Genomic DNA, 72089 nt, shown 5'->3' with positions numbered 1-72089 from the left:
CAAGCATCCACTATTACTATTCTATCCGTATTACCACTCTTTTTTACTGAAAATAACGAAACAAACAAATGGTGTCTTCACTCCTCATAAGCCTTGCCAGAGTCTATTCTCCATAAAACGTATAGGATCCCACTTTTAAAATATAAATTAGTTTATAGAATGCACAGTACAGAACATCTTTTCCCAATTTTTCATCTTGGCCTTGAAAATGCAATTCTCAGGTCCGTCACCACAACAACTGTGACTGCGCGATGATGACTCCAATTCTTGCATCTAAAATTCACCACCTCTCTTAAGACAGAGGCTACATTTTTCTCAAGTCAATCGCAACCAATAGCAACTCAGCATACTCAGCATCGCATTAATACTCAGGTAGAACTTTTACCAGCTACCAATTAAAACATAGAACTTACATTCATCTCTAGTGAAAAACTGAAGATTTCCCCTTAACATCAGAAAATAAGAGAAGAACATTTACTTAGATCATGTTTTCAGCATTGTATTGAAAAAAATAGAATTTGAAGTAATGTAAGAAAAAATGAAGTGAAAGACAAAAACACTCTGATTGAAAAAACTCATAAAACTGTCTTATCATCCAGATCACATAAATTGTATAGAAAATTCCAAGTAGCCTAGGAAATTTAATAAGAAATAAAAAATAACAATTTTAAAGGATAAGAGATTAATGTAGGCAAATATATGTTATACTTGGGCTGGAGCGATAGCACAGCAGTAGGGCTTTTGCCTTGCACGCAACCAACATGGCCGACCTGAGTTCGATTCCTCCGCCCCTCTCAGAGAGCCTGGCAAGCTACCCGTGATGTATTCGTTATGCCAAACACAGTAACGACAAAGTCTCCAATGGAGACATTACTGGGCCCACTCGAGCAAATCGATGAACAATGGGAGGACAGTGACAGAACCATATGTTATACTTATTGCAGTAATAAAAACAAGAATTTGGGTGCAGAGACAACATTTGACTTAATAGTTCAGCAAATATCTTAATATGCAATTTGATTAGGCACTACCAGAAGTGTTCCTGTTTTCCTCTTGAGGAATCCTAGTATGTCCCCAAAACAATTAATTAAAAGTACATATGACTACAATTAGTAAATCTAAGTAATATATATACCAGAAGATGTGCCAGACTCATCTGTTAAAACATGCAAAATGCTTTTGAAGGAAATCTTTTCAACAAATAACAATTAAATTAATCTATTAAATATTTGTAGCATACAGTTGCACACAAATGAATACAATGGATTTAACATAGATACAATAATTGAGGACATGTCAACAGAGTTTCAAAGTTCACACTATCTAATTTTAAACTTCTATTAAATCCCAGTAGTCACAAAAGTATAGTTTGATGTCAACAAAAATACGGATCAATGTGATAGAAGAAAGAATCTAAAAAGTGAAGTCTCGTCTATGTTCAATTGATTTTCAACAAAAGCTGTGAAGGCATTCAGTGGGGGAAAGTATAGTCTTTACAAAGTCAGTGGTAAAACAAATGAATATCCTATACACAAAAATATAGATTGTGAATGTTACCACACACCTTGTGCTCAAAATTTGTCTCCAAGTGGAGTTCAAAAATTATCTAATAATCCTGGACTCTAAATGGACTTAAATGTAACATGGAAAACAACTTCTACTTTGAAAATAAGAACTTTGGAGAAAGTTAAAGTAATTTTGGGGTAAGCAAAGATTTCTTAGGTGTGAATTAGATTTTATTAAAACTTAAAAACTTGTTTTCATAAGAGACTATTAAATTAAGCAGCAAACCACACACTGGTAGAATGTGTTTTCAAACTCTATCTCCAATAAAAACTTTCATCCAAAATATATAAATAATAAAAGTATGAGTACAGACACGTGATAGTACAGGGGTTAAGGTACATAAGGTCAACCTCAGTCCTCCCCCTCAGCATTATATGGTCCCCCAAGCATCCTTAGGTCTGGTTCTGAAGACAAAGTTTGCCAACTCTATAATTTCATTTATATTTATTATTAAAAAGGAAGGGACTCTGCGCCAGGCTGTTTTCACTAGAGATGTGCCAGAGGGGACAGGTAGGAGCCCGCCCCACCCCAGGGGATCCAGCTCCGGCCACTGACCTCCACTACCAAACCACTGCCACCATTCAGCCACTTTCCAGACGGCGCGGCTGCTTTGTCACATCATAAGACACTTCTTTCCCATTTTCCATAGTTACCACACCATGTTTATATATGTATAATAGCACAGCGGGTAGGGCGTTTGCCTTGCACGCAGCCAACATGGCCGACCCGAGTTCGATTCCTCCGCCCCTCTCAGAGAGCCCAGCAAGCTACCGAGAGTATCTCGCCTGCACGGCAGAGCCTGGCAAGCTCCCCGTGACGTATTCGATATGCCAAACACAGTAACAAGTCTCACAATTTTACTGGGCCCACTTGAGCAAATCGATGAACAATGGGAGGACAGTGACTGTGATTGATATACCTCTCAGAGAGCTGGGCAAGCTACCAAGAGTATCCTGCCCACACAGGCAGAGCCTGGCAAGCTCCCCTTGGCATATCGGATATGCCCAAACCAGTAACTATAGCAGGTCTCATTCTCCTGATCCTAAAAGAGCCTCCAATCGTCGGAAAAAATGAGTAAGGAGTAGCTGCTAAAATCTCAGGGCTGAGATGAATAGAGATGTTACTGGTGCCCACTCTAGTAAATCAACGAACAACAGGATGACAGTGATACAATGATTAAAACCAAAGATTAGACTGATTCACAGCATGCATTTGTTTGCTGGAGTCAATGAAGGAAGATGTATGACTGCAAAGTGATGAGGGAACTTCTGGAAGTCGTGGTCTGTGTCATGGTTATGGTCAAGTTTATTCAAGGTTACACAGCATTGTAAGCATTATAAGTCTTTGCATTATATATGTAAATGAATAAATTTTGTCTAAATATACCTAAAATTTGTCTATGTCTAAACTTTGTAAATTACATTTAATAAAACTGAAAAAAAGAAAATAAATTGTTATCTAGGCAAATTATCTTCTATTTTCATGGGTTATTTGTTACGTATAGATATTAGAAATATATCTAATATAATTTACCATCTCTGAAAAATAAAAGGAGGAAGGGGGTTGGCGGGAGGGATACTGGGAATATTGGTGGAGAAGAATGGGCACTGGTGGAGGGATGTGTACTTGATAATTTTATGACTGAAACATACCCACGAAAGTGTGTAAATTTGTAACTGTATCTCATGGTGATTCACTAAAAACGTTTTAAAAATTGAAAAATAATTTTAAAAAATTAAAAATAAATAATAAGATCAATACTTCTTAAATATAAAACTAAAATATGTTTTAGCACAAATGTTAAAAATAATACTTTTCAAGACTAAAATTGATGAGAAAAATAGCATTGTTTTGTACTATAAAAAATAATTTAATGCCTCTGTTCTTGGATTCTCATATCTACTTCTGTATTTATTTAATTTTTGTCACATGTTTGAGGAAAATCTAGTCTTTTACCCAAAAATATTTTGAATCTGGAATAGCATTCTATAACTTTCTTAAAATTAAACTGAATATGAAAAGGGATTGTGATTGATAGTACCTGTGTGTATGTACCTCTATATTATACATGTCTATAAAAGGTAAAGGCCCTCCCGTTGATCGTCGATTTGCTCGAGCAGGCCCAGTAACGTCTCCATTGGAGACTTTGTTGTTACTGTGTCTGGCATATCGAATACTCTCGGTAGCTTGCCGGGCTCTCCGAGAGGGGCGGAGGAATCGAGCTCGGGTCGGTCATGTTGGCCGCTTGTAAGGCGAACACCCTACCGCTGTGCTATCGCTCCAGCCCACATGTCTATATAAACATATAAAATTGGTCATACAGATAACCAAGTTATCTCTCATATAATTTGCTACTCACAGCATCCTAACAACACTGAATTTACTAGGTATTGAAATGTTAAATTGATCTCATTAAAAAACAAACAAACACTGTCCTCCTGTTGTTCATTGATTTTGCTCAAGCTGGCCCAGTAATGTCTCCATTTTGAGACTTGTTGCTACTATGTTTGGCATATTGAATAGGGAGCTTGCCAGGCTTTGCCGTGTAGGCAAGATAACTCTCAGTAGCTTGCTGGGCTCTCTGAGAGGAGCAGAGGAATAGAACCCGGCTTGCCATGCTGGCTGTGCGCAAGGCAAACGCCCTACTGCTGTGCTATCTAATTATGTTCACTGTTACTGTCACTGTCCTCCCATTGTTCATCGTTAAGGAAGGAAAATTCTAAAAGATGCCTGAGGCTTGAGGGGCTGATTGCCTCAAGAAATAACCATATTAGAGGGTTGAAATTTCTAATCTGACTTCTTGGAAAGGAAGAGATACTGGAGACTGAGTTCAGTTACAATATCTGGTGATGTAACCAGCTGTGCCTGTGGAATGAAGCCTTCCTTTAAAACCCAAGGACATTCTGGCTTTGAGAGCTTTGAGATTTGGGAGCCTGTAGAGACTGAAGAGAGTGACATACATGGAGATAGAATGGGAACTCTGAATTTTCTTTCCCCGTGCATTGTTTTGTACATTGTCATCTGGCTCTTCCTGTTATATCCTCAGTAGTAAACTAGTGATCTTGTGAGTTATAATGGCTTGCTATGAGTCCCATAAACTAATATCTCAGAATAAATCTAAGGAAAGGGCTCTGGAAATGTCTTCATTTTATAGTAAATCAGTCAGGAGCACAAGTAACTTGTGAGTGGTGTCAAAATACAAGTGGACCTAGGAGGTGAGCCCTTTCCCTATGGAATGATGCTATTTGTGGGTAGTGTTTGAAGTGAGCTGAACTAAGTTGAATTCTTGGATACACTGTTGGTATCCAAGAATCTCTTCTTGGTATGCAAAAATCTTGGATCCAAAGCTGGTATTGGATCCAGGAACCCTATATGTCGATAAACCCATTTTTTCATAGTCACTGCATTTTGAGTAAGACTGAACATGCAATACAAAACAATGGGTAAATCATGTAATAGTAACATGTAATAAGCACTAGGCCTGGGGTGTTACCTTGCATGTCTGAGATCTCGTGTTTGATCCCTGACTCTGAATAAAAAGAGAGGAGAAAAAGAAAGAAAAAAAGGAAAAAATTCTGGTACACACTGCTCATGAGAAGAAAAATATTGATGTTCACATACAGTATAAACAATTTGCCATTATCTTTCAAATCATGTTAAACTCAGTTCAGACAAGCAAAACTGAATAGAATATGTTTAAAGATACTTAACTACATAATTAAAGCTGGTAATTATAGCCAATAAGTGATAAGGAAATCATTTAAAATCATGATTATCTTTCAGGGAATGATATGAGGTAGAAATGAGGAAGAAAATATTTTCAACAAAGCATTCCCATTTCCTCTGTGCTCTTACTTCTGAAGTTCTTGTTTATCATTATTGTCTTCATAACGTACATATAATTGCATGTGTATTAGGTATATTATCTGTATCCATGTTATAAGATGATTTTTTAAATTTATTTTTATTCTCTTCCCTTTGTTGATGCAATTGCTGTAATGATGAGTGATTATAAACACTCTTGGTTGTACTTGCACATTTAATTGTAGTGCTTGTCCTGTTCATAAACTGATGTCCGCATGCAAATTGTTTCAGTCCTCCTTGCTGGGTTATGTTAAGATATGCACACACACACACACACACACACACACATACACACACACACACACTTTCTGGTGATTGTTCTCACAGCAGGACCCCCACTTCTTTTCAGTTGTGATGCTCTCTGGCTGTCACACCGTTTCATTTACATGACTGTAGTATGGTTAGAAATTGTTTCTAGTGCCTGGAATTCCCAGTCAGTAGCACAGCCAGGATAGTCTTTGTGGCTTAACCTCAAAGCCTCGTGCTTGCCAGGGGTTTTATCTTCAACTGAGTCGTGTGAGTTACAATTATTCATGATTGAGTTTCAGACATACAATGTTCCAGCACTAGTCCCTTTACCAGTGCCAATTTCCCTCCACCGAAGTCCCCAGTTTCTCTCCCGCCTACCCCAGCCTCCATTTTTATTTTATTTTAATTTCTGCGGTTTACAATACTGTTACTGATAGGTTACCATACATAACACTATAGCGTTCTGTTCCCTGTCCTATTCCTCACCACCCCGAGTTGCAAGCTTTCTACTGAAAACTATGTCCTTTGTTTCTATCACCTTGGGGATTCATTATTCCTCTATATTTATTTATATCCCACATATGAAATAAATCCTTTTGTGTCTGTTCTTTTACCTCTGGCTCACTTCATTCAGCATGATGCTCTCCAGATCCATCCACATAGCGGCAAATTGCATGATTTCATCTTTTCATCTGACCCAGTAGTGTTCTAATGGGTATGTGTACCATAGTCTCTTTATCCAGTTACATGTTTTTGAATACTTGTGTTGCTTCTAAATTTTGACTATTTTGATTAGTATTGCAATGAACATAGTGCAAGTGTATTTTCTGGATTGTGTTTTTTAACTCAGATTTATTCCAAGGAGTGGAAGTGCTGGGTCATTTAGAAGCTCAATTCCTATGCTTTTTTGAAAATTTTCACTACGTTTTCCAAAAGGTTGAACCAGACAACATTCATACCAGCAGTGAATGAGTGCCGCGCCTCCCCCCTGCTCCCCACCACACGTCCTGTCCATCACCAATACTGGCACACATCTTTTTGATTTTTGCTTTGATTTGAGTTTCCCTGATAATGATGTACAGCATTTTCTGCATAGGCTTTTGGTCATCTGTATGTCTTTGAAAAAGTTTCTGTTCATCTCTTCTCCCCATTACTTTATGGGTTTGGATGGTTCGTTCTTAAAAAAAATACATTTGTATAAGGTTCAGAGCATGTCAACTGTTCTATCTCCATTACCATATGGTCCCCAAGTCTTGTGACAGGAATAATCCCTGCGCACAGAGGAAGAAGAAAGCTCTGAGCACCATGGGCTGTGACAAAAAAAAAACTGTCACTGTCACTGTCCTCCCGTTGTTCATCAATTTGCTCAAATGGGCCCAGTAACGTCTCCATTGTGACAATTATTGCTGTGTTTGGCGTAACGAATATGTCACGGGTAGCATACTCTCGGTAGCTTGCCGGGCTCTCCAAGAGAGACGGAGAAATCGAACTCGCTTGCAAGACAAATGCCCTACCCGCTGTGCTATTGCTCCAGCCCAACAAACAATTAAAACTGGTATAAAGAACTAGTACAAATGGTAGATCTAACCAGTTCTTTATATATTTTAGATAGCAACACTTTATCAGATAAGTGATGAGCAAGTATTTTCTCCCAGTCTATTGGGTGTCTCTGTATTTTATTCATCATTTCCTTCGAGGTATATAAGTTTCTTGATTTAATAAAATCATTTGTTTTTCTTAGCTTCTGCTTGCTTACCTAATGGTGTTGAATCCTTAATGATGCCTCTCGCTACAGTATCATGGAGATTTTTGCCTATGTTTTCCTCAATATAATTTATGGATTTAAATCTTATAAAAAAGAGCTTTTAATCCATTTTATTTGACTTTTATGCATGTATTGGAAAGGGATCTATATACATTTTATCAGATTTGGTTGACCAGTTTTCCCAACCCCACTTGCTAAAGAAGCTTTCTTTCTTACTCCACTTCATATTATTACTTCTTTATTGAAGATTAACTGCCATTACTTGAGAATCTGTCTCAGGATTTTCATTTCTTTTCCTCTGATCTGAAGGTCTCTCTTTAGTCCACTACCATGTTGTTTTAATTACTACAGCTTTGAAGTATAATTTGAAGTTAGCGTAAGAGATGCCTCTCATCTTCTTTGTCCTGATTATTGCTTTGGCTATTGAGTGGGAAAGTATTATTCCATCTTTCAGGAGTGCTTGTTCTATTTCTTTGGAGAATGCTACAGATATTATAATAGGGACTACACTGAATGTGGATAATACTTTGGGCAGTATTGATATTTTAAGGACGTTAATCTTCCCAATCAGAGAAAACAAAAGGGTTTTTGTTTGGTCCTGTCCTCTTTCATTTTTTATTAGAATTTTATAGTTTTCTTTGTAAAGGTAAAGTAAAGGTAACCTTTCACTTATGTTGTTAAGCTGATTCCCAAGAAAGCCCTAAAGGCTTTACAGGCAGGTTTTTAGATACTAAGTTATTTATATAGAATTACTTAATCATAAACTAGGCCAAAGGAAGTAGACTTTTTTGCCATAATACTATTTTTCAAAAGATTTGTCAATAGAGGACTTTTGCATTTATCTCTCTCTCCCCTCTCACATCTCTCTAACTTTCTTTCAATAAAAGTATTTTGCTTCACTTCAAAAAATCATCAATATATACTCATGAAAATATACAACATATAGTTGTTTTATGAGACATAACACAATTGTGTTTGAATCCAGGAATCCATACTCATTCTTTCCATTGTTTCACCAATTTCTATTCTAAGTAAACACAAACAATACCTTACATAGAATGTGCCTGGGAGTTGCACTACAAACATCCACTCTTATTAGAACATATAAAAATGAGAGGTAGAGTACATAGATGTCTTGTTTTCCTCATTATATCTTTCTCATTTGGCTGCTATATGATTATTTCCCAAAAGACCCAAGCAGATTTGTTTAAGCTTTGGTGATGCAAGACAGTATTTATTTTCATGACTGCCCTATCAAGTTTAACAACCAGGCAGTAACAAGTGACTATATATTTTCATGACATTCTTTCAGGAAATAGAAATATAATAACTTTGAATTCCACCCTTATTTTCAAGGTCAGCTATACAGTTCATGAAAACAGCATGTTTATGGTTCTGTAACAAAATATTAGATGTCATATAGGAAAAAAATCTTTGTAGACTTTTATAAGGAAATTTCAAATGTAAATATTATTTAATAAGAGTCATTGCTGGGGGTATGGAATGATGTAAAGAGAAGACTATTATTTGCTATAGAGCCTTAGTAGAATAGTCAGCAATGTCTAATTAAGCAACATTAAGTAGCATTCTTTTCTTTCTTTTTATGACAGTCTAGCCCTTAATTTTATTATGTATGGAACCTCAGTGTCTTTCAGGCTTAATATAGCTATGTAAACAAGTTAACACAGTCTATCCTTATTATAATGATGCCTTCAGGAGTTATACATTTTTATTGTAATAAGTAGACTCTGTTATGCTAAGGATAATTATCATTGACAAATTAACATGTTTGTAAACCAATAAAAAAACAGTGATACAATGTACGTGCAAACATTCAAAAAGAATTTATGCTTTTACACTGATAATATAACTTTTATGTAATTGGATTTTATTAATAACATAAAGCCAAGTTATAGATTTATTTTAAAAGATTCTTTATCAGGGGTCATCAGTAGAATAAATGTACTATTATAAACTGACTACTGTTACTTTTTATGCTTTTATAATAACAATGGAAAGCAAATAAAATATTAATTTAATTACATGGCATAATAGTGCATTAAGAAGAAAGTCATTCTTAAATATAGGAGATACACTAATTATTTTAGTTTATTTTTATTTAATTTATTTGAATAAGGCTCTCAAGTGGTGTTCAGGTGACCTGGGAAACATTCCTGGCAATACTCTGCCAATTGTGCAGAAGCTCTAGGCTAAAACTTAAGGATGCCATGCTGCTTCTGAAGTGTAAAATAGTGGACCAATAGATCATTCCAGCAGTGGTGCTCAGGATCCATGGCAGAGATTGAAGAAGGTTCTTGCTGGATGTATAGCATGCATCCCTGACCAAACCCTGAGCTGCCTTTCCATCCCCCATATTTTACATTTTCTTCCACTGGTGTAAACAGTGGTAACTATTTAATTTTATGTTTTTCATACTAAAAATAATCATCTAAATATATAAAATTTCTCGCGGCAGAGCCTGGCAAGCCACCCGTGATGTATTCGATATGCCAAACATAGTAACAACAAAATCTCCAATGGAAACGTTACTGGGCCCACTCGAGCAAATCGATGAACAACGGGAGGGCCTTTACCTTTACCTTTATATAAAATTTCATCATACTAAGAGTTGTTGCATCCATTGTCTCTTGGGTCTTTCTTTGCAGGGAAGTAGGATGCCTCCAAAGCCCACAGCACAGCAGTTACTCCCTATGAGTCTAGCCAATGGTTCAGGTCAAAGGATATGATATTATTCGGGCTCCGTAGTTCAGGGGACAATTTGGTCACCCCATTGGTAGCTGCGTATCTCCAGGAACACAACTGACTATGCTCAGACTATGTGGTACTAGAGATCAAAATGGCTTGCAAGGAGTATACTTTAACCCCAGTACTATTTCCTTAACTCCGCCTATTGTTTCTCAATATTTATATGCCATAACTATATGACCAGAGATATATAAAAATCAGAATGCTTAGTTATTATATAAGTGCATTACAACAACAACTGATCCACATAGATAGAACTTAAATAAAGGGGAAATAGGCATACTTAGATACTAATGATCTTAAAATGTTAAGGAACACAAGTTTCTTTTTAATATAACCAATAGTATCAGTATATTTCCTAATGCTTATAGTGTAACTTAGTAGCTCATCTCAAAAAAAATTATTCATGATCCTTGAGTTTGTTGGAATGTTGAATTTAACCCAGTCACCAGTGTTCACCTGTCATATGTGACACTTCGAAAATTAAACTGTAGAAATAATCTACCATGTTACATAAACTAAAATGAAATTCAGGAAGGAAAGAAACATCAAGGTTGGAGAAGAAAATGACATGATTCTAATTTGTGCCTGTTGCAATTGTGTGATTGTGTGACACAATCGCCATTTTCCATTTTCCTCAATGATACCTCAAAATATTATGCAAATGTAAACACTGCTTCTTCTTTAACAAATAGGCACATAATTTAAAATGAGCATTTTGGTTGAGCATTTTTCTGATGGCTATTTCTAATTTGAAAAATGTAGGAGGGCAGTGGATATTATGTCAATCATAATGATTTTTTTCTGATTTCAACAGAAAAGAAATGCACTGAAAACTAAGACATTTTTTGAACTTTCAGCAGTTTAATTACAACCTTTTTATTCCTGCCTTCCCCTTTCAAACCTAACTCTCCCACACTGTTCAGATGACAGATCAGATAAACACCAGCTTCAAGATTTTCCTGTGAGTAGATAATGAGGCACAAAAGAGACATATGGTTAAGAAGGTAGTATATTTGTATTGATTTTTTTTACTGGTAAACAGAACAAATTCATCATTATGCATGGAGTTCTAATACATTCAGGAAACTATTCAAAATAATGTGTGACTTATTTCTAAATCGGGCGCGTTCAGGGTGGTATGGCCGTAGACAGCACAGCTGTAGGGCGCTTGCCTTGCACGCAGCCAACATGGCCGACCGAAGTTTGATTCCTCCGCCCCTCTCAGAGAGCCCGGCAAGCTACCGAGAGTATCTCGCTCGCACGGCAGAGCCTGGCAAGCTCCCCGTGACGTATTTGATATGCCAAACACAGTAACAACAAAGTCTCCAATGAGACGTTACTGGGCCCGCTCGAGCAAATCGACGAACAACGGGAGGGCCTTTACCTTTTACCTTATTTCTAAATTAACATTTTAAGGCTTGAGCTGAGCAGGATAATGCTCTGAGAGACACTATATAAAAGTTGCCAAATGGGTGTGGCATAGAAGAAAATGACTCGTGTCAAATTTATCTTTGGTTTTCCAGTTATTCCAGTTATTCCAGAATTCCTACTTAGGGCCAATGGATATGCCTTAATTACCTGGAAAATGTTTTCCAGATTCTATCTCTGGAAATGTTGTGTTCCATCAAACACTGAGTTGGTAGCACCACCTAAAGCACCACAATATGTGCCCGCCCAAAGTAATAATTGTACCTAGTAGCACGGTAGCACGGTAGTACGGTCCTCCCATTGTTCATTGATTTGCTTGAGCAGGCCCAGTAACGTCTTCATTGTGAGACTTGTTACTGTGTTTGGCATATCGAATACTCCATGGGGAGCTTGCCAGGCTCCCTGTACCTAGTAATATATATGAATCATAGTTTAAAATAATATTCTAAGATCCTGCTTATTTACAAATTTCTGATTTAAGATTTGTATGATGCTGCTTCATTCTACCCATCTCTCTGTGCAACTTCTGTGACTATAATCAATAACTATAAAAAGAGTAAAAGTGTATATAGTAATCCACATGTGAAAAGAAAACTTGGTTGGAAAGGTTTTGAAAATTATCAAACAATAAAAAGTAAAATCTATATCTGTTTGTCTTTCACATGTGAATAATATATTTTTGTGATGATTTGCAATCCTGCGGTAAATTTCTCTGAAGAAATATGTCTAAAACTTGGCACAGAAAAATTGTCCCAAGACATATTAAAAAAGTATAATGCATTAGTAGGACATAGTTTTCAGTGTACTTGCTACATCTCCAGTAAGATAATTAACATTCTGGTAACTTAAGTCCTGGGATGAGATATGGGATAGGAGGTTATAAGAAAGCAAGTTGTAGGACAAAAGTCTTTGTAGGTTAACATCATACCAAAATTCAACAGAACTGTCTCCAGAGTTTTAGTGCATCAGAGCCAATTGTCCTGAAGCTGGCAGAAATTTCTCTACCTCTAATTGTTGTATAATTATATAGAGGGATAATATAACCATGCTTTGATTTTGCAAATAGAATTTCTTTTCCCCAGCAAACTCTACGTAGCAAGGTTTAGTTGAAACAGCTGTGCAGCTCTTGCATGAGCTAAACAAAGACTTTTAAAGCGTAGGCAATATTCTGTGATTTCTAACCCCTTTGAAATTTAAAAAAAAAGCAATTCCTTTCCAATATGAATAATGTGATGTCCTCAGAAGGTCACAATCACTGGATCCAAAACATAAGTTACAGGGGAATTTCACTGTATTTTCTCTTATGGTGATTAGAATATATGACTAAAATCAGCAGTTATCTCCAGTGTTTTGCCATTTTAAATGTACACACCTATTCTGGATGCAAAATCACTTGCATTTTCAAGTTATAAAGCCCTCAGTCTTGCAAGATAGTTGAGGCTCTCAGTTATTTTGTGTGGGATTATCTTTGAACTTTTTTAGTATCATATTTAATGACCAACTTTGAATACTATTTAGAGTTAGTTTTCTCTGCAATTGTTTAAACAATTTTGAGAGAATACATTGATGAAAGACAGGGAAATCATCATTTTATTGTCATCCTTAACATCCATAACATCTTGAACTCTAAACATATCTTAATGTTTTGTCTAAAACATTAAGTATATAATTTAGCCAAAAATTGAACAAATTTTGGTGCTTACAAAAAATGGATCCAATGTCACCTATCAAGTCAAACAAGTTCATGAGAAGAGAATAAATAGGCACAATGTAAGATAACAAGAAATCTCTGAACTTGCATAGAGGAAACCAGCCTGAAGAACGTGTAAAATTGAAACTTAAGAATTTTGGAGCATTGTGTGATGCAAATAGGGTTACACAGTCCTAATTATTGGTTCACATGAGAACATGCCAATATCGAACCAGACCCTTTATTTAAGTCTTTAACTCCAAATTTAGCATTTGTATCCTGTGAATCTTTTAAAGACAATTTGTCAAGGACTCAGAACATTATTGAGCAGGTTGGAATTGGAGGATAAATGTTGAAAAACGATATGTGCACAGAAGGAGAATTTCATCACACTGGTCTGCTTACATGGGATTGTTTCTCTGGCCAGGTGGATACTGGGTAGAAGAAGTTTCCTATGTGATTGAAAGTCTCAGTCTACTAAATGATGTATAAATTTACCACTTCTGTATAAACAGAGAGCCCAAAGGATTTCAAGCATCAACAAAGTTTCAAAATCACAGTAACAGTGACCATAGGGAGAATGGAAGCCAGTTGAAAGACTCTCTCTTTCATTGAACATTGAAACATTTCTATAAAAATAATCTTGAACAAAAGGAAATGTGAGGATGCTCAGACAGATTTGTGAGTGAAGATGGGAAAGCGTTCCTAGTTGTCAAAGTCCTAACACTGAGTTGCTTCCTGCGATGAATCAAGGAGATGAGTAAAGATAAATGTAACATCATTTGTACCCAGGGTTATTGATAGCTGGGGAAATTCAAGTTACTTTAGATACTCAGGTAAAACTTCACTTATTTCACTACTTTACCCAGGGACTTAATTAGGTGAGTAAAAAATGCAGTTGCCTAAAATGATATCTGAATACCAGAGGGATCACAAGTGGTCTCATTTCACTAACTCCAGGGAGCTGCCAAGAGATTGCTTTCCTGATATAAATATGTATGGAAGTATCAGTCAAAGAATTAATAAAGTACCTTGAAAATTAATTTTTGCCCTTTTTTTCTATAGGGTTATGAAAAACAACTTTTCAAAATTCCTTCAATTGATGTTCCTAGACTTTGCAGTTAAAAGGACAATCCTCTTTTGATCTCTCTTCAAATTAAGACTTTAGGAACAAAAGTCACATTTTCATAGTACAGCTTTCTTTGGATACTTGATTAAAACAGACTTCACAGAAAGCAAGAATATTATGTAAATTAGGACAAACTGAGAGACATTTTTTGTTTTACTCAGTGTGTGTGTGTGTGTGTGTGTGTGTGTGTGTGTGTGTGTGTATGTGTGGACAGAGAGAGAAAGAGATTTTTCTCCAATAATAAGAAGGCACAAAGTTAAAATACTCATGGAACTACATGAAGTTCAGGACAAATAGTGATGCTGTGTATTGGGATTATAAAGATGAAACTCAGTCCATCACTCTAAAATCTAGTCATGCCCAGTAAGAAATCAGCAGATTGTTTCTTGTTTGTTTGTTTGTTTGTTTGTTTTGTCTTGGGGTCGTACCCAGTTGTGCTCAGCATTTACTCCGGCTGACTCTTTGATTAGGGATCACTTATGGTGGACTCAAGGGACCACATGGTGTGCCAGGGATCAGAGGTGGTCGGCCCTGTGAAAGACAAGCACCCTGCCTGCTATACTATGACTCTGGCCCTATGTCAGCAAGTTTGGCCAATCAAATTGCAGTGATATATGCAGAAGTATTTGCAAGAATCTCTCTGAGCTTCCTGATTTACAAGCATCTCTTTGATAGCAAAAGAAGCACATCCTTAAGTCCATGTAGTAATATCAGTTCAAATATACTCTTTTACTCTATTTCTCTACCTGCAGCCTGAAGGCACCATTTTACAACTCCTCTCAAGGGGCTTCAGACATCACCAATGCTATCATAAAACCATCAAAAACATTCAGTTTTGTTAAGTATAAGGCATTAACTTTATAGTTATCGCAAAAGTGTATTGCTTGAGGAAAAATATGAGTGTATAGAAAATACATGTTATCACTACTCATTCCTGTCATCACATGTAGTTAAACAAAGGGTATATTAAGAAATGGAATACATAGATATTTTAAAAAAGAGAAATTCACACAAATAAGCAATTTTTTCCCCAAAGGAAAAGACCACAGTTGTCTAAGTATATTATCTAAATTATCAATATATTACTTTATAGATGCCAAATAAAATAAGGCATAGCAGAAATTTTCTTTATCTTTAATATTAAAAATTAACAATATCTTCTTTATGTTTTGTATTCTTTTTTTTTTGGTGCTATAAAAATTTCTTTAGCAGTGGTTAATCAGAACCTATAGAGAATCAAAATAAACTATATATATATGTATATATATAAAATATTGTGGATTATCCTAGCAGTTATCAGGATTTACTCCGGCTGTGTACTTAGGGATCACTCCTGGAGGTGCTCACAGGACTATATGTGGTACCAGAATTTGAGCCCAAGTTAGCTACATGTAAGGCAAGTGACTTACCCCACCTACTATCTCCCTGGCCTTACAGATAATGTTTTGAAGAAAAAGCGATTTGTGTAATTATTGAAAAACTACTGTATTGTATACCAGTCATTCATCTCTAGGAAACAAGACAGCTAGTTTCTCATTTAAGACCATTAGAAGCTAGATTCGGAAAAATATTCTACTGCTTTTTGTAGCAACAGTACAAAGAGAAAATACTCTAGTATAATAAGAAATCAATAAAGATCAATGTAACCTCCCTTTAGGAAAAATAAATCACATGGAAAATCCGCTGTTGACACCCCTGCAGTTCCTTGAGGATGTGTATAAGTCACTGTCACTGTCACTGTCCTCCCGTTGTTCATCGATTTGCTCGAGCGGACCCAGAAACGTCTCCATTGTGACACTTGTTACTGTGTTTGCCATATTGAGTACATCACGGGTAGCTTGCCAGGCTTTGCCGTGCGGGCGAGATACTCTCAGTAGCTTTCCAGGCTCAAATCGAACCTGGGTCAGCCAGGTGGGCCACGTGCAAGGCAAACACGCTACCCACTGTGCTATCGCTCTAGCTCGTGTATAAGTACTTCATTGAATTTGAAAAGTATTGATGCAGATGGGAGATGACAATTTTTGCAACTCTCCATAACTACAAAAGAGAAAATGAAAACAGATTTTTGAAATAATTGTAATGTTGTGCTTGCATTATTGATGATAAAGATCATTTTCTTATATTGTTCATATATTAAACTTGAAGGAATATCTGAATACAAACCAATAATGTTATTAGAGCTATGTATGTATTACTGCTGTAAATGAGCAACAGGTTTCTAGACAAGCATTTGTTTTTCAGATCTGATGTATTCAAAAGAAACTGAGCACTGGGGAGAAATGAATCACTTTTTTAATTTTTAAATATTCTTTAATTGAATCATAGTGGGATACATAGTTACAAAGTTGTTCGTGATTGGATTTCAGTCATATAAGTTTCCAACACCTGTTCCTTCACCAAGTTATGTTTCCCACCACCAGAGTCCTCAGTTTCCCTCCTGCCCTTGCTCCCCTCCTCCAGCCATACTTCTATGTCAGTCACTTTTCTTCTCTTTCATATCATTATCACTATTCTCCTCTTTCTTATAATGGCTACCATTGATTGATTTTGAAATTAAAAACATCATACTAACGACTCATAATTTTTAATTCATCTTCATATTTTCCAATAAATCTTCTTCAAAATTTTTTTCGATTGCATTATTTCAAAGATAATAGGGATGATTATTATAAGTAACATGGATCCTCAGAGAGTATATTTGCATACTGATTGCAGATTGATTGATGGAAAAACTTAATTTTATAATTATGTAAAATTTTACTAAACAATGGAAGTTCAATATATTTCAAACAAATTAAAAAAGGCATAACTTTAAAAGTTTTAGCTTCTATATTTATTTTCATAATTTTGATTACACTTAAAAATATTAGCAAGATCAGTGACCTGTGGATGCATATTCGTGGCTCCAATTATTTCAGCTTGAAAACATCATTACTATTCTCAAGTGAAAAAAATACTATATAAATATCGAATATGTGAATATGGAAACCAAAGACTATCGCAGTTTTTATAGACATAAGCTAAATGATTAGAGATGCAGTATGTGTTTTTTATTTTATTATTATATGGTGGGCTGGAGCGATAGCACAGCGGGTAGGGCGTTTACCTTGCACGCAGCCAATATGGCCAATCCGAGTTTGATTCCTCTGCCCCTCTCGGAGAGCCTGGCAAACTACCGAGAATATCTCGCCCGCAGGGCAGAGCCTGGCAAGCTCCCCGTGACGTATTCGATATGCCAGACACAGTAACAACAAAGTTTCCAATGGAGACGTTACTGGGCCTGCTTGAGCAAATCGATGATCAACGGGAGGGCCTTTACTTTACTTACTTTTTATTATATGGTAGCCACTAGTCACACATGATAACTGAGCTATTCGAAAGCTATAGCAAATATAAACTTTATGGTAGCTATTGAAAACATTATAAAATGAATATATATAATTTTTATGCCATTTAAATGTGTGGCTTAAACTCAGTTACTTTTGGACAAAGCTGTACATATGAGTACTGACTGATTCCTAATAAGTACATCATGAAATTTTGAGGTCATAGAGTTAATTATAGATTATGAGAAAAGTGTTCAATTCTTATTTTAAATTTAAAAAAGTAAAGGAAATAGAGAGAAATGTGTCTCTCTTATCCCCAGTCTGAGTCTGGGAAATTGTAATTCCATTTTATGAGCAGACCTTTAAAGAGACCGACCTGGGGTCAGAAAGAGAATATAGAGGTTGAAGCATTTCTGTCGCTACAGCTGATTCCAGTTTGATCCCAGGTACTTCATACAGTTCCCTGAGCATCATCAGAGTGATCCCTGAGAACAAAGGCAGGAGTAATTCTTGAACACTGTGGGTGTGTCCCCCAAACCAAAATTTAAACTTGAAAATAACAATAAAGAGGCCCACATGGCTGGAACCAAGCACATAGCCCAATTATCAGGGGTAGATGGTTGTATGTGCAGTGAAACAAATTAGAATTCTGACACCACGTGACCTGAGTACTTCCTTGCCTGAGGAGCACTGCATTGCAGAGCCAAGCTCTAACTTTCCCACCAGGACAACCTACTCAAACTACCTGTACACTATTTGAAAGGATCCACCCAACACATACAGAAGAGAGTTTCACGTGACAAATGAAAAAAATTACGGAAGTTCTGGTCAACAGCCAGCAAGGAACTGAGAGTCTCAATACAATAGGCCATGATACACCAATCTCTTGTGCACACAATCCTTTAACAGCACAACATCTACAATAGGAGCTGAAACTTCTCAAACTGAAGTTTCGGAGAGATTCTGGTCCAGATTGATACCTTGACTATAAACATGTGGTACTCAGTGAGGGTAGAATATCCAGCTAGCTATATATGGATTTCTGACCATTAGGAACTAAAATAAAATTCCTATAAGGTTTTATTTATTTATTTATTTATTTATTTATTTATTTGGTCACTAAGTTTTGGGATAATTTATTTGCAAAGGTAGCTAAAATGTTCTATTTTAATAAATAAATAAAATTATTTTATAATTTAATGATTTTGATGTTGATTGTAATTTGGAGTTTTCCCTCAGTTTTTGGCCACTATGAATATTCCTAAAAATATTTTTGGTCATATAGACATTTGTTTCTTTTGGATCAATGATTGGAAGTAAAAGTGGGGGGTCATAATATAAGCAAATATTTAGAACTAATAGAAATTGCCTATCAGTTTTTAAAATTATCGTACCAATTTGAATTTCTTCCAACAATGTGTGAAAGTTCCAGTTCTCCCAAATTTTTTCCTGCACTTAATATCATCATTCCTTTCAATTGTATCTATTATGGTGAGTGAATTGGTATCTTATTTTGGTTTTATTTTCTGTTCACCAAATTATTAGAATTCCAGGCATGTCTTTATAGACAGAGAGTCGGGGACCACAGCCTTCTGGTCAAGTGTTTATTTACATATAGCTCAAATTTCTGGGGAGGTAATGAGAAAAGTATCAAGCCTAATGTGGATTGTTTGTTGGTAAAACTAAAATTCAATTCCAAATATTGCAAATTCTCACTTCATAGAGAGCACTTTCCCATCTAATATAACAGAAGAATGGTTCATTTCTTTTAAGATGGTGTCTCTTTCACACATCTCTCTAGGGATTTAACTGAAAGACAGCACAATATTTATATCATTAGAGTTAAAATTATGTGGGAATATCTACTCCATCCTTCAGAGGTTGGACGCCCACTGTTTAATCTTTACTATACAACTCTCACTACCTCAGCCTCAGTTTTGTTTTGTCTGAGGGCCACAGTTGGTAGTGTTCAGGGCTTATTCCTGGCTCTGCACTAAGGAATTAATTACTCTTGATAGGATTCTGGGTACCATAGAGGTGGCGGAGTTCAGACCTGCCATCTGCTAGTCCAGCACCTTTAGAGTTTGTTTGACATGTAGAGATAACTTTTGAAGTTTTATAAGTTAATGAATGATTATATGAACAACTAAAGAAATAGACAAGAAAATTACTGAAATAGTAAAATTTTTAAGGAATAGAGATTATTTAAATTCTGTATCTTTCAAAAGCATGGCTAGACACTGAATAAATACTAATCACATATCACTCCAAATTATTCTGCTGCATTTGTAATATCCTAGTTAAATGGATATTTTTATGGATTTAATGAGAAAATTATGCATCAAATATTTATTAAAATGCTTGGCACATCATAGGTGTTAATTATTTGGTTTAATAATTCTTTTTTTCTAAATGATTATATTTTATGTGTTTTGATTAAGGGTTTCATGCATAATGCATTCCAGCAGCACACCCTCCACCAGAGTGTCTGGTAACTTCCATCAGTCTCTTATCCACATTCTATACCCCTTAGACACCAAATCACCACCCACCAAAACCCACTGTTGTAACCTTCCTACTGAAGGCCAGATCTCATTTCTCTTGGCTTTGACATTTGTTATTTCTTTACTGTATTTCTTTATAACCTATATATGTGGGTGAAAATTCTGGATCCATCCCTCTCCTTCTGACTAATTTCATTCAGCATGATACTTTCTAGATTATCTATGCAGAAACATATTGCATAATTTCATCTTTTCTTGAGCTTAGTAGCATCCCATTGTGTCATACAACCTTGTTTCTTTATCTAATCACCTATTCTTGGAACACTGGGTTGGTAACAGATTTTGGCTGTTGTGAATAGCGCTGCAGTGAACATCAAAGTCAAGGGTCTTCTCTGAGTTTGGGAGCCCTTAAGGTAGATGCCAAGAAGTGGAATTGCTGGTCATAGAGAAACTCAATTCCTTGATTTTTGAGGTTTTCCAAAAATGCTAAATGGGTTGACATCACTTTGTACAAAGTTTTATCATTCCTTTTTATCCACACTGGTGCCAATCTTGGTCATTTTTGTTCTTTATGATGGGTTCCAATCTCACTGATTTGAGATTATATCTCATTGCTGTTTAGATTTGTGTTTCCTTATTGGCAAGTGGTATAGAGCACATTTTACAGATACCTTTTAATCAGGCAGTTCTATATATTTAACAAGTCATAAATAATATATATCTGATGCTAGTATGAAAACAATTAGTGTAGTATATGGTGTGTATGCATATATATATACATATATACTCACCATACATGTATGTGTGTGTGAATTCACAAAGTGTAGTGTGGGTGCTGTGATAACACATGTGTTTTTGGTGGCCAAGAGCCACCTCCCATCCTTTCCAGGACTCCCCAGCAGATAGACAGAGAGTCGGGGACCACAGCCTGATGGTGAAAATTGCCCGTTTAATGCAGAGCTGCTAGCATACTTATAGAATATCTCAAGGGGTCAGAGGTGAAGGACTGCATACCCTAATGATTTACAGAGGTAAAATATTCCAGCAGTGGTAATTCTAAGGGGGAGATAATCTCAAGGAGTTGCTTTGTCTACCAGGAATATCTATATTCTTTTCTCTTCCCTTCTAGTCATATATATCAATCAATTAAGTTGAACAGTTAGTTAAAAAATTAATTCCACTTTTTACCGATAACACAGCAGGTAGGGCATTTGCCTTGCATGCAGCTGATCGGGGTCCGATTCCTCCGTCCCTCTCAGAAAGCCCGGCAAGCTACCAAGAGTATCCGGCCCGCACAGCAGAGCCTGGCAAGCTCTGCATGGTATATTTGATTTGCCAAAAACAGTAATAAATCTCACAATGAACACGTTACTGGTGCCCGCTCAAGCAAATCGATCTTACCAATGCTTGCAGTCCTTAGGATAAGCACAGTAAGAGTAGGAACCCGGGATTCTGCTTTCCCTGCACACGCGCCCCAGATGTTCTTTGGGACCCTGGGCTCCCACCATCCCTGAGCTTCTTCCTGTTTGTCCCCAACACCATGCCTGGTTTTCTTCCCCTCTCAGGTTGTACCTCCCACATACACCAGGTACCCGTGGGGGCATGGCCTCTTAGGAAGTGGGCGTGGCCTCTGCAGAAGTGGACATGGCCTAATTTTGAACCGTTGACCGCAGAAGAACTACTCATACCCAACAATCTTGTTAAACATCTCAGTCTCCATACCACCAAACCAACATTAAGAAACAACACAAATCCCTATAATGAGGAGAGGATGATGAAAAGAGTCCAGAATCCTCATTAAGTGATACTCACTTAAGGGAGCTCTCTGAGAAAGAATTCAAGTATGAAGTAACGAAGATGTTCAATGAACTCAATAAAAGAACGAGACAAATATCCAGTAAATTAAAGGTAGACATGAAAGACAATTGAGAAAATACAGGAAGAAATGAGAGCAGAAATTGAAAAGCTACACACAGAAATATCACAAATAAAAGATCGGGTAAATGAAATAAAAAAGTCAGTGTGAGCTCTCAACAGTAGAATGGCTACAGCTGAAGACAGAATCAGTGATCTGGAAGATCAGCTGCATGATGCCTACAGGCAACAACAAAAAATGGCAAGGGATCTCAAAATAGCTCTAGAGTGAATCAGAGTCCTAGAGGATGATTCCAAGAGGAACAACATTAGAATCATTGGAGTACCAGAAGGTCAGGGAAACAATCCCAATGAAAAAGCCATGGTTAAACAAATCATCGCTGAGGAGTTCCCAGAGCTGAACAGATTCAAGGAGCCCAAAGGGTGCCAGCTAAAAGAGACCCTAACAAAAACACTCCAAGACATATCATAGTTAGAATGATAGATGCTGATGGTAGAGACACAATACTGCAAGAAGCAAGGTCAAATAATAAAATCACATACAAAGGATCGCCTCTTAGATTCACAGCAGACCTATTAGAGGAAACACTCCAAGCCTGAAGGCAATGCAGAGATTCAGTGAAAAAAACTCATTGAAATGAACGCTTCACCAAGAATACTTTAACTGGCTAAACTCTTACTCAAACTTGAAGGAACAGTACATTATTTTCTGGATAAACAACAGCTCAGGAACTTCATACACTCAAAACCAAATGTAAAAGTAGGGCTAAAGGAGCTACTGTAAGACTAGGCAAACCCCTACAGGCACAATAAAACCTTACAGAAAGATGACAAAAAAAAACAAAACAATAATCTCCTCAATGTCAATCGTATACATTCACCAAGTAAGAGACACAGAGTGGCAAATGGATTCAGAGGAAGAACCAAGCATTCTTCTATCTACAAGAAACATATCTAAACATAACAAAAAACACAGACTCAAAGACAAAGGATGGAATACCTTGCAAGCAAACAACCTCCTCAAAAAAGCCGGACTGACCTTACTAGTACCGGACAACATAGATTTCAGATAGAAAAATATTAGAAGGGACAGTGAAGGGCATTTTTTTATTAATCAAGGGATATATATAGCATGAAGAAATCACACTCCTAAAGGTATATGCACCCAAGGAAGGACCAGCCAAATACCTACAACAATGGCTAACAGACCTTAAGAAGGACATTAGGAGCAACACAATAGACTTCAACACCACATTATCACCCCTGGATAGATCAAGAAGATTAAAACTCAGCAAGGAAATAATGGCTCTGATGGAAGAAATAAAAGACAGACGGCTAATAGATCTATACAGGACTTCATACCCCCCACCTCAAAAAAGAATACACATTCTTTTCCAGTGCACATGGAAAATTTTCCAGAATAGACCATGCGCTGGGCCACAAAGCACACCTGAACAGAATCAGGAAGATAGACATGGATCTACTATCTTCTCAAACCATGATGCACTGAAGATAGGAGTTAATCATTAACAGATGCAGAAAACCAAATCAAAAACCTGGAAATTAAACAACTCAATGTTGAATGAGTGGGTCAGGAAAGAAATCAAGGAAGAAATCAAAAGATACCTGGAAATAAATGAGAATGTAGACACAAGCTACAAGAATCTATGGGACACAGCTAAAGCCATGTAAAGGGGAAAATGTATAGCACTGCAAGCATTTCTCAGAAAGGAAGAAAGGGCCCACATAAACAACTTGACTTCACAGCTCAAGATCTTAGAAAAGGACCAACAAAAGGAGTCCAAACCAGGCAGAAGGAAAGAGATTATAAAACTTAGAGCAGAAATCAACAACATAAAAACCAAAAAAGCAATCAGAAAGATCAATGCAACCAAAAGCTGGTTATTCAAGAAAATAAACAAGGTAGATAAAACACTAGCAAGATTCACAAATAGAGAGAGACAACTCTAATAAACTGAATCAGAAATGAGAAGGCGGATATCACAACAGAAACCAAAGAAATTCAAAAGATCATCACAGACTACTTTGAAAGTCTGTATTCCAAAATAGGAGATTAATACCCAAGAATAGCCGAGATCAGTACGAGGAGGATTACTCCATGGCCTAGAGGCCAGCCGGGCATTCTAGGGGAAAGGGCAGCTCAGATAGAGAAGGGAGCATCCAATAAAGGGTGTTTGGAGGATCCTCCCAGGATGGGAGATGCATGTTGAAAGTAGACTATGGACCGAACATGATTGCCACTCAATGCCTCTTTTGCAGACCACAACACCCAAAAGGGGAGAGAGAACAAAGGGGAATGCCCTGCCACAGAGGCAGGGTGGAATGGGTGGGATGGGGGTGGGAGGGATACTGGGTTCTATGTTGGTGGAAAATGGGCACTGGTGGAGGGATGGGTATTTGATCATTGTATAATTGAAACCAAAGCACAAAAATTTGTAAGTCTACCACTGTACCTCATGGTGTTTCACTAATAAAAATTTTTTTTAAAAAGTTTGTATTCCACAAAACAAGAGAACCTAGAAGAAATGGATAAATTCCTGAATTGCTATAATATCTCAAGGGTGAATCAAGAAGATCTAGAATATCTGAATAGTCCTACTAACATCAAGGAGATTGAAACTGTAACCAAAAATTTTTCCAAAAACAAAAGCCCAGGTCGAGTTGGATTCACTAGCGAATTTTTCCAAACATTTAAAGAGGACTTATTGCCCATTCTTCTCAAGCTTTTCCAAATAATTGAAGAAACAGAAACTCTCCCAAACAGTTTCTAGGATGCTCTTATCTCTCTAAACACCAAGAGGAAACAAAGACACCACAAGAAAAGAAAACTATAGGCCAATATCCCTGATGGACATTGATGCGAAGATTCTCAACAAAATACTAGCAAATAGAATTCAACAACTCATCAAAAAGATCATACACCATGACCAAGTGGGATTCATCCCGGGGCTGCAAGGATGGTTTAACATTCGGAAATCAATCAACATAATCCATGATATCAACAAAAGAAAAGATAAAATACATATGATCATATCAATAGATGCAGCGAAAGCATTTGACAAGATCCAGCACCCATTTATGATGAAAACCCTTGCCAAAATGGGTATAGAAGGGACTTTCCTCAATATATAGTTAAAGTCATCTACCACAAGCCTACGGCAGGCATCATCCTCAATGGGGAAAACTAAGAGCCTTCCCTCTAAGATCAGGGATGAGACAAGGATGCCCACTCTTTCCATTGCTGTTCAATATATTACTGGAAGTACTTGCAATAGTGATTAGGCAATAAAAAGATATTAAGGGCATTCAGGTAGGAAAGAAAGAAATCAAGCTCTCACTATTCACAGATGATATACCATACCTAGAGAACCCTAAAACCTCTACCAAGAACTCCTACAAACAATAGACTTAAGTAGTAAAGTTGCAGGCTCTAAAATCAATACTCAAAAGTCCATGGCTTTCTTTCCTATATGCAAGTAATGAGAGAGAAGAAAGTGACATTAAAAAACAATTCCGTTCACAATTGTGCCCCCCAAAATCAAGTACCTAAAAAACAGCTTAACTAAGGACATAAAAGATCTCTACAAAGAAAACTACAAAACGCAACTTCAGGAAATAAAAGAGGACATGAGGAAATGGAAAGAGGACCCCTGATCATGGATCGTGAGAATTAACATTGTCAAAATGGCAAAGAATTGTACAAATTCAATACGATCACTATAACGATACCCAAACACTCCTGAAATTCATATGGAAAAATAAGCCTGCAGATTAACTAAAGCAATTATTGGAAAAAAGAAATTGGAAGAATCAAACTTCTCAACCTCAAACTCTACTATAAAGCAGTAATAATTAAAACAACATGGTACTGGAACAAAGGCAGAGCCACAGACCAGTGGAATAGGATTGAATATACTGACACCTACCCAAAACATATGATCATCTAATCTTTGATAAGGGAGCAAAAAATGTGAAGTGGAGCAAGGAAAGCCTCTTTAACAAATTTTGCTGGTAAAATTGGACAGCTACATACAAAAAAATGGGCTCAGATCTCTACCTAACACCATTTACAAAAGTAAGATCAAAATGAATTAAAGACCTCAACTTCAGACTGGAATCCATAAGGTACATTGAGGGTTTTGGTTGGCAAAACCCTCCATGACATTGAAGCAAACAGTATCTTCAAAGATGACATGCCACTGGCCAACTAAGTAAAACCGAGATAAACAAATGGGACTATCTTAAACTAAGAAGCTTCTGCACCTCAAAAGAAACAGTGACCAAAATACCAAGACAGTCTACAGAATGGGAAAGGATATTCACCCAATATCCATCTGACAAGGAGTTGATAATCCAGGATATACAAAGTTCTGGTTGAACTCCACAAGAAGAAAACATCCAACCCCATCAAAAATGGGGTGATAAAATGAACAGAAACTTTCCCAAAGAAGAAATCTGAGTGGCAAAAAGGCACATGAGAAAATGTTCTATATCACTAATCATCAGGGAGATACAGACCAAAACAACAATGAGATATCATTTCACACCACAGAGACTGGCCCACATCCAATAGAACAAAAGCAACCGGTGTTGGCCCTGATGTGGCAAAAGAGACCCTTCCTTCACTGCTGGTGAGAATGGCGACTGGTTCATCCTTTTTGGAAAACAATGTGGACGAGTCTCAATAAATTAGAAATTGAGCTCCCATTTGACCCAGCAATTCCACTCCTGGAAATGTATCCCGGAGAGGCAAAAAAAATACTGTCAAAATGACATCTGCACTTATATGTTCACTGCTGCACTGTTCACAATAGCCAAAATTTAGAAAAAAAAAAAAAACCCTAGTGTCCAAGAACAGATGACTGGTTAAAGAAACTTTGGTATATCTACACAATGAAATACTATGCAGCTGTTAGAAAAGGTTAAATCATGAAATTTACACAGTGGTTCCACATGGAAAAATATCATGCTAAATGAAATGAGCCATAAAGAGAGAGACAGACTTAGAAAGACTCCACTCATCTGGGTAATATAAAGTTATAGAATGGTAGGCAAATACCCAAGAATTGTTGAGATAAGTACCAGGAAGTCTGATCCATCGGTTGGATGCCAGCAGCACGTGATGGGGGAAAAGGCATCTCAGATAGAGAAGGGAACACCAAGTAAAGGATGTTTGGATGACTCGCTCAGGATGTGAGATACGTGCTGAAAGTGACTATAGATCGAACACGATGGCCACCCAATACCTCTATTGCAAACTACAACACCCTAAGGGAAAGAGTGAGAAAAATTAAATTCCCTGTCACAGAGGCGAGGTGGGTTGAGGGAGATCATGTGGGGGGTAGGAGGGCTACTGGGATCATTGGTGGTGGAAAATGGGCAGTGTTCGAGGAATCATTGTATAACTGTACATGGGCAGTGGTGGAGGAATCATTGTATAACTCGATCATTGTATAACTGTATCCCAAGTATGATAGTTTCTAATTCTACAACTGTAGCTCATGGTGTTTCACTAATTTAAAAAAAATTGAGAGATAAAGATCCCAAAATTTAGTTTTCCAGGCTCTGAGAGCATGCGAGGCTATTTACCATGAGTCCCAGACTAAGTCCTCAGGCTAGTTCAGCATGTCCTTCCCAATGGGGGTCCTGTCTCTTAAGTCATAACAGATTTCTTCAAGATCATTAATGTATGCTTTCTAGAATGTCCCATTTTAATGCTGGGGTAGCTTTGCCACTAGACATGGGTTCATCCCAGTCCCATGTCAGGACTTCCCTTTTGGGGTGTCAGAAACTACAGCAACTGAAGCCTGAGTCAAGTAATTATGCCCAGAAGTAGATAGATTTCATAGTCAATCAACTCTCAAATATTAGGAGCATAGCATTTAGGTCTTTCTGTGTTTAAGCAAAGAACTTTGCTCTATAGTAAAATATGAGAAGACTATAGGGGAAATAGAAAGGCAAATAACTCACTAAAAATACACAATCCAGGATTGCCAGAAAGTTTTGGTTTGTACGTAACCAAGATTGACTTGAGGAACTGTGAGAATGAGAAGTAAAACACAAAGGAAAGGTTAAAGATGAACTGAGGGGATTAGGGATTGCTCACAAGAGTACTGTGAGCTTCACTAGAGGAGGAAAGAGGGCAACTCATTGATGAAGTCTAAAACACAGGGTTAATATCCAACATGTGTGTGTATATATGTATATACACACACATATATAAAACTACATATATATATATATATAACTTTGCTGATTCCACGTTAAAAACTAGGAAAAAATCTACCAAGTATGAATAAGGAAAGTATTTTTTTATTGTGCCTCATGCAATCAAATAGAACAGTTATTCTTCTTAAGTATTGTCTTGTTTGGTTTTTTTTTTGCTTTTGCTTTTATTTTTTGTTGTTCTTCAGGCCCCCCCAAACAAACAAACAAACAAAAATTCTAAAGAAATACAGTTGATGGAGTAGTGAGTGTGAGTTGTAGGATCTTCTCTAAATGATTTAGCATTTTATATTTGTTCTTTTGGTTTTTGTTTTGTGTTTACAGTGCTAAGGGATTATTCCTGGGTCTGCTGTCAGGAATTACTTCTACTGGGCTTTGGAGACCATAGGGGATGCTGGGAATCAAACCCAGGTCAGCTACATGCAAGGCAGGTGTCCAACCAGCAAAACTATCATCCCGGTGCCTAAATTATGCAACATTTCATCAATTATATAACTTCTCTGTAGCTGATTTCTCCTTTGGAAAATGTGGTTTAAAATAGTTCTGTGAAAGAGATATCACCTCACAGTCACTAAGATGCTTATTAAAACACATCACACATACACCACAATTTACATATAGGAAAAATAAAAAGGTTAGAAATGTTAATGAGAAATTAGAGAAAATGGAATCCTATTCTTTATTGGTGGAAAATGTTAAGTAGTGCAGTTACTATTGAAAAATAGTATGCTAGTTCCTTTTAAAAAGAAGTAGAATTATTATATGATTCAGTTATTCCACCTTTAAATGTATACCACAAACATTGATAAACAGAATTTCAATGTAATGCTTATTCACCTATAATTGTGAAAGTGTCATTTATATGAGATAGAGACAACTTATTATTCATCACAACATACATTTATAAGTGCATGCACACATGCAATGGCATTTTAGCCAATCTTAAGTGGCAACAAAATTTTGACATATTACAGCACAGATAAACAAATCTTGAAGATATTATACAAATTAAAATTAGCTAGTCATTAAAAATCAATAGTATAATTATAAATAACTGTTCACTTGATCACTTGACATCCCGTTACTCATCGATTTGCTCAAGTGGGAGTCAGTAACGTCTCCATTCTTCCCTGTCGCATGCTCGTGTAGCCCAATGATTTCTGCTCACTCCAGGAGCACAAAGAGCCTCAAACCAAACATTCAGTGTCTTGATGAAGAAGTCTCACCATCTCATAGGTTGGAGGCCACGTGATCTTTTCAAGTCCCTTGGAATCCAGTCTGTAATGGCTCTAGTCCAGTGGTCGTCTCCAAATCTCATTAGGTGTCCAGCCCATCTGATTTCCGATGCCTTGGCAAACAAGACAGCATCCATGATTCTTGATTGTCAATGGAAGTCGGAACTCTGGATTCTTTCTCTTATTTGAGTGAAGCATGATACTCCAAGCATAGCTCTTTTGATTCCTCTTTGGGAGACCCAAATAGAGTTCTCATCTTTTTTTTGTAGGGCCCAGATCTTTGAGGCATATGTTAATGCAGAAAGAACAGTGGAATCGAAGAAATGTGCCCAGAGCTGGAGGTTCTTCATCCTCTTAGCTATTTCTTTGATGCTCTTGAAGGCATTTCAGGCCTTCAGTAAATAATTAGGGAAATCAAATTCATGGAGAAAGAAAGGCCTCTGTTTCCAGGGCTAAGAAAAGAAAAAGATGAGGAGCTATTGAAAAGGTATGAAATTTCAGTTTGACAAGCTAAGAAAGTTTGGGAATTTAGCTGCACAGCAAAATGAATGTATTTAACACTACTCTGTTAAATACTTATAAATGGTTAAGGTGGAAATTTTTATGCTGTGTGGTTTTTATCACAACAAAGAATAAGTTTTTTAAAAAAATTTTCAGCCTAGGAGGCAAATAAATGTGATTGGTAAAAGAAAAAAAAATTAAGTGGCAAATTAAAGAAAAATGCCTGAAATGTCATGAATACTTAGCAACCAACGATTGCTATTATTACTTTAGAATTGAATTTCTTTTAAAAAAATTCTTTAAAAAATACACACTATTTTTTTCTTGTCAATGCTATAGTTTTATGAACACTGCTAAGGCAATAGATGAACTTTACATAGATTTGAATTTAGAACAAAATTATGTCTATAAGTTGACTTCATCCAGGAACATAATTTGTGAATTAATTTTCAATATCAGGAACTTTTGATTACACTATACCTGGATTTTTCTGTGTAACCATTTTATCTCTATTATATCTCAACTATAAAAATCCATCTTGACTAAATAAAAATATAGCACACACTACATATTTTCATGATTTTTCCCAAAATAAATAACACAAAATGTGCCTTAAAAGATCAGTTATAAAACTAAAACGATCTGAATTTTGTTATTTATAGCATTTTGTAAATGATGTTATTCTTTGATTTTAATTTCCATGGTGATGCATTATTCTTAACCACCTCCTATGTCTTCCTATTAGCACAAACACACACACACACACACACACACACACACACACAGGTATACAAGTTAAGGGATTTATCCTGTTTATCTAGTTTTAGTTTTACCTCCACTACCTAGCAGCCGCCATGCTCCAAGATACTTTTCGGACATTCAGACCGAGATTCAAACTCGAGTGAAGCCCCACAGAACCAGGGAAGTGGAACTCTGTGACCTTGGACTCCAGGCTCAATGGAGCCAGGAATAGAGATCCTCTGCCTGCTCCAAGCATCCCGGCAGACTTCCCTACCTCCACGACTCAGTCGCCGCCATGCTCCAGGATGCTTTGCAGACCACACGACACATCATAAAACACTTAATACAAGATTACTGCACCATTTTGATGGGGTTCAAATATGGTTTGAACCATGGGAACACCTGCAAGGATGATTACAGGCCACCCTAAAAGCCTCTGTTCCTCTCGGAGAGACTGACAAGCTACCGAGAATGTTCCGCTTGCAAGGCAGAGCCTGGCAAGCTATCCATGGTGTATTCGATATGTCAAAACCAGTAAATACAATGGGTCTCATTCCTCTGACACTGAAAGAGACACCAATATAGCAGCGTTATAAAGGATGAGGAAGGAGAAGCTGATAAAATCTGGGGGTCGAACTAAGCTGCCAAAATGAAGAAGGACAAAAATGACTGTCTGTACTTTCAATGCATGTATACTGCCATCAGATGCATCCATCGAGGACCTTGTGGTGCAAGCGCAAAAGATCAAGTACAACATCATTGGACTGACTGAGATGAGAAGGCAACAAACACATCACGCCATTTTCGACATTGGAGAACTGTTCCTTGGAACGTGTGACAAAAGAGACATCGGTGGTGTTGCATCCTTGTCAACATGAACTTGGCCATAAACATTGATTCATTCGAATGCCTAACAACCCGAATCAGATGATTACACTTGATTAGATGTGGCTCACTACTGGAAGTTTCTATCTCTGTTATCTACGCTCCAACACCCAATTATGATGAAGGAGAAATCGAGAAGTTCTACATGGATTTGGGGGAGTTCTATAAATAAGATCACATCTTCTACAAGATAATTGTTGGTGATTTTAATGCCAAGATAGGACCAAGAAGATCAGCTGGAGACCTCCAAATTGGGACTCATGGCCTAGAATGGAACGAACAGGGTGAGAGCGTCTGAGTTCATCATGTTGAACAAGACCATAAATGGTAACTCACAATTCCAGAAGGCTGTATCTAAACATTGGACATGGGAGTCTCCTGGTGGATGGTTCCACAAAAAAATTGACCACATCATATTCAATGGATGCTCTTGCCTGACTGATGTAGCTGTTGTCCCAAAATTCCAAATGAGATTGTACGACCATCTCCTTCATGCGAAATTATACTTCACAGAGCAGGGAGAAAAGGGCTGCAAAGTTTAAGAAGCGAACTCCCAGAATGACCACTAACTGGGAGCTCTTTGGCACTATTGCGGCAACATGAGAAGATGCTGTCATTGACAGCATTGATGAAGAATACAATTGACTGGTTCAGCACCTCCAGGATTGTGTGAAGAATGCCGAGAGATAGCCACAAAAAGATGCCTCTCTTCAAAAACTCTTGAGATCATTTACCAACGTGGCTTGGTACAAGCCTCAGGCAACCACGTGCAAACGTCTGAGCTCACAAAGCAGTGTGAAGAAGCAATAAAGGAAGGCCTCAAAGAGAGAAGAGTATTAGTGGTGGCAGACACAGCAGAAGCTGGGAAAAGCATTCACAATTCCTTCTTGTCCTTTGCTCACTATAACACCAAGATGACTACCCTCGGATGTCCTGATGGATCTTTCACATCTTCCATAAGGGCAATGGAGAAGATTATCCATGACTTCTACTCAGATCTCTTTGATACTCATGTACACCTGCCCACATACCAAATTCCGCAGGATGGATATGTCCTTCCAACGTTCTCCCTTCCGAAATCCGACATGCCATTTTGTTGGTAAAGAAGTGAACAGCAGCTGGCCCAGACAAGGTAGACCCGAACACCTGAAGAATCTGCCCTCAATACTCACCAATACAGTGGCTTGGCTCTTCTCATGCTACCTGTCTAAATGCAAGGTTCCATCCCAATGGAAAACCAGCAGGACTGTACTACTGTACAAGAAGGGAGACATTCACTACATTGGCAACTATCACCCAATCTATCTATTGTCTGTCGTCTACAAGCTGTTCACTCGAGTCATCTTATAGGATTGGCAGAACACTAGATGAAGGACAACCATGTGAGCAAGCCAGATTCCACAAATCATTCACCACCATCATCCATATCCACACAATAACCAAGCTCATTGAGGTTTCTCGGAGTTCAAGATGCTGCTCTGTCTAACATTCATTGATTTAAAGAAGGCCTTTAATTCTGTTGAGCCAGAAGTAGTCAACAAAGCCCTAGCCAAACAGGGTGTTAAAACTCAATATATCAGGATCCTCCGTGAGCTGTATTGCAGATTCACTACCAGGATCTCAGCATTCTACAGGGAGGTGATCATTGACGTCAAGAGACGGTTCGGCAGGGTGATACCACTTCACCAAAACTCTTCAGTGCCAACCTCGAGAACATCATGCCAAAACTTGATGGGAAGGTATGGGAGTGAAGATAGACGATCGGCAACTACACCGCCTCCGCTTCGCTGATGACATTGTTTTAATAACACTAAGCATCAGTCAAGCGGCACAAATGCTGACCAATTTCAACCATGAGTGTGGAAAGGTCAGACTACAGCTAAATCTCATGAAGACAATGTTTATGAGAAACAGTCTCATTCCTGATGTTCCATTCGATCTCACTGGAACAAACATCTCTGAATGCAACAGTTATGTGTACCTAGGTCTAGAAGTCAACATGACAAATGACCTGGCACCTGAGTTGCGCAGGAGGAAGAGAGCAGCTTGGAACGCCTTCAAGAGCATCGAAGAAATAGCTAAGAGGATGAAGAACCTCCAGCTCTGGGCACATCTCTTTGATTCCACTGTTTTTCCTGCATTAACATACACCTCAGAGACCTAGGCCCTACGAAAACAGGATGAGAACACTATTTTTGTCTCCCAAAGGGGAATCGAAAGAGCTATGCTTTGAATATTACACTTCACTCAAATGAGAGAAAGAATCTGGAGTTCCAACCTTCATCGATGATCAAGAATCAGGGATGCTGTCTCTTTGCCATGGTGTCGAAAATCAGATGGACTGCAAACATAGTGATATTTGGAGTCAACGGCTGGACTAGAGCCATTGCCGACTGGATTCCATGATACGTCAAAAGATCGCCTGGCCCCCTACCTACGAGATGGTTAGACTTCTTTGTCAAGACCCTGAACAATCAGTTTGAGGTTCTTTGTTTTCCTAGAATGACCAGACGCCATTGGACACACTGGCGCATAACAGGTGTAATGAAGACATTACTGGCGCCCGCTCGAGTAAATCAATGAGTAATGGCTTGTCAAGTGATCAAGTGAAGTGATCAAGGGGAAAATATGCAACCATTCAAGGATTCTGTGGCTTTTCCCATGGTATGTTTGACTTCTATGTAATTTGTAGTTTTGTTTTGTTTGCAAGCTTAACAAGAATGCTTTTTCATATGATTGAGAAGTGCTTTGCAATTCCTGTGTTGCTGTTTCCATAAAACGTGTGTTCCAGCCTGCTGCCACTCCTCAGTCTATTGCTAAAATATATACATAGCTCTGAGACATAAATCTCTATCTTTAGTACTGAAATGGGATATAGATGAGTACTCTAAATTTTTAAGATGAAAAAGCCAGTAAAAACCTATTCTACAAAATGTCATAACATGCTGTATACCTGAAAAAGAACTCTTATGGAGTCCCTTCATCATTGTAGCAGCCGTGACTGTAATCATTTTTAAATGATGTGTTACATTGGAAGGAGCTGATCGCCACCTTTATGCAAAGTTAGAGGACTACAAATATATCTCCTTGTCTTGTTTTGTCACCAGGAGAATGAAAGCTTATCTTTTGTTCTTTATGTAGCCTTAAAAAAATAAATTTGTAAATGTCATCAGAGACCAGACGCCAGCGCCAGAGCGCCGAGAGCTTGAACCGGCCGTTGTCCTGCTCCAACGGCGCCTCCAACATCCCCAGTTTCATCTCCAGATGGGCCTCTAGAGCCCAGCGCCGGGCTTTCCATCCTGGACATGTTCCGTGAGGAGCCCTTCGTGCATCGGGGCCAGGAACATTCTGAGTGCCCAAGAACAGATGAATGGAAAAGAAACTATGCAGAAGTTCTTCTGGAAGATCCACCCAAGGACAAAATCTCATCTAGTGATTAAGCATTTCAGATTCCTGCTAGAAGATTTTCCCAAAGCCGTCGCCACACTCCAGGATGCTTTCCGGACCCGCGCGGCAGCTCCGGCCGAGACCCACGCACAACTGAAGACCCACAGAACAAGATAAGCGGAACTCTCTGAGACCTTGGACTCCAGGCTCGGCGGACCCAGGGACAGAGCTTCTCTGCTTGCTCCCACCACCACAGGTGACAAAGGGATTCTAATCAGGAGCCCCACCCTACCCTGCCCTGTCTGCTTCCATCAACCACCCAGGGATCGAATTGTGCACAGGAGACCCACCCTACCCAGATAAATACCCCACTGGCAGACTTCCACTCTCGACACGACTTCCACTACCCAGCCGTCGCCACACTCCAGGACGCTTTCCGGACCCGCGCGGCTGCAAGCGGCCGCTCGACACATCATAAGACACTAAATACCCATCTTCTGGAATTGTCGTACCATATTTGATAGGGTTCAAATATGGTAACACCTACAAGGGTGATTAGAGGTCACCCCAAAAGCCTCTATCCCTCTCAGAAAGACTGGCAAGCTACCGAGAGTATTCCGCCCGCACGGAAGAGCCTGGCAAGCTATCCGCTGTGTATTCGATATGCCAAAACCAGTAACTACAACTGGTCTCATTCACCTGACCCTGAAGGCTTCACCGACATGGCAGCACTGAGAAGGATGAGAAAGGAGAGGCCGACAAAATCTCAAGGCCGACCTAGTCTGCCACAACGAAGGAAGACAAAAATGATCGTCTGTACTTTCAATGCACATACGCTAGCATCAGATGCATCCATCGAGGACCTGATGGTACAAGCGCGAATGATCAAGTACGACATCGTTGGTCTGACCGAGACAAAAAGGCACGAATCTCACCATGCCGTTTTCGACACTGGAGAAGAATTGTTCCTCGGAACATGCGATAAAAGAGGTGTTGGAGGCATCGGTGTCCTTGTCAACACAAACTTGGCCAAGAGCATTGATTCATTCGAATGCCTAACAACCCGAATCGGACGTTTACATTTGAATAGATGTGGCTCACTGCCTGCAGTTTCTATCTTCGTTGTCTACGCACCAACATCTCATTATGATGAAAGAGAAATCGAGAAGTTCTACATGGAGCTAGAGAAGTTCTATAAAGAAGACCACACCTTCTACAAGATCATTGTGGGTGATTTTAATGCCAAGATAGGACCTAGAAGATCAGCTGAAGAACTTCACATCGGGACCCATGGCCTAGAATGGAACGAACAGGGTGAGAGACTGTCTGAGTTCATCATGTCGACCAAGACCATCCATGGTAACTCACAGTTCCAGAAGGCAGAATCTAAACGATGGACATGGGAGTCTCCCGGTGGACGATTCCACAACGAAATAGACCACATCATATTCAATCGACGGTTTTGCCTGACTGATATCGCTGTTGTCCCAAAATTTCGAACGGGATCGGACCACCGTCTCCTTCGTGCAAAATTCTACTTCACAGAGCGTGGAGAAAGGGCTGCAAAGTTCAAAAAGAGAACTCCCAGAATGACCACCAACTGGGAACTCTTTGGTACTATTGCGGCAACATGGGAAGATGCCATTGTTGACAACATTGACGAGGAATACAATCGACTGATTCAGCACCTCCATGAATGTGCGAGGAACGCCAAGAGAGAGATAGCCACAAAAAGTCGCCTATCTTCGAAAACTCTTGAGCTAATTCGCCAGCGTGGTTTGGCGCATGCCTCAGGCAACCGCAAGCTAATGTCCGAGCTTGCAAAGCAGTGCAGAGATGCGATCAAGGAAGACCTCAAAGAGAGAAGAGCAGAAGTACTGGTAGATGCGGCAGAAGCCGGGAAAAGTATTCGTAAGGCCCGCCTGTCCTTCGCCAACTATAAGACCAAGATGACTGCCCTCCGACGTCCTGATGGATCCATCACATCCTCCAGAACGGCAATGGAGAAGATTATCCATTACTTCTACTCAAATCTCTTCGATAGCCATGTCCACTTGCCAACATACCAAATTCCACAGGATGGGTATTTTGTTCCCAACGTTCTCCCCTCCGAAATCCGACACGCCATTTTGTCGGTAAAGAAACAAACAGCACCCGGCCCAGACAAGGTCAGACCTGAACACCTGAAGAACCTGCCGTCAGTACTCATCAATACACTGGCTCGGCTCTTCACTCGCTACCTGTCTGAATGCAAGGTTCCGTCCCAATGGAAAACCAGCAGGACCGTACTACTGTTCAAGAAGGGAGACATCCATGACATTGGCAACTATCGCCCGATCTGCCTATTGTCTGTCATCTACAAGTTGTTCACTCGAGTCATCCTGAATAGGATTGGCAGAACACTAGATGAAGGACAACCATGCGAGCAAGCAGGGTTCCGCAAAGGATTCAGCACCATCGACCATATCCACACAATAACCAAGCTCATTGAGGTTTCTCGGGAGTTCAAGATGCCGCTCTGCTTAACGTTCATTGATTTAAAGAAGGCCTTTGATTCTGTTGAGACGGAAGCTGTCACTGAAGCCCTAGCCAATCAGGGCATTCAAGCCCAATACATCAGGATCCTCCATGAGCTGTATTGCGGATTCACTACCAGGATCTCACCATTCTACAAAGAAGTGATCGTTGATGTCAACAGAGGGGTGCGGCAGGGTGATACCATTTCTCCGAAACTCTTCAGTGCCACCCTCGAGAACATCATGCGACGACTGGAATGGGAAGGAATGGGAGTGAAGATAGATGGTCGGGAACTAAACCACCTCCGCTTTGCTGATGACATTGTTTTAATAACACCAAACATCAGCCAAGCGGCACAAATGCTGGCCGACTTTGACCGTGAGTGTGGAAAGGTAGGACTACAGCTGAATCTTACGAAGACAATGTTTATGAGAAACAGCCTTGTTCCTGACGCCCCATTCGCTCTCAATGGAACGACCATCTCCGAATGCAACAGCTATGTCTACCTAGGTCGAGAGGTCAACATGACAAATGACCTGGCACCCGAGCTGCGCAGGAGGAAGAGAGCGGCTTGGAACGCCTTCAAGAATGTCGAAGAAATAGCTAAGAGGACGAAGAACCTCCGGCTCCGGGCACATCTCTTTGATTCCACTGTTCTAATTAACATATGCCTCAGAGACCTGGGCCCTACGCAAACAAGATGAGAACGCCATTCAGGTCTCCCAAAGAAGAATAGAAAGAGCTATGCTTGGAATATCACGTTTCACTCAATTGAGAGAAAGAATCCGGAGTTCTGACATCCGTCGACGATCAAGGATCAGGGACGCTGTCTCATTTGCCAAGGTGTCGAAAATCAGATGGGCTGGTCCGTAATGAGATTTAAAGACAACCGTTGGACTAGAGCTGTTACTGATTGGATTCCACGGGATGTCAAGAGACCGCGTGGCCGCCCACCTACCAGATGGTCAGACTTCTTCCTGAAGATCATGAACGATCGGTTTGAGGCCCTTCATGTTCCCGGAGCGAACAGATGCCATTGGGCTACACTAGCACGCGACAGGGACAAATGGAGACGTTACTGGCGCCCACTCGAGCAAATCGATGACTAACGGGAAGTTAAGTGATTAAGTGATTAAGTCATCAATGTGAAACAGTTTTGCTCCTAGAATCCTAATCCCAAATTTACTCAACTCTGATCTATTGGACCGGATGTACCCCTTAAGAATAACAAGTTATAAATACTTTTAAATGAATGTAGCTTTTGAAAAGAAGAGTCATTAAAGAACTTGTTAATTAATTATAACAGTGTTCTGTTGTGAATACATTTAAAATCAATGTAGGAATAGGTGGTGTTTTGACTTAAAATGTTTCTTGAGAACTATATGTTCTTTTTTAAATCATAAATTGGTGTAAAGTAAATGAGTTCTGAATTTAGTATATTATTTTTTATTGTTTCCAAAAATGCATTGAGGCAACAAAAAAACATATAAATACTGAGAATCTGGTGTTTATTTAAGATATTCTTTCCTCAGCATGTAAATTATTTTCTCTTTGAAACCCCAAGATTCCATATTTGTGTGTGTTTATTTTACATATAATTTAAATTTGTCATTGTCTTTGGAATCTACATGTCTACATAGATCTTCTCTGTATACTGAATTAAGTTTATTTTCTTCCTATTAATGTGTCTGATGTCTTAAAGCATAGTCTTAAAGATTTGCAATATGTAGGAGTTGGAGACGTAGTATGGCAGGTAGGTGCTTGCCTGACCTCAGTTCAATATCTCGAACCTTATACGGTGGTCCAAACCCCATCCTAGGTGGTACCTAAACTCAGAGCCAGGAGTAAGACTGGTGTGGCCCTCAAACACACAACAGTATAATATTTAATATCAATTGACTGTCTCACTAGACACTACTATTATCAAACTAACAAAACAAGTTGGAGGTTTGCTTTTCATCAACTTTACCTTCTTGTTTTTCATGAAACGCTCCTCTCCACCACCTCCCCCAGCCAAAAAAAAAGGATAAATCTATGTCACATGTGCAATAGTAAGCCACCGGATTTCTTTAAAGATTAGCTCCTGCTATTGGAGTGACTTCTTTATTTTTCTGTAGTCACTAGAAAAATCCTTTTTTTTTTAATTTATAGTCATGGCAAAAGTTGAATTTGCCCTTTGTGTCCTCCACACTGGATTACTGTGAGGAATTCTAATCAAAGGCTTCTTGAAAAATTTCTCATAAATTTCTTGGATTGCAAGCAGGAGAAAGAGCAGCATGGAGTTTGTTAAGTGCCTCTGTTTTCTAACAATGTGTGCCTTCTTGGGGTAGTGGGAATTCTCTCTTTGAATAGCCCTCAGCCAGACAAACCTCCCAAGGTTCCACATTTGATATTAATGACTGATATTTATTATTGAAATAATAATTTATTATTATTATTTATTGAAAATTGTATTTCAGGAATTTAAAATGAGGGAATTAAAAACTTTTTTTTGGCTGGAGCGATAGCACAGCGGGTAGGGCGTTTGCCTTGCACGCAGCCAACATGGCCGACCCGAGTTCAATTCCTCCGACCCTCTCAGAGAGCCCGGCAAGCTACCGAGAGTATTCGATATGCCAGACACAGTAACAACAAAGTCTCCAATGGAGACGTTACTGGGCCCCGCTCGAGCAAATCGATGATCAACGGGAGGGCCTTTACTTTTACTTACTTTACTTTTTGGTTATAGTTCTTACTCTATACTCTTTCCACTGCCTGTGTTTTATCTACTTCAATTTAGAAATTAAAATTATATCAACCTGCAAAGGAAAAATAAGGTTTTCTCTTCCAAGTCACACTGACTCTTAAGCATCTTCTTTACTCTTCAGACAAGTGAGGAATAGGGAGTCCAGAGGATAAGGTGCTTGCCTCGCATGAGGCCGACCATGTTTGAATGCTAGGTATCACATAATCTCCCCTGGGCACTACCAGGAGTAAGCTCTGAGCACCACAAGCTGTCATCACTCTTAACTCTTCCAAGAAAGATAAACATTTACTCAAAGAAAAATTTGCCTTAAATAGTCTTCTCCTTCAAGTGTATGTATATTATACGCTTGTGTGTAACATACATCCACATATATATATATATATATATATATATTATATGATCAACACCTATGTGACAGGTTTAACAATCAAATTATAGTTCCAAGTATCAGAAATTGATGACAGGAGTTATACTGCTAGAGTTATACCTTTGAAACTACCAGATGTCATCTGGACAGAGATAGTAAAGCAGTAATAGTCTACAGTCTATGATTGCCCCTTTCCAAGGAAGGGAAGATAAATGCATATGCAAAACTTGTTTTCTAGAAAACGCTTTACAGGGATGCTAAGAATAAATCATATACCGAATATAGTTCCATTTTAACTCATAATTCTCCCAAACACTCTTGCTAAAGATGCTAATGAGAGGTGCTGTGGCCAGAGGTCAGTAACAAGCACCAGGAAAATAAGAAGCTAAGTCCCAGGGGAGCTGAAAACATTGAATAAGTACTTGTTGAACATTCGAATTGTTACTTTAAATTGTCAAATGTGAGCAACAAAGAATGTGCTTCAAGTTAATTAGCTATTTTATTAATCCAAATTTGCAGCGTTTTTAATCCACATGAGCATTCTAGCCTACTTACAGACTACTAAGTGGCCTGACAATGATACTTTGACACTATATTTGTAAAATACATTCACATTGTGGTTTTTGGTTTGAGTCTAACAGGCTCTCAACTGCCATGCTGAAATTTTAGGAGAAATGTATATAGGCTGATTTAGTAATTCAGTGACTATGTAAATCAGAGGGAACCATGGAGATACTATAGGTTTTAAGGAGTTTGCCCTATATGAAGTGGGCCCTGGTTCTAACCCTGCCACTACATCTGGTTCCCCAGGAGTGACTTCTGTGCACAGAGTTAGGAGTAAGTCACTGAGTACTGTTGGGCATGGTCCACCACCCACAACAGTAATATGGACTATCTTATTACTGCAACATGCTCCTGACCACAGAATCTGTCTGAAGGCCCATTGACCAGTTAGAGACAAATTAACTTTGTAATATTTATTTTTAATAATGATGACAATAAAAATTGGTTTTCATTCATTAAAATATTGACAAAGAGAAACATTGAAGATCAATAGGTAGGAGAGAAGAGACTAAGACAACTGCCCATACTATTTCATTGGAAAGGAAGACAAATGGGCTTAAATTTCTAGGTCTGGTCTGGCATAAATCTTGTAACTAGAATTCTATGAAATGTCTAATTTTGAGGTCCAAAGAATGGTGACAACCAGAAACAAGGACAGAGTGTATGGAGAAAAGATAATGTATAGGCTCAAGAAAGGCTTACTGCTATACTGGTGAAAATTAAAACACCAGAATGCAATTTTTATCAAAGTTTGCCATAAAGAGTTAGACGTATTATTCCCCTTAATTTGGAACAAATTGGTGGGAATAGAGAGAAATAAGAGTTTCAGATATATGAGGTGGTACTGGTTTCTATGTATTTCATAAAGAAGCCTGATTCTCAGTTGTTGACTTCTTCAAAAGGCCCCAGAAACACTTGTTTAATTTTAACTCTTGTTTAATTCTTGTATGTGCTTCAGTGAGAGAATAAAGCATTCAGTCTTAATTGTCTCAAAATGGGAAATGAAGGCAGTGTATTTGTGGAATTTTAGAGACAGACCTGATGATTTTAATCAGGTTTGCAATTACTCAGATTTTAGTTATGTTTATGGCATCTTCGGATTGGTGTATACACAGAGACAAGAGTTTTGAAGCCAGTCTTGATCAGCAAGCATTTAGCCTTGATAAGTAATCCCTTTAGTTAGTTCAAACTCTTATCTTCTAGAAGCAGGTATTTCCTAGAGCAAGAGGCTAAATTTAATTTTGCCTGGATCCAGCATAGTTTAACACAGAAAAGGAAATTATCTTGGGTTCAGTTCTCATAGCTTAAAAAATCGCATTCCAGTGCCCTTTTCCTTTGTGTGTATGTGTGTGTGTGTGAGAGAGAGAGAGAGAAAGAGAGAGAGAGACAGACAGACAGACAGACAGACAGACAGAGACAGAGACAAAGTATGAAAACAGAGAAAAAAATAATGCTCCCCCAGCCCTTGAAAAGAGAGTGAGAAACAAAGAAACTTAAAATGTATAATGTTCCAGAGAGGTGAAATTGTAATACTAGACAGTTGGAAAAATAATTAGCATATGATTCACTTATCTTGAGTATTTTTAAATAAAATTTGTCTTGTAAACACAAACACATTGATTTATCTAGTACCCAAAGGAATAAATAGGGATACATTTCAATTATGGAAAGCTTAGTGGATTTTAAATACAATGTGAAAGAAAATTTAAATATTTGAGTCTGGAAGGTCAGTAGAATATTACTATAATCCAGGCAAAAATAGTTCAATGCATGAAATGGGTAGTGGAATTGGATTTTAGATGTTTGTGCATATGAGGTAATTCCAAACATATTGACTTACAATAACAGTCATTTATATTTGATTATGAATTGGCAGAAGAGTTTTGTTTAACTGAGTAGTGTCAGCTTACCATGATTTGATACATTTATGCATTTGGGATGTGCTGACAGTAGGCAAGGGTTTATTAGTCTAGTATTACAAACACTGGCTGTTAAGGAAAACTGTGGTGAGTTACAAATGTCTAATTTTTCATCAAGCAAGTCTAGGTTTGATCTTTATGAAGGTGGCAGAGTTATAAAAGGAGCAGAATATTATTTAGCTATGAAAAGGGAAATATTTTCATTTTCAATGATATAAATATTCCTTGGGAACTTTGTGAATATTAAGATACAGATAAAAATATAGAAAAAATAACCAAAGTCGAATTTTGAGTGATTATATATATATGTATATATATATATATATATATATATATATATATATAGGCTGAACAAAAAAAGAGAAGAACACATGTAGACACAAAACATCAGATTGATGGCTCCCAGAGATGGATTAAGAGGTGGGAAAGGTTAGTCATCAAAAGATTCAAAATTCCAGTTATAAAATAAATAATATCAATAATATCCTCGATAGACAGTATGGTGGCTATACTTAATAACACTGTGAAACTGCTATAGAATTGATCTTATAAATTATCACAAGAAAAAAATACATGAGATGATGAATGTTAATTTACTATAATAATGCTTCCTAATATCTACATAAATCATTATGTTTATAATTTAATATAATGTTATATTTTAGCTATAACAATAAAACTGGGAAAGAAAGATAAAATATATTGAATTATCATATGCAAAAAATACTCATACTAAGAATGTTTCAGATAGAATTTTTAAAAGTCTCAATGGACATTTCAGATTACCTTTCACTTAACAGATGATTAAAGTAGTATCTTATTCAATAATACATGGATGTATTTATTACATTTCTACATATATACATATACACATATATATTATTTTTGCTTTGATTACTGAGGATCAAACTTGGGACCTTACACATGCCTGGCATGCACATTATTACTGAGTTACATTTCTCGTCCAGAAGTGAAATCATATTATACCATAAATAAAGCATATTTTGTACAACACAAGTGAAATTTGAGCCAATGACAATAGAGGACAGAAAACTATTGTGTATTCTAAAAGCTGTTGTCAGGATATAACCATAAGATATCTATAGGTAATGTAAAACTCATTTTAATGATTAACCACTTTTCTTTATAATCTTTAGTAACTGTTCTGAAAATTTTCCTGTCACTGTCACTGTCACTGTCCTCCCATTGTTCATCGATTTGCTCGAGGAGGCCCAGTAACTTCTCCATTTTGAGACTTGCTACTGTGTTTGGCATATCGAATATGTCACGGGTAGCTTGCCAGGGTTTGCCATGCAGGCGAGATACTCTCGGAAGCTTGCCGGCCTCTCCGAGAGGGGCAGAGGAATCGAACCTGGCTCCTCTGGGCTGGCTGCATGCAAGGCAAATGCCCTACCACTGTGCTATCACTCCAGCCGTTTTTGTAATTGACCTTAAGAAAATAACTTAGAGAAAATCTCTCCATGATTTTAAAATTGCTCTGGGAATGTAGTATAAAGTCTACATAATATGGAACCCAAAGAAATTCTATTTTTTGCCTTATATGGATTTAGTGTAGGTTTTTTTCTAGATAAGGATTTTTTAATACTTTTTAATTGAATATCCATGAGATAGACAATTACAAAGCTGTTTGTGATTGCATTTTAGTCATACAATGATACAACACCCATCCGTTCACCAGTGTGCTTTTCACACCACCTATGTCCTCATTTTTCTTCCCACCATCCCCCAACACCCTCTCTCCCTATCTCCCATCCTCTATAGCAGACACTTTTCTTTATTTCCTCTCTCCTTTTCCTTTTGCGCATTATAATTTGCAACACAGGTACTAACAGGTCATTGTGCTTGTTCAGGGTATTCAGTATTTTTATCAGGAAGATAAACCTGGAGTAACTTTTTAAAATGGTCAGCAGCTTTCAGGTTTGGATGTGACTGCCGAGACTTCCAGAAATACAGGGGGTGGGGGAAGGCAGCCCATTTCAAACACAAGAACCCTGGAGATTTCAGTCAAAAAAATTGCACACCCGAATTTTCAGCAGATTGTATTTCGATGAGATCTCTCCTGAGATGGTAGAATATGGCTGTGGGCAGAGCTGCAATTTTGAATTGTGGGAGCAAGCAGGCTTTGCTTGGGTAGGCACCAGTCTAACCTACCAACCTATGGTTTACCCCAGTCTGTTCAGCCTTGTGCAGGTCCAAGATTAACTGCAGCTTTTGATCTCTTTGAGATTTATTTATGGGTCTCTGAAGCAAAGGTGGATAATTGAGTTGTAGAGCTGAGCCAGAGGTGGTTTGTGGGTGGGGCTCCCACATACCTAATTTTTGGCCGTTTAATTTCTCCAGAAACTTGACCCTGTGTTGTTGGGTCCAGCCAGAGGCACAGCAGCAATTTGGGGGTATCAGGAAACCTAAAGGCACCTATCAAGTTGCTGATGCACGCACCCCACGCATGGGTACAGAATGTCCTCCTGGAGGTACTGCAACCCCATAACCTCTCAGAAAAGGATTTTTAAGGAAAATTGAAATTGGTTGCACATGAATGATCTTTATAAGGGATTCCATCTTATTGTAGAAGCTATGGTTGGTGGGGAACAATTGATTTTTCTATAGACTTTCATTTATTCTTAGAGGCCTAAATTTATTGATTTATGAATGAGTACATTGATACTAAATGCATGTTACTACATTTCATGTGTCAAAGAAAACGACTTTAATTTTGAAATATATTATAATTTTAATTTTCAAAGTTAAAAATAAAAGGATATAGTATTCTAGGCCCTCATATTCTTATTTATATGAGGATATTACACAAAGGTACAACTAAAGTCATTTATTTAATTTTTACTTTTTTTTTTGCTTTTTGGGTCACACCCGGCAATGCACAGTGGTTATTCCTGGTTCATGCACTCAGGAATGACTCCTGGCAGTGCTCAGGGGACCATATGGGATGCTGGGAATTGAACCCAGGTCAGCTGCGTGCAAAATAAATGCCCTACCTGCTGTGCTATTGCTCCAGCACCTAAAGTCATTTCTTAAAGTCAAAGCTACCAAGAATTAGCAAAGCTGGATGATTTCTATTCCCAAATTCCCAAACTTTCCCCTTTCTTTTAGTCAAGAGAGCAATGGAAGTGAATGAAAAAAAAAAAGATGAATTGTATTAAAAGTATAAATTGAATTCCAGATGATTACCTAAGAATTTGTTAATGAATGCAGCCACAGCCTTATGTGTGTTAACTAAAAAGTAGTAAATGCACTTATAACACAAACAAATATGTACGTGTGATTGTCACTGATGAGGGTGAATGCTCTCTCATCATTAGTTGAAGAGCTTTAGACTAACACACAGAGAAATAAAAGCGATCTCTATTTTGTCATAGTCATTTTCACCTTAGACTCATCATCAGCTATGATTAGACGGCAGCTAATTAGTGTTCTGTTTAATCAGGTATTCTGATTAATAGTGGCTGAACATCTTTTAAAGATAATTAAATTTCCAAACATTAGAATTCAAGTACATACCTTTGACATTAAACCTATACGTAGCAAAATATAATTTTTCTTTGTTGAGTCAACAGCCCTAATAGGTCAGGGTTATTATAATGAGCTTCATTATGATCTTATTGTTTAATTGCAGAAGTGACTAACTGTAGAGTTCCCTTAGCTTCAGAATACCACTCAAAAACTCAAAAGCAGATTATGCATAAAAGTAAAAATGAGAAAAAAATTTCCCATTCTACACATCTTGCATAGAGCATCCTGATTTTGTTTATCAATTTTACACGTTTACAAATGTTCATTTGGGGGTGTAAATGAGGAGTGAGAATGTAACAGCCTGTAGCATTGTGGTAGTTACTACAGATGGTATTAACCATGTGAGAATGCTTGGAATTCATCCATAGCAAACAAACAAACAAAAAAGTGTTACAGAGAGAGGACTCTATCCTTCACAGATACCTTGTATAATGGAAATCAATTAATTTCTGGAATTTTTTAAAACAGAATCTAGGGGCCGGAGCGATAGCACAGCGGGGAGGGTGTTTGCCTTGCACGCGACCGACCTGGTGTTCGATCCCCGGCATCCCATATGGTCCCCCAAGCACCGCCAGGAGTAATTCCTGAGTGCAGAGCCAGGAGTGAGCCCTGAGCATTGCTGGGTGTGACCCAAAAAGCAAAAAAAAAAAAAAAAAAAACCAGAATCTAGTGGAATTTTAGGTTATAAGAATTAGGGAATAGACTGGAGCGATTGTACAGTGGGTAGGGTGTTTGTCTTGCACGCGTTCAACCCTGGTTTGATTCCCAGCATCCCATATGGTCCCCGGAGCACCACCAGGAGTAATTCCTGAGTACAGAGCCAGGATTAACCCCTGAGCATTGCTGGGTGTGATCCAAAAGGAAAAAAAAAATAGGAAATAACATAAGAAAATTAAGAAATAAGTAGCACTGTAGCACTGTTCTCCCATTGTTCATCGATTTGCTCAAACGGGCCCAGTAACACCTCCATTTTGAGACTTGTTGTTACTGTGTTTAGCATATTTGAATATGTCAGGGGTAGCTTGCCAGGCTTTGCCATGCGGGCAAGATACTCTCGGTAGCTTTCCGGGCTCTCTGAGAGGGGCAGAGGAATTGAACCCGGCTTGGATGGACCAGCCATCACGGATCACGGTCCTCCCGTTGTTCATCGATTTGCTCAAGCGGGCCCAGTAACTTCTCCATCATGAGACTTGTTGTTACTGTGTTTGGCATATCGAGTATGTCACGGGTAGCTTGCCAGGCTCTGCCGTGGGGGCGAGATACCTTCGGTAGCTTGCCGGGCTCTCCAAGAGGGGCAGAGGAATTGAACTCGAGTTGGCCATGTTGGCTGCGTGCAAGGCAAATGCCGTATCACTGTGCTATTGCTCCAGCCCAAAAAAAGTAAAGTTAAAAATTTATTTCAGATGTGAACAATACAATTTAATATTTCTCAGTCTTAAATATTTTTAAGCTAAATTTCAAAGGCAGTGTGATTTCCAGTGCAAGCTAGTTTTACTAAGACCATGACAGTCATGGTCCTCCCGTTGTTCATCGATTTGCTCTAGTGGGCCTAGTAACATCTTCTTCGTGAGACTTGTTGCTACTTTGTTTGGCATATTGAATATGTCACAGTTAGCTTGCCAGACTCGGCGGTGTGGGCAAGACACTCTCGGTAGCTTGCTGGGCTCTCCGAGAGGGGCGGAGGAATCGAACTCGGGTCGGCCATGTTGGCTGCATGCAAGGCAAACTCCCTACCCGCTGTGCCCTTTTATTAAGGGCACAGCCCTTTTGTTAAGGGCTCCAGCCCTTTTATTAAGACACTGTTTATTCAATGAAGCATCATTTCTCTGTGACTGAAATATAGCACTATAGCACTGTCCTCCCATTGTTCATCGATTTGCTCGAGCAGGCCCAGTAACGTCTCCATTGTGAGACTTGTTGTTACTGTGTTTAGCATATCGAATACATCATGGATAGCTTGCCAGGCTTTGCCATACAGGCAAGATACTCTCGGTAGCTTGTCGGGCTCTCCAAGAGGGTCAGAGGAATTGAACCTGGCTCTGCCAGGCCAGTCATACACAAGGCAAATGCCCCTTGTGCTATCATCTGAAATATACATGTAAGAAAATTTTAATATAAAAATAGTCAAAATAAGTTTCTCGCTTGATCTGTGGGGGATGGGAAGTGAGGCACACAGTGCACACCCACAGCTGCAACGCTCCGGGCTCCCTCTCGCCTCAACCCCCCCACAGGAATCAAAGAAAAAAATTATCAAATATGAAAGAAAGTACAGCTCATCAGAACCTAGGGTACACAGCAAAAGCTCTACTAATGGGAAATTAATTGCAAGCCAGCTTACATCAGGAAACAGGAGAAGGAACTTGAAGCATCAAGTGGAGGAAGTAGAGCCTCTTAGCTCTACTTAGCTGGGGGAACTAGTTAACTACATGAAAAAAAACTAAACTGGGTCTCTATCTCACAAAATACACAAGGGTTATTTCAAATGAATTAAAGAGTCTCTATATTCCACCCAGATTCATAAAATACATCAAGGAAAAAGAGACAGAATCCCTCATGATATCAACTTTAGAAGTTTCTTCAATAAATTGATCCACTTGCAAAGAAAATAGAAACAAGAATATGCAAATTAGACCATGTCAAATTTTAAAAAAGAAAAATGGCTTAAAAATATGTGTGTCTGGCAAAGAATTGCCATCATGTATATATAAAACACTAACAAATTCACCAACAGGAACTCAGTCATGCATTAAAAAATAGATAGGAGATGAATAAACAGTTTCTGCAAGACATGCAGATCAGAATATGCATTTAAAGAGGTGATCTTTATTAGGATAGGGTATAAGATTTTATTTTAAACACAGAATTAAAATTTAAGTAATAAAGTTTTAAAAATAATAAAGTTTAAAAGTGTGTGACGCAAGAGATAACTCTTTTAACACAGTATGCGAAATGTAAGTTGATTAAATATATTTAATCTGTATAAATTATCCCTCAGAAATTATAAACAGAAACACTATGGATTCTAGCAATTCTACAACTTAATATTAACCTAAAGAATACCAAAACACTTATTCTAATATAACTGTGCACCTCCAGTGATTTTTTAGCACTTCACAATGAACAAGCCCTGAGAAGTTTCATTCCCACTTTTTTTTTCTTCCACGTATTGTTTATATTATACCGTTCTCTTCCTAAACTCTTTCTCAGTCTATAATGTGCTGAATGAAATATCTTTAATCAGGAGAAAACGTACCCTTTTTTGAAATGCCTGCAGGTGACTAGGAGAAAGCAGTACAACATCATAAGTTTGTGCTGGGTTCTACTCTCCGTATTTCAGTATATCGTGTTCCCTCAACTGAAATTTTGTAAATAAATAAATCAGAAAAGCAATTGACAATGAAAAATAAAATAAATAAAATTAAATAAAATTAAATTAAAATAAAATAAAATAAAAATAAATAAAAAGCCAAAAAAAATTAGTTTCTCCTACAATGAAGATATAATAGGAAAAATATTCAAGGTAAAAAAATGAATTACATATACATATATATCGATACATAGTAATTATGTGTTGAGTCAATAATAAGATAAACAATATCTTTAACATATTGTAACTCATCTCCTTAAGTGTGGTAAAGAATTAGCCATCTTGTAAAGACTTACAAGACAACGTAAATGGTCCAAGTCATACACATGTATGTATGTCTGTGTATGCCTTCTCACTATCCCCAATCCTTAAAACCTTACCTCTTTCACTCTAGTCGCACCCTAGTTGCCTTCTCGGAATCTCCCTGCTTCATTCCTCACAGATCAGATTTTTGCCGACAGGGATCAACCATGGTGTTCAAAACAAGAGAATAATGGGCAGGAACAATAATACTGAGGATACGGAATTTGCCTTTCATATGACCCACCAGGGATTGATCCCCAGCATGCCATATGGTCCCCAGTGTCCCATGAGGAGTGATCTCTGAACTGAAAATTAGGAGTAAGCCCTGAGCACTGCCAAATATGCCCTAAACAATACAGAAAGAGGGAGAGTAGGAGAGATAGAGAGAACATTATCTGGCGGAAGTGTGAAGTTGCCCAATTCCCACATTTTGAGTTTAAATAATATTTTCAAAATGATAATTTCTTTATAATTGCAAATATATATATACCCAATGGTCCTGGTTAACCACAGAGAATTGACACTTAGCATCACTTTAAAAATATCATTTTCCCTTTGACTCATATTTGCATTCTGCTGCCTTCACAAACTTAATGTAATATTAATGTAATATATTTTTTACTCTCAGCTTTTTTCATTGATTATCTCAGCAAGACACTGTGTTGCCTCACTCCAGAGGGCACTACTCACTTCTAGAATCTCATATCATAAAGTACACTAATTGAAATTTATTTCCTTTAATTCCCCATAATCTTATATAAGGCCCTTAAGTTTAAGAAATTTCTTTGTAGAGGGTGGGGACAAGGTGACTGAATTAGGAAGAACTTGTCATACTTTCACCCATAGCAATAGGTAATACTGAGTAATGAATCAAGTGCTTATTAATTAAGTTCAGGGTTTCCTGAACAAGTTTCCAGTGGGGAAAAATCATTGATCTGACTAAGACCATTGATCCATCTCCAAGTAGAACTATTCCATTGAAGTGAGTGCAGCAGTAAAGAGATATGAGGGGGATCAAGGAAGAGAGTCTAAGAGACTCATGGAAGTGGCTTGAAATGGGAGGGCAATCTCGAATTGAGTGGAGCTAGTGTGGATGGTATCTATGTGAAATTAGTCAGCGTGGTTGGGAGCCATTGCCATGCTTTGACTTTACCAACCTGGAAGCCAGCCTCAGTCATCAGGTCTGTTTCTCGACAATAATTCAGCAGGTTAGCATAAACCTATTGACTCAGCCTTGCCAGACCCTCTATGACTTCCCGAAAACATGGCTCACAAGAAAAAAGCACTGTACCAGAACTTCAGAACACAAGGCAGATGTCAGTCTGCTGGCTTATGAGATAGAGAAACCTATTAGTCAGACCCTCCCAGTGTAGGTGATCTAACACTGTAGGATGTTTCTTATCTGAAGCCTAGCCCAAGATTGAAGAAATTGGACTCATATCTATCTTAATCCTTGCAATAGTCCCAACACTGTGATTACTGCTGTTCACATCCTTTGATTGGTAAAAATGTACCCTCACCTGCTAGACAATGTGTACATGAAGTACACAGACCCATTCAAACTTAACATGGAATTATCACTGGGTAGCCAGAAACAGGTCCACCTAGTCATCTTTTGTAACTGCCTAATTGCAGCACTCAGGCATATGGGACATGCATATATTGGGCTGCATCTAAAACAGACTTTGACTTGGTACCAAAATTATGTCACATCATAGGTTGCTGCTCAGATCTATTAATTTTGAACTTCCTGTAGCAGCAAAGTACTGAAAAATGAAAGGCTTCAATTAATCACAAAGATGTCACTGAAGAACTGTTGTTAGGTTCATGAAAAACTCATTGCTTACAAATTTTAGAAGTTAATATTGGAAAAATATTTTGTTCAGAATTGATTTTTATATTATATAAACTTTCAATTAAATATCATCCATCAAGGAGCTGTTGTATAATCCAGGGGGTGAATGGGGTCAGTAGTAACTATGAGTGCAATTGGAGGTCACTTCCTATTTGTTCACTTAAGAAGACAGTTTTGCAGATGGGAGCATTGAGTGAATTTTTTCTGTGAAGGGGGAAGTAGGTCAATAAGTTTGTAAACCTATGCCCTAGATACGTCTTCTGGACTCTGAAAATATTTAAATTCAACAAGAAATTATTGAAGAATAATCTTTTAAGCACTAACAGATTTTAGATTTACTGGTAATTAAATCAGCATAGTATGTTACTGAGAGTAGACACAAATACTAGCGAAATAGAAAAGCCAGAACTTTAACACTTTAATTCTTATAAAGTCAAAATAATGTGGCATAAAAAATATTCTTTTTTCTAAATAGAACTGAGATAAGATAATCGTTCATATATATGCATATACATATACACATGTACATTACAGTATCACTGTCCTCCCGTTGTTATCAATTCGCTCGAGCGGGCCCAGTAACATTGTGAGACTTTGTTACTGTGTTTGGCATATCGAATACATCACGAGAAGTTTGCCAGGCTTTGCTGTGCAGGCAAGATGCTCTCGGTAGATTGCTGGGCTCTCTGAGAGGGGCAGAGGAATCGAACTCCACATGTACATATGAATACATTTTATCTCTGCACAATACCAAAAAAGCCTAATATCAAATATAAAGAATTTGATATTAAATGTTATTAGAAAGAAAAATAAAATATATTTGTAACCTTGGACTAATATATAATAATTAAACACAAATTTTCAAAATGTAGATTAATATTAAGATATTCTCGTAAAAGAACTTCTTTGGGAAGCAATAAAATATATACATACATATGAAATTATATACCAAATAAAATAAATCAATAAAAAGGCAGGCAGTAGGACAAAAAATATGTACCATATCTGAATTGCTATCTAATAAAGATCAAATGATCTATACATTAGAGGAAAATGATCTCAATCTACGAAGTAACACTATAAAACACCAGAAATACTAACATGAAGAAAACATACAATAATTGATTATTGGCAGTAATTTATAACTAGAATATCACACATTTCTGGGAGGGGAATTTGTACTACCACTTCGAAAAATTGTTTTCTACGTTCTGTAAACACACACATTGTCTATGTTATAAATTCCATTCTATAATATATAGCCCTCCCTACATATATAGTGCATATAGTTAACAAGCTACATAAAATAGAAAACTAACAGGCACTGACTTTATTAAGTTTAGAAACAAGTCAAGTATATATACATACAACAAAATCTTATAATGAAATTCTATATAAAAATGGGTTACAAGCTGCAAGTATATAAAGCAGTATAAATTAATCTCACAAATATGCCAAACATACAAAACATACACACAAACTGAAATGATGTTTATAAAAAAAATTTAAAGTAAGCATTAAAAGTAACAAGTTATGATGTTAGAATTCAGGATGATGCTTATATTGGGGAAGATTATGGCTAGAAGAAAATTTAAAGGACGACTTTTGTCATACAAGTGATGCTTTATTCCTTTATACAGGGGGTGGTTAAATGGTTGTGTTCACTCCTGATTGTGTGTCTATGTGTGTGTGTGTTTGTGTGTACCCATGTATGCTATATTTGACCAAATTTCTTTGTCACAATGCCTGAGTGTGGGTTTAATCATATCTCAGAATCAACACTCTTATTCATATTCAAATTGGCAGTATCCATGGCTAAGCATTTCTGTCATTTTCTTCTCATCAGATCCCACGTAATAATCACTATTTCTGTCCCAGTTACTCTTCAAGTCTGTCTTCACAAAACTGTTCCATTTATGCTTCTGAAATATTGTTAGACCATCTAACTCTTTAGTGTTCTTCAGTGATTTCCCACTCCACTTACTGAATTGAGATCAGTTATCCTGCATTCTATAAGGTTAAATATTTTTTACCTACTTCTATGAGCTAATTTCCTTCTAATTCCTTCATTGGGAGTCTAGCCCCAGAGGCTTCCTGCTATTCTTCAACCACATTTAACAACGCTGCTGCTTCAGGGCATTCACACTAGCTGACCTCCTCCTGTTATGTCCTGCTTCCAGAGATCTTCAGGGCTCTCATTCCTTCCTGACAGTTCTGCTGTTTAAGCAGAAATATCATCTTAGCAGAAACACTTTTCTTGACCACTTTGGAAAATCACAACCCTGTCTCTCATAGGTTTTCCATATTACACTTAGATAATTTTAGCTTTCCTCATAGCACACCTTTATATTTCCTCTTATTTAAAAAAATCCTGTCAACCTTAGTGAACAGGGAAGAAAAACCTATTATGAGTGATCAGTATCCTATTTTATGGAATTTTCTGTTACTTTTTAGACATACAAATCATAATTATATCGAAGAGTATACAATTATAAACATCGAATGTGTGAAACATGCAAAAGGTTAGGTATTCTAAAAATAATCACCAGGTCACATAGATGAGAATTCTGAAACATAGAAATCTCTTTTTACAAGTCATAGAAAAGGGGAAGTAGTGTCAAAATTAGGTGTGTGGGCATTGCCCATATGAGAGAATATTAAAAATCAAAAGTGCCATAATAAAATGTAGCATGTCATGTGAGAACATAGGATAGTATAAACTTTTTTACATTCACCTTGAATCTTAAGTAACTAAAATAGTCTAGACAACCATAAAAACATAGCCAACAACTTTGAAAGGGATGTATGGAAATTTCAACTCAGGGTATCACAAATTACAGATAAGCAATATTAAGCAAATCTAAGTACAAAAGTAGAGTATGTATTTATGCATGTGGGTATGTCGGAGGGAATAGCATGACAGTATGTACACATTACATTTTTATTGTGATGATATTTTTTATTAAAAAAATTTTTAATAGTAAGACATCATGAGGTACAGTTGCAGACTTACACATTTTTGTGCTTGGGTTTCAATTATACAATGATTAAACACCCATCCCTCCACCAGTGCCCATTTCCCACCATCACAAATTCCAGTATCCCTCCCACCCCCATCCCCCCCATCCCATCCTGTCTCTGTGGCAGGGCATTCCCCTCTGTTCTCTCTCTCCTTTTGGGTGTTGTGGTTTGCAAAAGAAACATTGAGTGGCAATCATGTTTGGTCTATAGTCTACTTTCAGCATGCTTCTCCCATCCTGGGAGGATCCTCCCCAACACCTTTATTTAGTGTTCCCCTCTCCATCTGAGCTCCCTTTTCCCCTAGTATGTGTGGTTGGCCTCCAAGTCATGGAGTAAAATTCCTGGTACTAATCTCAGCCATTCTTGGGTGTTAGTTTCCTATTTTGTTACTTTATGTTCCCCAGATGAAAGCAATCTTTCTATGTCTATCCCTTTCTTTCTGAGTCATTTCGCTTAACATGATACTTTCTAAGTAGTACTACTTGTATGTAAATTTCATGACTTTGTCTTTTCTAACAGTTACATAGTACTCCATTGTGTAAATGTACCAAAGTTTCTTTAACCAGTCATCTGTTCTAGGGCACTTGGGTTTTTTTCAAATTTTGGAGAATAATTCTTGCTATGGGTTTGTCATAAAGGGCTTTGACTATCTTGAGGAAAGTTCCTTCAAAACCCATTTTGGTGAGAGTTTTCATCATAAAAGTATGCTGGATCTTGTCAAATGCTTTCTCTGTGTCTATTGATATGATCATATGGTTTGTATCTTTAATTTTGTTGATATGATGGATTATTTTGATTGAGTTCTGAATGTTAAACCATCCTTGCATCCCCGGGATGAATCCCACTTGGTTGTGGTGTTTGATCTTTTTTGATGAGTTATTGGATTCTATTTGCTAATATTCTGTTGAGGATCTTTGCATATGTGTTCATCAGGGATATTGGCCTATAGTTTTCTTTGTTGGTGGTGTCTTAGTTTGCTTTTGGTATTAGGGAGATATGCGCTTCATAGAAATTGTTTGGGAGAGTTCCTGTGTTTTCAATTTCCTGGAAAAGCTTGAGAACTGGCAACAGGTCTTCTTTAAATGTTTGGAAGAATTCACTAGTGGATCCATCTGCGCCTGGGCTTTTGTTTTTGGGAAGACTTTTGATTACAGTTTGTATTTCCTTGATATGAATGGGTCTATCCAGGTATCCCAAGTCTTCTTGGTTCAATCTTGGGAGATTATAGGAATCCAGGAATTTATCCACTTCTTCTAGGTACTCTTGTTTCATGGCATACAGACTCTCAAAGTAATCTCTGATGATCTTCTGAATTTTATTGGTTTCTGTTGTAATGTCTCCTTTTTCTTTTCTGATTTGGATTATTAGGGTTTTCTATTTCTCTTTCTTTGTGAAACTTGCTAGTGGTTTATCAATCTTGTTTATTTTCTCAAAGAACCAGCTATTGATTTCATTGACCTTTCCGATTGAGCCTGGAGTCCAAGGTCTCAGAGAGTTCCGCTTATCTTGTTCTGTGGGTCTTCAGTCATGCGTGAGTCTCGGCCGGAGCTGCCATGCGGGTCTGGAAAGTGTCTTGGAGTGTGGTGGCGGCTGGGTAGTGGAGGTAGTGTCAGTAGTGGAGGTCTGCCAGTGGGGTATTTATCTGGTCCCGGTAGGGGTAGAGTGGATCTTCTGTGCGCAATCTGATCCCTGGGTCTCTGGTGGTTGGTGAAAACAGAGAGGGTAGGGTAGGGTGGGGCTCCTGATTATAATGCCTTTGTCACCTGTGGTTAGTGGGAGCAAGTAGAGAAGCTCTGTCCCTGGATCCGTTGAGCCTGGAGTCCAAGGTCTCAGAGAGTTCCGCTTATCTTGTTCTGTGGGTCTTCAGTAGTGTGTGAGTCTCGGCCAGAGCTGCCACGCAGGTCCGGAAAGCATCCTGGAGTGTGGCGGAGGCTGGGTAGTGGAGGTAGTGACTGTACTACTGTTCAAGAAGGGAGACATCCATGACATTGGCAACTATTGCCCAATTTGCCTATTGTCTGTCATCTACAAGTTGTTCACTCGAGTCATCCTAAATAGGATTGGCAGAACACTAGATGAAGGACAACCATGCGAGCAAGCCAGATTCCACAAAGCATTCACCACCATCATCCATATCCACACAATAACCAAGCTCATTGAGGTTTCTCGGGAGTTCAAGATGCCGCTCTGTCTAACATTCATTGATTTAAAGAAGGCCTTTGATTCTGTTGAGACGAAAGCAGTCATTGAAGCCCTAGCCAAACAGGGCATTCAAATCAATACATCAGGATCCTCCAACTAACATTCATTGATTTTAAGAAGGCCTTTGATTCTGTTGAGATGGAAGCGGTCATTGAGGCCCTAGCCAATCAGAGCAGAGCATTCAGGCTCAATACATCAAGATCCTCCGTGAGCTGTATTGCGGATTCACTAACAGGATCTCACCATTCTACAAAGAAGTAATCATCGATGTCAAGAGAGGGGTTCGGCAGGGTGATACCATTTCACCGAAACTCTTCAGTGCCACCCTTGAGAACATCATGCAATGACTGGAATGGGAAGCAATGAGAGCGAAGATAGATGGTCGGCAACTACACCACCTCCGCTTTGCTGATGACATTGTCTTAATAACACCAAACATCAGCCAAGCGGCACAAATGCTGACCGACTTAGACTGTGAGTGTGGAAAGGTCGGATTACAGCTGAATCTTACGAAGACAATGTTTATGAGAAACAGCCTCATTCCTGATGCTACATTCGCTCTCAGTGGAATGACCATCTCCGAATGCAACAGCTATGTGTACCTAGGTTGAGAAGTCAACATGACAAATGACCTGGCACCCAAGCTGCGCAGGAGGAAGAGAGCGGCTTGGAACGCCTTCAAGAACGTCGAAGAAATAGCTAAGAGGACGAAGAACCTCTGGCTCCGGGCACATCTCTTTGATTCCACTGTTCTTCCTGCATTAATATATGCCTCAGAAACCTGGGCCCTACGCAAACAGGATGAGAACACCTTTCGGGTCTCCCAAAAAGGAATTGAAAGAGCTATGCTTGGAATATAACATTTCACTCAAATGAGAGAAAGAATCTGGAGTTCCGACCTCCATCAACGATCAAGAATCAGGGACGCTGTCTCGTTTGCCAAGGTGTCAAAAATCAGAGGGGCTGGTCACGCAATGAGATTTAAAGATGACCGCTGGACTAGAGCTGTTACCGATTGGATTCCACGGGATGTCAAAAGACCACCTGGCCGCCCACCTACCAGATGGTCAGACTTCTTCATCAAGATCATGAATGATCGGTTTGAGGCTCTTCATGTTCCTAGAGCGAACAGACGCCATTGGGTTACACTAGCATGAACAGGGACAAATGGAGATGTTACTGGAGCCCGCTCGAGCAAATCGATGATTAACGGGAAGTCAAGTGATCAAGTGACCTTTCAAATTGTTTTTTTGGGTTTCCATGTCATTAGTTTCTGCTCTAAGTTTTATTATTTCTTTCCTTTGGCCGGGTTTGGGTTTCTTTTGTTGGTCTTTTTCTAAGATCTTGAGCTGTGAGGTCAGGTTTTCTATGTAGACCCTTCCTTTCTTCCTTAGGAATGCTTGCAAAGCTATAAATTTTCCTCTTAACATAGCTTTTGCTGGTCCCATAGGTTCTGGTAGCTCGTGTCTTCATTCTCATTTGTTTTAAGGTGAGATCTTTTGATTCCATCCTTGACTTCCTTCCTGACCCACTCATTCTTCAACATTGAGTTTTTTAATTTCCAGTTGTTTAATTTGTTTCTCAGTGTCTTTGCATGATTCGCTTCTATCTTCAGTGCATTGTGGTCTGAAAAGATTGTTGATACTACTTTTATCTTCCTTATTCTATTGAGGTATGTTTTGTGGCCTAGTATGTGGTCTATTTTGGAGAATGTTCTGTGTGCACTAAAGAATAATGTGTTTTCTTTCTTTTGGGGGTATAAATCCCTGTATGGGTCTATTAGCCCTCTCTCTTCTATTTCTTCCTTGAATGCCAATATTTCCTTGCTGAGTTTTGATGTTGATCTATTCAGAAGTGATAAGGCGATGTTGAAGTATTCGACTACTATTGTGTTGCTAGCAATGTCCTCCTTAAAATCTGTTAGCACTTGCTTTAAGTATTTAGCTGGTCCCTCATTAGGTGTGTATACATTTAAGAGTGTGATTTCTTCCTGTTGTTCATATCCCTTGATAAATAGAAAAAGGCCTTTGCTGTCTCTTCTAATCTTTTTCAACCTAAAATCTATGTTGTTGGATACTAATATGTCCACCCCAGCTTTTTTGAGGGAGCTGTTTGCTTTCAGGATTAATTTCAATCCTTTAACGTTGAGTCTATGTTTGCTCTGACTGTTAAGATGAGTTTCTTGTAGACAGCAGAATGCTGGTTTCAGTTTCTGGATCCATTCCGCCACCCTGTGTCTCTTGACTGGGGCATTGTCATTGAGAGAGATTATTGCCATGGAATTTTGTGCTATTTTTCTGTAGGGGTTGGTTGTGCTTATGAATGTTTTCCTTATCTTACAGGAGCCCCTTTCATCCTTATTTTAGATTTCATTTTGAGTCTGTGAAGTTCCTCAGCTACTGTTTATCTATAAAATGGTGTATCGTTCCATCGAGTTTGAGTGATAGTTTAGCTGGATAAAATATTCTTGGTAAGGCGCTCATTTCATTTAATTTTTTCACTATATCTCACCATTGTCTTCGAGCTTGGAGGGTTTCCTCTGAAAAGTCTGCTGTAAATCTAAGGGATGCTCCTTTGTATGTGATTTCCTTTTTTGACCTTGCTGCTTGCAGTATCGTGCAGTATTGTGTCTCTAACCACAGCATCCATCATTTTGCCTATGATATGCCTTGGAGTGTTTTCATTCGGGTCTCTTTTAGCTGGCACCCTTCTGCCTCCTTGGATCTGGATGTCTGCTTTCTTAAACTCTGGGAACTTTTCAGCAATGATTTCTTTCACTGTGGCTTTTTCACTGGGGTTGCCTCTTTGTCTTCTGTTACTCCAATAATTCTAATGTTCCTCTTGGTGTCATCCCCTAGATCTCTGTTTCTCCTTAGAGCTATTTTGAGGTTTTTTTCATTGTTTGTTGTTCCCCATGCGATTTCTGTTGCTCATCTTCAAGCTACTGATCCTGTCTTCAGCTATAGTCATTCTACTGCTGAGGGCACCCACTGAGTTTTTAATTTCATCTACCAATTCCTTTATTTGTGACTCTTATTTTTGTAGCTTTTTTATTTCTGCTTTTATTTCTTCCTGTATTTTCTCAACTATCCATTCCACTGTTTCTTTCATTTTTTCCTTTAATTTTCTGGATATCTCCTCCATTGATTCTTTGAATAATTCCTTGAACATCCTCAGCATTTTATCTCGGAATTCTTTATCAGAGAGAGCATATTCGTTGGTAACCCCTGTTGAGGATTTGGGACTCTTTTCTTCGTCCAGTCCTCGTAGTGGAGATTTGCGCTATTTCTCCATGATGTTGTGGTTGTCTATAGGTAAAACCTTGGAATTCTCTACCACTGTTCCCTCTTATGGGAAATGATTCTGAATAAGGTCGGTCTATAGTGGTCCCCCTTTTCCCTTTCTAGAATCTGTCCTTCCTCGCAGGCATTATTCTGTGGCCTATGATGGGCATCTAGTGAAGCATTGGAGGAGGTGCTGTTTTATATTGGGCTTGTACAGCTTCTTGAGTACTGGTCTTTTGTTGAAATTGGAGGAGGTGAGTGGATTATTGATTTGTAGTTGAGGAGGCCAGGACTTTTTACACAGAATTAGGTGATAAAGGCTGGGATGTGAGTTGAGAGTGCTGGGAGTGGGAAATATAACTGCGACCCGCCTCTGAGAAGACCACGCCCACTTTTGAGGAGGCCATGCCCTAAGCCATTCCCAGGGACTCGCTAACCTAGGAACCTGCAGAGGAGGGCGGCACCGCGGTGAGGTGGGCAGGTGGTCCCGTGGAAATCGGACAGGTGTTCCCAAAGTCTCCTCTGGCTGATCGGAGGTGTGGGCTGGCACAGGGAAAGGGGCATGCATGCGGCGTATGGGAAAGGCACATTACTTTTAATTGTACTAAGTAACATTATTTAAAAAATAAGGTAAATTGTTGAAAACTCTGCATTCACAGTTCTTTTGAATACTGATTATTTTTAATAACTCCATTTGAAGGGAAACGTACTGGAATTGAGCAGCATAGAAAAGTGTTCCTCTGAAGTTTATAAATCCCAGTACCATGCTACTTTAACTATTACCACTTTGTAGTAGAGTTTGAGCCATGGGAAGGTAATGACTCCCATCTTCTTTTTCCCAAGAATTGCTTTAGCTATTCGTGGGGGCTTACTGTTCCATATGTATTTCAGGAGTGTTTGCTCAATTTCTTTGACGAATGTCATGAGTATCTTTATAGGGAGTGCATTGAATTTGTACAATGATTTTGGGGAATATTGTCATTTTGACAATGTTAATTCTCCTAATCCATGAGCAGGGGATAACTTTCCATTTCCTCATGATCACGATCACGACCACCCTGTTGTTCTTCGATTGCCTCGAGCAGGTGCCAGTAACGTCTTCTTCGTCCTAGCCCTGAGATTTTTTTTTTAAAGTGCCATATTCAAGGCTTTTTCAGGGTTAGGAGAATGAGACCCATCATTGTTACTGGTATTTGGCATATTGGGTATACCACGGGGAGTTTGCCAGACTCTGCCATGTGGGCATGTTACATTTGGTAGCCTGCCAGTTTGACCAAATTAGGAATGAGATGATAAGATGTCTTGTTCTCTCCCAGGAGCTGAGTGTGATGATCTCTGGATCCTGGCCGTTGTTGGAGTTACACGGCAGTTGGTGGGTGTAACTGCCAGTAACTCTGGCAGGTCCAGTCCCAAACTGTGCAGGCTTGGAGATCTCAGCCCCGGGTCCCACACACCTGGGTTCCTCTGTCAGTTCTTTTATGCGTGAGGCTCATCCAAGTGTGTGGAGAGTGCTCCCAGCATGGCCTTGGCTGGGCCTCGATGGTCTTCAGCTGTTGGGCCCTGGTGGAGACAGTCAGGCATAGGGTAGGAGACTCTGTCTTGTTCTCTCCCAGGAGCTGAGTGTGATGATCTCTGGATCCTGGCCATTGTTGGAGTTACACGGCAGTTGGTGGGTGTAACTGCCAGTAACTCTGGCAGGTCCAGTCCCAAACTGTGCAGGCTTGGAGATCTCAGCCCCGGGTCCCACACACCTGGGTTCCTCTGTCAGTTCTTTTATGCGTGAGGTTCATCCAAGTGTGTGGAGAGTGCTCCCAGCATGGCCTTGGCTGGGCCTCGATGGTCTTCAGCTGTTGGGCCCTGGTGGAGACAGTCAGGCATAGGGTAGGAGACTCTGTCTTGTTCTCTCCCAGGAGCTGAGTGTGATGATCTCTGGATCCTGGCCGTTGTTGGAGTTACACGGCAGTTGGTGGGTGTAACTGCCAGTAACTCTGGCAGGTCCAGTCCCAAACTGTGCAGGCTTGGAGATCTCAGCCCCGGGTCCCACACACCTGGGTTCCTCTGTCAGTTCTTTTATGCGTGAGGCTCATCCAAGTGTGTGGAGAGTGCTCCCAGCATGGCCTTGGCTGGGCCTCGATGGTCTTCAGCTGTTGGGCCCTGGTGGAGACAGTCAGGCATAGGGTAGGAGACTCCATTTCCTCATGACCTTTTATTTCATTAAGTAGTGTTTTGTAGTTTTCTTTGTACAGGTCCTTTATCTCCTTAAGTAAACTGATTCCAAGGTACTTGATTTTCTGAGACATAATTGTGAAGAGGATTTTTTTCATGTCACTTTCTTCTCTCTCATTATTCGCATATAGGAAAGCCATGGGCTTTTGGGTATTGACTTTATAGCCTGCAACTTTACTATACAAATCTATTTTTTCTAGGTGTTTCTTGGTAGAGGTTTTAGGGTTCTCTAAGGCAGAGCCACAGACCAATGGAACAGGGTTGAATATCCTGACACACACCCCAAAATATATGACCATCTAATCTTAGATAAGGTAGCAAGAAGTGTGAAGTGGAGCAAGGAAAGCGTCTTTAACAAACGGTGCTGGCAAAACTGGACAGCAACATGCAAAAAAAAAAAAAATTGGTCTCAGACCTCTACCTAACATGGTGCACAAAAGTGAGATGAAAATGGATTAAAGACTTCAACATCATACCAGAATCCATCAGGTACATTGAAGACAAGATTGGCAAAACCCTCCATGACATTGAAGCTAAAAGTATCTTTAAAGGTGACATAACATTGGCCAAGCAAGTGGAAACAGAGATAAACAAATGGGACTACCTTAAACTGAGAAGTTTCTGCACCTCAAAAGTTACAGTGACCAGAATACAAAGACAGTATATAGAATGGGAAAGGATATTCACCCAATACCCTCTGATAAAGGTAGATATCAAGGATTAACAAGGCACTGGTTGAACTCCACAAGAGGAAAACATCCAACCCCATCAAAAAACTGGGTGACGAACTGAACAGAAACTTTCTCAAAGAATAAATTTGAATGGTCAAAAGGCACATAAAAATGCTCTTCACCACTAATTATCAGGGAGATTCAGATCAAAACAACAATGAGATATCATCTCATACCACAGAGACTGGCCCACATTCAAAAGAAGAAAAGCAACCAGTGTTGGTGCAGATTTGGGAAAAAGGGGACTCTCCTTCACTGCTAGTGGGAATGCTGATTAGTTCAGTCCTTTTAGAAAACAGTAGGGACACTTCTCAAACAATTGGAAATTGCGCTCCCATATGATCCAGCAATACCACTTGTAGCAATATATCCAGGAGATGCAAAAAAGTATAGTAGAAATGACATCTGTACTTACATGTTTATTGCAGCACTGTTTACAATAGCCAGAAACTGGAAAAATCCCAAGTGTCCGAGACTGGTTAATGAAAATTTGCTACATCTGCACAATGGAATACTATGCAGTTGTTAGAAAATATGAAGTCATGAAATTTGCATATAGGTGGATCAACATGGAAAGTATTATGTTAAGTGAAATGAGTCAGAAAGAGAGGGACAGATATAGAGAGTTTGCACTCATTTGTGGAATATGAAGTAACAGATTGGGAGACTGACACCCAAGAATAGTAGAAATATGTACCAGGAAGATTACTCCACATTTTAGAAGCTGGCCTCACATGCTGGGGGAAAGGCAGCTCAATAGAGACCACCAAGTATATGGTGTTATGAGGGCCCGCTCAAGATGGAAGAGATGCAGGCTGAAAGTAGACAATAGACAGAACATGATGGCCACTTGATACCTCTATTGCAAACCGCAACACCCAAAAGGAGAGAGAGAGCAAAAGGAAATGCCCTGCCACAGAGGCCGGATGGGGGAGAGGGGACGAGCTGGGGGTGGTGGGAGGGATGCTTGGACCACTGGTAGTGGGAAATGGGCACTGTTGGAGGGAAGGTACTCTATCATTGTATGACTGAAACGCAAGCATGCAAGTTTGTAAGTCTGTAACTGTACCTCATGGTGATTCACTAATAATTTTTTTAAATAATAAATTAAAAAAAGTTTAATAATCCCAGTCATTTACCTTCTCATTTCTGTCACAACCATTTACCCAGTTATTCTTCTGCTTGATACCAATAGAGATGCATTTGAAAATTTTAGAGTTATACATATGTACATATATATATTATGACATGTCAATTACATTATTTTTTTAATTCAACTAACTTCCTTTCTACATTTTTCTATCACTGTTTAGATAATTCTGACGTGTGATACAGATATAATTACTCTTAAAGTAATACAAAATAACAAATAACACTATTCTAGCAATCTTGTGTGGTTTTCAAAACAATCAGAAATATATCAATATTTAATTGTAGATCTTTTTAATTTTCATAATTATTAAATATTATATACACACATATATGGGATTCCCTCAGTTGGCAATATCTAGGGAATGTAATCTCTGTAACTGTAAATAATCTTTTTCTAGGTTTTTTGGAAATCTCAAGTCCACAACAGAGAGGTCAAGTTTCATTTATAAAATGTTCAATTATTTTCAAGGACTTTGTTTTGAAAGTTCTCGGCTTTATTGCTGAACATAGAAGACAGATTCTTTTAACAAAGAAGGCTTCAGGCAAGAGAGATAGCTCAAATGGCAGGAGTAAAAGATTTTGCAAGTCCCAAGGTTACAACATAATATTTCTCACCCCACACGACACCCCCTTCCTAAGAGGTTTTTCCTTAGTGCTCCCCACAGAAGAAATAAACACTTAAGTTATACATGGCAATCAAGACTAAGACTATATTTGATCTTATCTATTAGCCATAGAAAATGCTCTCCAGTTCCCACAGCTAAGACTAATATTAAGTCTACTGTTCTGTTTCTTGTGTAGTTCCAGATTTTGTATTTTGAGAAACCCTCCTTTGGTCTCATTCTAATTTTTCCCAGACCGATAAAACTTCAGCTTACCAAGATTATGACTACATCCAAATATCAATTTTTATGTATTTTAGTTTTTCTAAGCCAAAATTTTAAAACTGTCTCAAAATATAAGTATTGGATTTTGGTAAAAAAAACCTATTTCTGAACCCAACATTTCAAATGTCTTTTTTGATGTTTATAGAATTATATATAAAAATATAAAATTCTATCGTAGGATACAATAATACTCCAGAACTATTCACATATGAGGATAGGACCTAGTAAATACATGTATTATTTATTTAATTTATGAAATGTTTTAGCCTATTCATGTTTTGAGGGAAAAATTTGTCATATTTGGAGAATTTCTAAGTACAAAACAATATATTTGACTTTATTAGTAGTAGAGAAGAATTAGAGCAAATAATCAAGTTTGCTTCCCTTTCTACTAATTACTGACATAAAATCTGAGCAAATTATATCTTACACTTAACATCTTCTCTTTATATCAATTAAGAAGGAATTAAAACAAGTACTTAAATCATGTTCCCTAATACAAATAATTCTACAACATATTATTCCCCATTCAATTTCTTGGAATTTTATACTTTAAATGAAAATCCCTAAACAATTTCTCATAATTGGGTCAATTTCATAGAATTGTGAATAACTGATAATCATATATTCACTTAGGGGCTATTATATATTATAACGGCTCTGAAAACTATTGGAGTTTTAGTAGAAGCTTATATTTAAAATATCCCATAATGCATATTATACTAAAGCACAATAACAACTTAAAATACAGTTGCCATTAGGACTTGTTAAATTTCAAACATCGTTAAAACTAATTTTTAAATAATATTTCTAACACATCAGTTTGAAATAATGGCAATATTTTACAACTGTTTAAGTTCATTAACATATTAATTTCTTGCTAATAAAATTAATTAAACTCAGCTTCACTTTGTATATTTTTCTTTTGAAAGATTAAAGTTTAACAGCAGAAACGTTTTGGATAGACTTAATCAACTCCAAATGATTTCTAAGGAAGAAGATCTTGAACTCATATGAACAAATATCAATACTTCCCATCTTCTGTAATTTAGCATGCTCAAAGAAATAAACATATACAAATACCTCCACTATTCACCTTACCAGAAAATTTGCAAACTGTTCACATTCCGTTAAAAATGTGAGCGTTCTTTGTCTAAAGTATGTGATCTAAGATATTGCCTTAAGTAAATATAAAATCATTTATTTATTGCCATGTTGGCTGCGTGCAAGGCAAACGCCCTACTGCAGAGATAGCACAGCGTTAGGGTGTTTGCCTTGCATGCAGCCAACATGGCCGACCCGAGTTCGATTCCTCTGCCCCTCTCGGAGAGCTCAGCAAGCTACCGAGAGTATCTCGCCCGCACGGCAGAGCCTGGCAAGCTACCCGTGATGTATTCAACATGCCAAACACAGTAACAACAAAGTCTCTGATGGAGACGTTACTGGGCCTGCTCGAGCAAATCGATGAACAATGGGAGGACAGTGACAGTGACTTATTTATTGCATTGATTAGATAAATGCTTTACAAGCAACCCCTCAGAGACATGATATTATGAATGGTAAATATATATATAGGTAGAAGAGATTCAGAGTTCAGTGGAGTAAATTCACTTTGGGCTTTGAAGCATTGAAGACTGAGCATTTAGGAACTATTTCAGAAGAAATGTGTGTGGAGGGTGGAAGGGGACGAAGAAGAAAATACGAAAAGATTAAAAATAGGGACTTTAAGTAAAGCTTACGTACCTCAAGCTGTGCCATGTTTATTTTGCCCTCATAACACATAATGAAAAACATTTTTAGAGGTCTGTAGTAAAAAAATCACCAGCTAACTAGAAAATAAGGCTTCTATGTCAAGAAGATTAACCTAGAAGTTGGGAAGTTAGTCTGGCAAGTTCAGAACTATATATATATATATATATATATATATATATATATATATACATATATATATCTACTAAGTTTCAAAAATTATTGCATGAGAATTCTAGATCAACCTGTACATAGGAGTTTTCAAAGTAATCATGTAAATTTCTGAGGAGGATTGGTGGGCATGCCCAGTTAAAGACTATAGAATGAATAAAAATATGCTGCATACACAGAATAATCATGACCATATATTAAAAGCATAGCAAATTATTTAGTAAATTGTATAGTAAGTGATATAGTAAATTATTTATCTTTTCAACAGGTTTTTTTTATGGTAATGCGATCAATGGTTGAAAGGGGAAAGGGTTCCGTTGTAAATCTCCATCAGTTCTAACAAGCCAGAACACTAACATGCTTATCAGTACAAAGTATTATAAGGTTCTTTCTTGAGTCCATCATAGCTAAGAATATCACCAAAAAGAGATTGTGACATAGTTCCAATTACAAACACAGTGCATTGTTGTTGCCTAAAACCTACCTGGCTAGTTCATCTCAATTCTGATGAGATATAAAGGGGACACACAGTTATACACAGTTTGATTGTTAACAACAGACAATATTTTGAACTTTGTGATATATACATATATACATATATATTCATATCAAAATAGATGAGAAATTTAAAGCAGACTTTACATATTTACAGAATATTTGATGCAGTACTTCTGATTCCACTCTATATTACTCAAATGTTCTTCAGTACTTCACATTAATTAACACTGATATTTTAGGTCATGGAACTTATTCTTTATTAATGGCATATATCAAAAGTATCTAGAGGAAGAAAGAGACAAATGAATTCAAAGCTTACTTTTAATGTCATTTCCCCCCAATAATATACTTTATTATTTTATACAGCAGGTTAGAAATATGGCCTTGAGGGCAAGAGAGAAACAAGGAGTCACAACCACGTCTGTCTCATATCCTTTAAGGATATTCACAATAAACTATATTGACTGTTCTCAGAATAGCCCTAAGCAAAATAATCTCATCAACACAATCAACACCCACAAGGTGATGACATATGCCCTTGTGCCTAGCCTTTTCATTCCCAGGCATAGTAAAATCAAGGCAATAAAAGTCACTATATCACAGTCAAAGTATATGCAGTACTGAATTGGGTAAGAGTCAGTATATCTAACCCAAGAATCACAAGAAATTGATAAAGCCATAAATTTTTGCGGTGATGGAGATTACTTAGTATAACTCAATAATAATATTGATTTTTGTATACTTTCATATAAATTATGAAGCTTTTTACTACTTGAATTATATCATAGAGTCAAAATATAAAAGGGAAATGTTTCCCATCTTTTATTCCTGAAGGCAGACTTATGTTCTGCAAAGAGTATATATAGAGGAGATTAGAGTGTCCTAAATCTTTGAAGGGGAATGGTTGCCTCTGAAAGAAATTTGTTAATCTTCAGACACTTTAAAAAGTACCCATGCAAACTATTGTTTTTTGCAGTTTTTTTTTTTTAGAAAAAAAGGGCTCTAAGGTACTCTGCTTATTCTGAATATGAATTTTTCAGAATCAGTGGGAATTTTCTCTCAGGGTGGAGCCCTAAATCAATAAAGCAAATGTTATTCATAGAACAACAATGACAACAAAAAGCTGTCAGCTCTGAGGGAAACTTCATGCCAATAAAGCCATAGGCTATCTGCCAGTGAATATTTATTTAGTGAGTGCCCTCTGGGAAACCTTATTAAGCTTGTGTAATTCTCAAGATGCTGTAGCCTCAAAGACACTGCCACTTGTACTCAAAAGATGATCTCATCAACTCTGCAACTCCAGTGTGACATGAAGTTATCAGTTTAATGCCTGAATTCACCCATAAAGTATCCTGTCTCTGATTTGTGTTGCTTTTAAATATGCTCTTCTATATGCTCAGCAAAGCTAGGCCAAGTTTTAGGGTTAATATTTTTATTTCTTATTTACAATGTACTGTTTTACTCTGAAGTGTTTGCATTCATTATTCAATTAATTTTCCTAACAACTTTGTTAGATAGACATGGTTGCTAAACTCATTATATTAGAATAGAGGAGAAACTACAGATTGAGTACCTTATTTTCTCAAATTCACAGAATTTATAAATTTGTATCTGACCATAGGACCCAAGGTTTATATTGAAACAGTCATATTTTGCTTTCTTTTCAGTACTGGCCCATGATGGATCAAAGTCAAGTGAAAAATTGAAATTTTATTGTAAAATATTCTAAGATCTATTCCAAATATGAATGTTATTTATTCACCTGATTATAGACTCAAAAGATATGCCTGACAGAGACTCTGTTTGAAACAGTGTAAACATTGTGTTTCTTAGCGATAAAGTCATTGCAATGAGTTCTTGTATAAAGGATGCAAATTAGAACAGATTCTCAAATATTATCTTGAAGATTGAATAGACTTATAGTCCAACATGCCACTCTTACAATAAATAGAAAGATGAGAAAACTGGAGAGAAAAAAAACAAACCAAAAGGACAAAACTATGTCCACAAAACTAAAGCAAATGACAGGCAAATACAGAAAATGACAAGTCACCAGAGAAGAACCTCTGAAGAGCAATCAGGGCTAGGGCACGGAAACCTGCACAGGGTGCATAGAAGACCACAAATTCACCATACTGTGAATAAGTATGAGATGTTTGTAAACTTGAGACCTAAGCAGAGGAGAGTCCTTCATGCTTTTGTTAACTTTATCTCCAGAATCTCTCCTAGGTCTTCACAGGGAATGGGGGAGAAAAATTCCATCATTTGTCTGGCAGGAGGAGGTCATAATATGTCATCTAAAATTTTCCAGATATTTCTGTTTTTTTATAAGGTCTGCCATAAAACAAAGTTATTAAGGGACTAGAGAGACAATTTAGTAGATAATGCTCTCCCCTGCCATGCCGCTGACCCAGGTTCAATCCTTAGCACTGCATATGGTTCCCAACCACTGCAAGGAGTGATCCTTGAGAGCTAGTCGTTAACTCTGAGCACCACTAGGATCCCAAAACACAAAAGTGAAATGAAAAAAGGCTCAGCGGTCAGAGCAGTAGTACAGCATGTAAGGTGCTTGCCTTACATGTGAATGACCTGCTTTTGATCCCCAGAATTCCTTATTTTCCACTGAGCATCACCAGAAGTAATTCCTGAGTGCGTAGCCAGCAGTAGCCTCTAAGCATCAACTGGTGCACCCCGCCCCCCCCAAAAAGAAAAATCATTTAAATATACCTGGCCTGCTGGAGCTTTACCAGAAACTATAATAAGTGTAGGGTAATGCCAACTTAGCCAGAAATAAGTTTCCCGTTCCACTGATGGAGGATTGGTAAGCATATGTGAAGTTACCAATCACAGAGACAATAAGACCTACCCCTATTTAAATAGAGAAATTTTCTACTGTGATAGCTTACCATCATAATACTAAATCCAATTTATAGCAGTTTCTTTTTTATAATATACCATATCATAGTATTTTTGTTTTCTATGTAGGAGTACTGCTATTTATTCAGCCACTGATTAGCTGATTGAATTGGCCATGAACTCCACCTTACTTTTTTTTCTATAATTTTATTTTTTTTTCTTCTTATATTTATTTATTGAATCACTGTGGGAGAAGTTACTAAGCTTTCAGGTTTGTCTCGGTCATACAATGATCAAACACCTTTCCCTTCACCAGTACTCATTTTTCATCACCAAGAACCCCAATATACCCCCCTCCCACCCCTCCCAATGCCTGTGAGGCAGATGATTTCTACTTAACTTTTCTTGACATTGATTACATTCATTATTTCGACAAAAGATGCACCATTATTGTTTAAAATCCCCCCCCCCCCACACACACACACACAACAACCAGAATTGCTGAAAAAGCATTGTGAAATACTGTTTTCTATAGCTGGTTATGAGAATCATATAATGTCACAGGGCTGCGATTTTGGATTTCTGCAGAGTCAGATAATTACGAGATAGGTTTCTGTGAGTCTGGTGTTATGGCTGTGCCAGAGAACTGCTCGTTGGGGGCAACTCGTGACCTCAGCAGGGCGTGAAGGACTTGCTGGTACCACCCCCATTCCTATGAGACTGCAGTTGTCCCATCAATGCTGGCTCATACTTAGCTTTCCAATAAGCTCTGAGGCGGTGGCCACCTTGCTGCAGGAGGAAGGCGGAAAGGAGCAACACCCCTTCCCTCCCGGGGAGGCATGGCGCCATAGTTTAATGCATGGTCCATTCACTTTTCTGCCGCAGGCTGCCAGGCTCTGGATTAAGTACTTTTGCCTCTGGAGCCATGATCATGCCGGAGAACCGCTTGTGAGGGCAATTCGTGA

Source organism: Sorex fumeus, unplaced genomic scaffold (assembly GCF_029834395.1).
Source record: "Sorex fumeus unplaced genomic scaffold, SorFum_2.1 ptg000037l, whole genome shotgun sequence".
Lineage (NCBI taxonomy): Eukaryota > Metazoa > Chordata > Mammalia > Eulipotyphla > Soricidae > Sorex > Sorex fumeus.
This window is presented reverse-complemented; position numbering follows the sequence as displayed.